General features: G+C 48.3%; 4 protein-coding genes across 5 annotated transcripts; 1 reads left to right on the top strand and 3 right to left on the bottom strand.

Annotated features, from left to right (window-relative positions):
- Positions 1–11,492: 11,492 nt before the first annotated feature.
- Positions 11,493–21,715, bottom strand: MEAF6 (MYST/Esa1 associated factor 6). Of its 2 annotated transcripts, XR_013348392.1 has the most exons (8): positions 21,558–21,715; positions 20,370–20,485; positions 19,677–19,764; positions 18,929–18,974; positions 17,356–17,548; positions 13,455–13,512; positions 12,778–12,811; positions 11,493–12,283 (listed from the first exon to the last, which is right to left on the bottom strand). XR_013348392.1 is itself a non-coding variant. In XM_077837658.1 (7 exons), exons 1-7 carry the CDS (start codon positions 21,651–21,653, stop codon positions 12,275–12,277), a joined length of 582 nt encoding a protein of 193 aa, XP_077693784.1. In that variant the 5' UTR covers positions 21,654–21,712; the 3' UTR covers positions 11,493–12,274. The 2 variants fall into 2 exon arrangements, 1 of the variants encoding a protein (XP_077693784.1); XM_077837658.1 differs by lacking the exon at positions 13,455–13,512 and having other exon boundaries at positions 21,558–21,712.
- Positions 21,716–24,775: 3,060 nt separating this feature from the next.
- On the bottom strand, positions 24,776–34,476 carry SNIP1 (Smad nuclear interacting protein 1). The gene is made up of 4 exons (XM_077838081.1): positions 34,233–34,476; positions 33,741–33,843; positions 29,308–29,897; positions 24,776–28,595 (listed from the first exon to the last, which is right to left on the bottom strand). The coding sequence occupies exons 1-4, from the start codon at positions 34,385–34,387 to the stop codon at positions 28,325–28,327; spliced, it is 1,119 nt and encodes a 372-aa protein (XP_077694207.1). The 5' UTR covers positions 34,388–34,476; the 3' UTR covers positions 24,776–28,324.
- A 209-nt stretch (positions 34,477–34,685) lies between these two features.
- On the top strand, positions 34,686–41,681 carry DNALI1 (dynein axonemal light intermediate chain 1). Its single transcript, XM_077838082.1, has 6 exons — positions 34,686–35,198; positions 36,446–36,585; positions 37,542–37,711; positions 38,723–38,901; positions 39,342–39,506; positions 41,323–41,681. Exons 1-6 carry the CDS (start codon positions 35,118–35,120, stop codon positions 41,356–41,358), a joined length of 771 nt encoding a protein of 256 aa, XP_077694208.1. The 5' UTR covers positions 34,686–35,117; the 3' UTR covers positions 41,359–41,681.
- Positions 41,682–45,223: 3,542 nt separating this feature from the next.
- On the bottom strand, positions 45,224–61,859 carry GNL2 (G protein nucleolar 2). Its single transcript, XM_077838080.1, has 16 exons — positions 61,716–61,859; positions 61,201–61,285; positions 60,126–60,220; positions 59,775–59,914; positions 56,621–56,805; positions 55,822–55,888; positions 53,933–54,091; positions 53,281–53,394; positions 52,340–52,468; positions 51,852–51,956; positions 51,121–51,279; positions 50,827–50,934; positions 48,868–49,295; positions 46,397–46,476; positions 45,561–45,661; positions 45,224–45,407 (listed from the first exon to the last, which is right to left on the bottom strand). Exons 1-16 carry the CDS (start codon positions 61,777–61,779, stop codon positions 45,258–45,260), a joined length of 2,169 nt encoding a protein of 722 aa, XP_077694206.1. The 5' UTR covers positions 61,780–61,859; the 3' UTR covers positions 45,224–45,257.
- Positions 61,860–69,745: the final 7,886 nt, after the last annotated feature.

Genomic DNA, 69,745 nt, shown 5'->3' with positions numbered 1-69,745 from the left:
AACTCCTGGTGCAGCCAGCATGCCAGGGCCACCCCTGCCGTGGGCTAGGCCCCGGTTTATGACTTCTCGCTGAGCCCTGATCACTACCGGGAAAGGGCTGGGTAGCAGGAAGGAGCCTGGGCTGAGGACAAACCACCCAGTTACAAAACAGACCTGCTGGGAGCGCTGCAGGGCCAGGGCTGGGGGCGGGAGCTCTCTCCGCTCGCAGCAGGGCTGGGCCTGGCCAAGGGGCCTGCATGAGCCCACTCCCAGTGCTGGCCGGGGCTGGTCCCCTCCCTTGGCTCTCTGGGCGAGAGGCCAGGCCTGCCCCAGCTCCTGGCAGGGCAGGTAAGCCCGGGCCTGTTTGCTTTGTTTCCTGGCAGTCACTCCAGCCCCGTTTGCTGATACAGTTGTGTACCCAGCTGGCAGGAGCTGGGGCCGGTGCTGACGTGACATCCCTGGAGCGGGACTGCCCTTGGCTCAGCCTGGCATGTCTCTGGTTCCCCTCCCTCCTGTGATTTCAGTTCTCCCTAAGCTGGCTGCTCCCAGCTCCCCATGTTTGTGGCTGGTTTGGGTTCCCGGCAGCTGGCTGGTGGGCAAGACACTTCACGCCTTCCCGTGAATCAGCCTAGCCTGCTGGAGCCAGCTGCCAGCAGGCCACAGCTTGTCCTTTCTTCTCACCAAAACCTGGGGCACCAAAGTCAGGCAGGTGATGCCTGAGGCCAGGGCCTGGCGCAAGGTAGAGCCCCCCTGCAGGGGCGTCAACCCCCCCAGGGCCAGGCAAACACCGACAGACCAAAGGAGTGACTAGGGTCATGCAGTGAGAGTGGACCCGGGGGGGGGCGGCATAGATAGACTGGGCTGGTGCAGCTGCTCATGGGAGCCTCACTGCAAAGACACCAGGGCTTGGTCAAGCCTGGGGAGTTGGGAGTGGGAGGCCTCTGTTTCCAAGTGAATTTGGTGGGGAGGTGGTTTCCTGGCTCCCCGCCCAACAGATGCCGCACATGCAGTTACATGTGGCCCCTGGGGCCAGTATGTAGCCCCACAGCCCAGCCACGAGCCAGTGGTGGGTGGCACCATCGGTAGGCTCTGCCAGCCCGCGGGGGAGTGGGTCTGTCGGCCTTTCAGAGAATGCGGCACACAACCTGAGGACCACGAGTGTGGGGGCCCAAGTCGCCAGTGCCCGACCCTTGGCCACGCTGTGTTAGTGAGGGGCAGGGGTGTGTGTGCAGGGAGCCCTTATGCTGAGACGCGAGGCAGAGGGAGCAGTCCCCTGACCCAGACGAAGCTACTCCAGAAGAGCCCAGAGACGGTCCCCTGAGAGGTAATCTGGCTAGCAGGGAGCCTGATCCTTCCCCTCAGCTCTAGCCTTGCCTAGCGGGAGGGCAGTGGGCTCTGCGCAGTGCAATGGCCCCTGCCCAGGCCCCTGCCTGCCGATGGTGCTTGGTCGGGCGCTCACAAGCCGAACCTGCCCCAGCCTGGTGTTGCCCACTCGGAAGTGACAGCCCCAGGGTCCCAAGACGACCTGCTGCTGGTGGAACAGGTCCTGCCGTGCGTCTGGCTTTCCACACGGCTCAGGCCCTTTGCTCCGGGTCTTGCTGCAGCTCAGTCATGCTGGGCTCTTCCTCCTGGCCCCTCTTGTGCCCCATGGGCCCAGCCCTGGGCAAAGGCCATTTCCTGTCGCCCCGCGAATGTTTCCTGCTCAACGCCATGCCGAGGGTGGGGGCCTATTCCCCGACCATCAGCGTTTTGCGGAAGGGCACGAACGCTCCATGGCCGGCTTTGCTGCAGCAATAAAACCACAGAGACACAGCGCGTGAAGCTGCTGCCAGGGCTGCCGAGAGCACGGCTGCCGTTCGTACAGCTCAGAGCATGGCCCCCGCAGGGCTGGCTCATCCTCTGCAGGGCTGGGCGATTCCAGGCCACTTAGGGCTGCAGAGACTTCTGCCTGCGCCCAGTCCCTGGCTGGGGCGATTGCAAAGGGACCAGGCCCAGTGCCTCAGCACTGCTCTCCAGCGCCCCCCACTGGCTGCTGCTCATACCAGCACCCACTCCGCAACCTTGGCGCACGGGGCTGCACGCCGCTCCTGTTGTTCCCATGGGCGTCCCTCCAAATAACCCCGCCTCCCTCCATCTGTGGCTCCCCTCCCTTTGGCTGAGCCTAAACTACGAGCGTCTTCGCTGTGTGCTGCCAACAGGCATCCCAGTGTGCAAGGGAGGGGCCCCAACCCTGGGACCAGCCCCACGAGTGCCCAATGCCCGTGCCCCGCTGAGGAGAGGAAGGACCCACCAGGGGAAGCAGCAGTGCCCCACCAGGACATTGTCGTGTGCCCCATGACCCGGGTCCTCTAACTCCACTCCCACGGAGACCTCGGCCTGGTCGGGGAAGACCCCCAGGTACCGGACGGTGCCCGCACCAACCCCGCCTGACTGCAGCAGGACCTTGGCTCTGTGCCCGAGGCACAGGTCCCATGGTGAACGTGGCACGGACGCCCGGGTACCAGGGTGCTGCTGGGCCCTGCGAAGCTGGGTGCTGCAAGAGACAGCAAAGGGGACACAGTTGGTGGGGCAGCCCCCTGGAGCGAGTCCCCGCTGGGCCCAGGAGCACAGTCACTGAAGTGGGGGGAAGCCAATTGCCCATCACACCCAGCCCGGCTCTGGCAGGGCCCTTCCCTGGAGGCTGTAGGAGCTGTAGCCCTTGAGGTGGGGGCCACGCCATGGACTAGCCCAGGGGGCTAGTGGCCTGTGAGCCCGGAGCAGCCCCAGCAGGGCTGGGAGCCGGGCTGGGGCGCCAACGTGCTGCGCCTGCCACCTGCTGGCAGCTGCCCGAAGCTCACGGTTCCCCGTCAGCACCTGCCTCAGCTCATTGCAGCCGCATCCTCTCCCCTTCCACAGCCCGGCGTTGGGCCTGAGACCCTGTCCCTCCTCCGCCCCCCCCCCACACACCGGGGCCTGCCACACCCACTGACACTGGGGCCAGGGCCTCTCCTTTCTCCCCCCAACCCCCAGGGCCTGTCTCCTCCTCCCAGCCGGGGCACGAACCTGCAGCCCCACTGGGGCCGAGGGCCTGTCCCCCACTTCCCACACCAGCACCAGGGCCCATGGCCTGGACCCCCCACCCCCTCCAGCACTCGCCATACGTGTTTTGCCCGGGCTCTGTAGGAGGGGCAATACACTGCCCTTGCCCACGGCACTGGTGTGCTCTGGGGCACGGCGTGCCTGGTGACCATGTGAGGGGGTAGTTGCGAGCACCATCCCATGGAACAGGGACTGGGGGCTTGAGAGGCAGCGAGAACTGGGGCGGGGGGGGTTCATTGCTTCTCCCCTTCGGATGTGAACTGGCCACTGCTGTGGGGAGCAGACTACAGGGAACAATCCTGGGGGCTGGGCCCTGCAAAGTCCGGGCTCCACCTCCTGACCATGCTGGGGGAGCTGGGCCCAGCTCAGCGGGTGAGGCCAGGGGAGCGAGGCTGGCAGCAGGAGCCTCGCCGCTTCCCCCTCGGCCCCATCCACAGCAGCTTGCACTCAGAGTGCAGGGCCGGAGCCGGAGCCGGAGCCGGGGATGCACCTGCCCACGTCCACGGGTGCTGAGCTGGGCCTGGGGATGAAGCATGCGAAAGCCGAAGATGCGGGCGCCCGGCCTGGGCAGCTGGCAGCAGGACAGCTCTGAAGCATGCAGCAGGGGCTCGTGTCTGGCCGGACAGGCTGCGGCCGCTCCCCTGCGAGGCAGCAGATGGGAGGGTGACTGGGTACGGGAGACGGCAGCCAGGCTCGGCCCATGGGGCATCCAGCAACAAATGCCACCTGCCCGACCCCTCCCCCCAGCCACGTGCCAGCAGGCCACGCCGATGCAGCACAGGGCGCCACAGCACGCTGGCCACCTCCCCCTCTGCACGGGCTGGGACAGCCGCCGGCCCCGCAGTCCCCCCTGCCCTGGCTGTCGCCCTGGACCAACCTGCACCAGAGAGCCAGGTAGCGCTCATCGCCCAGGTGATGCTGCACCCTGGGTGAGGCTGGGGGCGGGGTCCTTCCCCCGGCCCCCACCCCCGTGGCACACTCATGGGGGCACACCGTTCCCTGCGCCTCCTGCCACCCCAGGCTCCCGGAGATTTCCTCACCTGACGGCGTCTGGAGGCCCCAGCCGCTGTCTCCCGTGCACCACCCATCAGATCCATCCGCACTGGGAGCCTCGGCTTTGCTCTGCATCTCCAGGGTGTCCTTGGCCTCGGGCCCCTGGCTCCGTCCCCACTCCTGGAACTGGGAAGGGGAGAGCAGGTGAGGAAAGGCCCCCGCCCCCTGGCACGGCAGCCGTGTGGCTGTGGCTTTTGCCTGGGGCCTACCTGTTCACGGAGATCCTGCTGCTCCCTCAGCAGCTCCAGGTACCTGCTGCTCCACAGCAATTTCTCTGCACGCAGCTCAGTGCTGACATACTTGACCTCAGCCTCCAGCCCCATAAGCCTTTCCAGGACGGCAGTGCTGGCGTCCTGCAGCCTCTGCAGCTCCCCACGGCCTAGGAGACAGCAAGACAGCCCTGCTTGTGCAATTGCCCACAGCCACGCGTGATGCGCCCCATGGGGACGCGGCCTTATGCTGCCGCACGCTCACGCTTCTCCCGGCTGCATGGCCTGACCCAGCTGATTGCTGCAGCTGTAAGGCTGAGCACGTCCTCTGGACACGTACAGGGAGAGCCTGGGCCCCAGGGCCTGCGTCTGCTGAGAGCAAAGTGACTAGAGAACCAGAAAGCCCCCAGGGCCTGTCTCATTGCAGCCCGGCACCTGCCCTGCAGCCCAGCACACCCAGCCTTCGCTGCCCGGTGGGGAAAGCCCAGGGAGCCCGCAGCACGTCCCGGGCGCTGCAGGACACTGCCGAACCGGGGCAGGGCTGTGTGGCTTCCCAGAGTACTGACCTGCCCCGGGCTGCTGCCGGCCAGGAACAGGTATGCAAGCGCCACCCCCATCGCAATCTTCGCTACAGCTCTCCAGCCACGATCCCAGCGCTGCGCTGACCTGCAAGCCAGTCGGCCCCAGACACAAGTCAGTGGGGCAGCACGCGCAGCCCCAGACACGGAGATGGCCAAGACTGGCTCGGCCCAGCCCAGCTCACTCCCTTCGGCCTGGGGCCCCCAGGCAAACACAGCCCAGGTCGTCGCTGCATCAGGTAGTGGGGGAGGAGGGCCCAGAGGCTGCCTGCTCGCTGCTTGGGCATCAGACCCTTCCAGGAAGGTTCAGACCCACTGAGACACACACGCCTGTAGCCCTTCCCCGAGGCGCAGAGACAGGGGAGTGAAGGGCACCTGGGTCAGAGCAGGGCTGACCCACCAGCGCAAGGCACAGACTCACACTGGGTGCAGGAGTGACTCTGGGTGTGCGATATACTGGATGCAAGTGAAACGTTCTGGGCGTCACGGAGGGTCCTCGGCAGGTGGCAGGTGTCTGTACCCCTCCCCAGTAAGTGCAGGGATCTGGTATAATGGATATGAATGGGTCTGAGAGCTAATTAACGCCCCCACACTCCCAGACCCCTTTCCGGGTGGTGGAAGCCAGCCTGCCCCTGTTTTATAAGCACATTTCCTCTACTCGGGATGCGCTGGCTCCATGCATCTTGGCTCCGAGTGCATGGGAGGGTGGAAACGTTCGGCAAAGCTCCGATGGAGACCCGTGTGCATGGTCACGGTTCGGAACAAGGACCACCATGCGAGCACGGCTGTGGAGGCAAGGGACAGAGCCAGCATTTGCAAGTGCCATTTACCTCACGCACGAAATGGAACACGAGCTCCCAGAAAACCTTGTAGCAGAACAACACGTGCTAGAGAGGAAGAGGAGAGATGGGTGAGAATAGCGTCAGCATGAGACGGGAAGCGCCCGGCCAGGACAGAGGGCAGGCGGCCCTGCACCTCTCTGTCTCTTGGAGCCTTTCCCGGAGCACCTCTGGCTGTGGTGTCTGGGCTGGACTGTGTCCGCCGGAGTTACGCCAGGCTGGGCACACGGCGGTCAGAGCCTGTGGGGACCAATGAAGCTGGGCTGTTATTGGACCGGGGCATAAACTCTATTGGGAAAAGCAGAAGGCATAGAGGCAGGATTTCCCAGCTGCACCGCCACGAAGAGAATGAGGCCCAGCCAAGCCCTGCCGTGGCACCCACAGTGCTGCCCTGTCACTTTTCCCAGCACAAATCCAGCATGAGCTGCACTTAGCGAGGGTGGGACACACAGAGTGATCCAGGCCTCAGAGCTGAGAGCACCCACTCCCTGCCCCAGGAACCCCCAGCTCTCCCTGTGCTTCCTCCCCCAGCTTCTGAGCAGTGCCCCTCGACCCTGCCCTTCCAAAGGGAGCCGTGACCCTCCACAGCCGGGGTCTGTTCACCCTGCCCCTACCTCACTTCTGGGGATGGCGCGGGGGGAAGGGGGTCGTTGCAGAAGGCACACTCCCCGCCCCGGGTAGGAAGACAGGCCCACATTAGATCTGAGTGAAGTACGGTTTTACATTGCGTTGGGACATTAGCATGAACAATAGGCATGGAACCAAAAAGCGTGAGAGCATGAGAAAGACGACGCGTTGTGTCAAACTTGTGGTGACCCTTCGAAATACCAGTTACCTTCCTTAAGGTTTGGGCAAAGTAACAGAAATCAGACATGGTTAATAGGATACCAGATGCAGTAAATAATTTACTATTTAAGAAACTCCTTCATTTGGCCAAGGCTAGTAATGACAACACATGATTGTCAAAGGGGATGAAAAAAGTAACCTGTGAAAGGGTTCATTGCTGATATCTGCCTGACCACACCGGAGCCATCCCATAAGGGTCTCAGCACCCCTGGGGTTAGTCCGTGGGCTGTGAAGACGTAGTCAATTGCTTGTTCTTTAGGCATGTTTAGCATAATTGTGTAAATACTATTCCGCTTTCAGAGTAGCAGCTGTGTTAGTCTGTATTGGCAAAAAGAAAAGGAGTCCTTGTGGCACCTTAGAGACTAACCAATTTATTTGAGCATAAGCTTTCGTGCTTTCGATTCATCCGATGAAGTGAGCTGTAGCTCACGAAAGCTTATGCTCAAATAAATTGGTTAGTCTCTAAGGTGCCACAAGTCCTCCTTTTCTTATTCCGCTTTGGATTTAATAAGGGAATTTATGGTTAAATTAGTGTCAATGTGATACCAGCCATAAATAATAACCATTCCAGCAGCCTGCCTGGCCTGGGGTGCTCCCAGCCACCCTGAGGTGCTCCCAGCCTTACCCGCCCAGGGAGCAAGCGCTCACACCTGGAAGTCAACACTCAATTGTGTCTGTGAAACTTGCATTTCTAGGAAGGGCAGGAAGCTCCCACTATTGTCAGGGTGTGGCCCAGCTGCTCCCTTCACTGCCTCGGATGACACTAACCCACATCAGCCTCCAGAGCACCAGCAGCCCAGACAGGGTCGTCCTTACTAGAGACAGGAGCCACCTGCACCAGGCTCGCGAGCGAAGCAGCCACCGATGGGGCAGTGATGGGGAGCTAGGTTTCCTCATTGAATCCCTAAATAGGAGAAACCAGGAAGAAGAGTCAAGGCCAGGCCCCTGCATTGTTATCACATACACCCTGTGGCCACACACTGCCGCCAGCCGCTCGCCGGATCAGTTCTCATTCCCTTGATTGTTCCCTCTCAACTATGCGCTGCATGCAGCTTCCAAAAAGGCTAATAGTGTCCTGGGGTGTGTTAACTGCAGTGCAGCATGTAAGACAAGGGAGGGCATTGTCCCACTCTGCTCGGCACTTCTGGGGCCTCAGCTGGAGTCCTGTGACCAGTTCTGGGTGCTGCGCTTTAGGAAATACACGGACAAATTGGAGAGAGGCCAGAGGAGAGCAACAAAAATGATCAAAGGTTTAGAAAACCTGATGTGTGAGGAAAGGTTAAAAAAAAGGGGCACGTTTAGTCTTGAGAAAAGACTGAGAACAATCTTCCCATATCTTAAGGGCTGTTACAAAGAGGACGGAGGTCAATTGTTCTCCTTGGCCACAGAAGGTAGGACAAGAAGCGACGGGCTTAATCTGCCGCAAGGGAGCTATCATTAGAAACTTTTCCTAATGTCTAATTCTAAGGACAGTTCAGCTCTGGGACAGGCTTCCAAGGGAGGCTGTGGAATCCCCGTCACTGGAGGCTTTTAAGAACAGGTTGGACAAACCCCTGCCAGGGATGGTCGGGGTTTACTTGGTCCTGCCTCAGAGAGTGCAGGGGACTGGACCTGAGGACCTCTCGAGATCCCTTCCAGCCCCACATTTCTATGATCCTTTAATTACAGTCAAACATGAACTATTCCCTGCAGGGGCTGCAACTCCCTTTAATCCAGACAACGAGGCTCCTGTATAGAATGGTGTGTACAGAAGGGGACAGGTGCCAGCACCATCCCATCCCTTACCTGCCTTCAGGGCGCCAGAGCTGCAGGAGTTGGGAAGCGTGGGGCACGGAGCGAAATGCTCAATGGAAGAGTCTTGCACTTTGCAAGGTGCTGAATGGGCTGGGGAAGGCGGTGACCAGATCTGCTGCTTCCTCTCTGCTGTTTACAAGCTCCTGGCTGTTGCTAGGCCACCTGCTCGGGACTGATAAACTCCTGGCTAATCCTCTTGGTGACCAAGGCAGTGAAGGGAATTAGTGGATTTTCCCTGCTGCCCCTGTTGTGTCTATAAGGAGTTTCTCCTGTACCAGCCCATGCCCTGTGCAATGGGAAAGAGTGGGTCTGCTGCCAGGAAAGGATGTGTCCCCCCTTCTCTTCAATGCCTTTTTCATTAGCATGTATATAACAGTCTGCCTAGATACACGGCCCTGTGGGCATATGCAATCAAAGCACAGGGCTAGGGGCAACACACCAGGGTTCTATTCTTAGACAGCTTTGAAATCTTTACATTTAATAATTTCTGTTCATTAGGAAAAAAAGTGCACACAGGGAAGAGCAGAAGTTCCAGGTTCAGGAGGACACGGTCAGTTTCTGAATGCTCCTTTCCTAACCCTCGAAATTAACTGGTGTTTTGTTAACTGACATTGCATAGCGTCTCATCTGCTTTCCATGCTGAATACCCAGCTGGGAGAATGCTATTGAAGTGAAGGACACAGTGTTGGCTCTTACTCTGACAATCAGATATAGGAATGAGTCCCTCTGCCAGAACAAGCCCTAGGGAACGAGAGCGGGTCTGGTCTTTTCATTTCTCCTGTCTCTAAATGGCTACAGTGCTGCTATAATTCAATATAGCCTGAAAGGGAGCTGCTGGATATTAATATAACCAAATTTGCTTTGACTGTGAGCAGTGCATTTGCCATTTAATTTGCATACTCCAGTCACTGAGGTGACTCCTGAAATGTCAGAGGCTGGGGAAAAAAACATTGCTGGTTGAGGAGTGAGCTTTGCCTTTTTTTTTTTTTTTTCTTTACAGTGACTGATGCGGCTACAGCTCAGATTGTCCAGCCTGCCTAGGGCTGGGGATTTCTGCTCCCCTAACACACTGGGATAAAAAAGTGAGTCAAAACGTCAGCAACGCACAGAAGCCCGGGGAGGAGTGAGCAGCTCCAGCAGAGGTAATTACAGTGTATACATTACATATCAGAAAGGGCACCAGGTCTTCAGCTCTAAAACCAAAACATCTCTGCAGCTAGGCTGGGTTGGGCCCAGGACTGATGGGTGGTCACATCTCTGTTCAGCACAATATCGTTAAAGGGAACAAAAACCACAATGCATGGGACCTGCTTCCAAACGCTGCTCAATCGCAGTTCAGTGTCTGCACAGGTACAAAGCTACCGTCCCATGCCCTACCCTGCTCCTGGCCTCACGGGGCTCCTGGCCCAGCCTGATCTCTCTGTCCCTGTTGCTGAGCTGAGTAGGGCACCAGACAGTTTGCATCGAAACAAAGAGATTCAGGAGCTGGGGCGGGCGGAGAGCACAGGCCTCTTGGGAAAGGGGAGAGTTGGCTGTTTGCTGAAAGTCATCACCTCCCCAGAGATTCAAAGCCCAGGCCCAAAATGCCAACCCCTAGCTCTTTGCTGATGGCTCTGCATTAACCTTGCCCCCCTTTATAATCGTTACAGTACAAATCTCCTTCTGCATAGGTGTCTAGGGAACTGTAAGTGATAGCACGTATCCACCAGCCAGAGCACAGGGCAGTACCCACTGCTGTCACCACCAGCGCAGCTTCCATTCCAGCACATTGTGCCCGGCTGCCAATGCAAGCTGTGTCCACCGCACCCTTCCCGCCGACGCTGGCTGGGAGCGGCAGCAGGTTTTCCGAGGTCGGAAAAGGTTCGCCAACGATACTCTACCAAGTTTATGCCTTTCTGCAGTCCCTGCGTTGGGCCAGGATAAGGGGAATTAGCACAGGAAAAGCTGTTGTGGGTTTTCCATGCTACCAAGGCCGAGTAGCCAAAAACTCAAGGCCAGAGCTGTTCTTATTCCAAAGCAGCTGGGGAACACAGGGCGATTTTCAGGACTTGTCCAGTTTCTTGGATGTTTACCCATCCCTAGTTTTAATCTTCTGACACTGCCAAGTTATAATGCAAGGAAGAACAGATTAGAGAAGAATAAAGCAGAACAGGTGTGCCTCTTCCTCTTAAATCAGTGTCTCTCAGCACTAGCCAGCACTCCACGCTAGCCAAAACAGCAGCCGCCCCTGCCCAGAGAGGCTGCCTACAGGAATTGCCCAGCTATTACAGCAAGTGTGACTCTGTGGGTGAACCCAAGACTGGAACGTACAATAAGAAGGGACTCAGCCGCTGCTGCTGTCGCTTTGGACTTTCCCCGCAGGCAACCTGGCCTTAAATGAGTGTCTTAGTGTAGAACGGCACCTAACAGTCCTTGCATGGTATTGAAGTCAAGCCTCTGCTACTCCACTGGCAAGGGCAGAGCTGCAGCCACCCAAGCAAAAGCTAGGAAGCAAATGGAGTCCCCAAGAAGGCAAGGCTCAGTAACATGGAGTCTAATACGGAGCAATTGAGGGGCGCAGCACACAGACCTCATGGCGATTTGGAGAGGTTTAAGCAAGTGGGCACAACTCCCTTCCAGAGACCGTAGCATGAGAACAAAGGTGCTAAAACCCCACTCAGCCCCAGGTAACACTGGTGAGCGGCACTCGAAGCTCTGCCCACAGGAAAGGGCAGCACCACATTCCTGACCCTGGTTAGGACACCCATCCCTGTGCATGGGCGTGCTGGTTCAGAGAACAGTTAGGGCTGCTCACCCATTACCAGGAGGTATTCTGGCAACATCAGCAAGTGGTCATGTCTGCCCAAGATCTCTCTAGTTGTGAGCTGTGAATAATTAGCACAAAAGGAGGCTAGTTCCTGGCTCCCTTGACAGTCACCACTGTGTGTGTATACAAGGAGGAGGAGTAAAGGAGACAATTCCTAAGAGGCTCATGGAGCTGCATAAACACACAGCTGTACCTGAAAGTAGAGGAATTCAGGAAAACCTCACAGAATAAATGGAGAAGAATGATGGAAATTCTTGAGTGGCTTAGAACAAACAAAACACAGAAACATCTCCAACTGCAAAGCAAGACATGAGAAGAGAGACAAACGTGACTTTTATTGTTTTATATACAAATGACAGATGTTTGTATTAAAAAGAGAATCCACCCAACCTTTAGGAGCAAGATGGCTTCGAGGTCCAACCACTCCTTGTAGCTCAGTGCCCCGAAAAAACCGGAAGGGAAGTGTTAAGATCAAAGATGAAGGAAAGGGGTGAGCCACTTTCTTCTCTACTAAGGTAAGAATTCAAGTGGATCATTCTGAAAAATGAACAGCCTAATCAGATTTAAGAAGGAAAAATCAAAAGCCAATTTGTCAACTGTATAGTTTGGTTTAAAAAAACAAACTAAATATCAGTATTAAAAAAATAACCTAACAGATTTACAACCTGCATGGGACACACAGAGCCACGCCCCCATTCCGGTATAAAATGGAACAACATCTCTCAATGGTTATTACAGACAATGGTGATGGCAGCAGCAAAACCAGCCGATTGCAGGGTGTGTGTTGCCAGCTGTGGGGGAAGAATGTCGCACTCGGGAACCAGAGATTGGTGACACCACAGCTTAGTCCTCCTGCATTTCAGGTGATTTTAAAATGACACAAAGTACATGGTCCAATGTAGCCAAACAAGACTATCCCCCCCCCCGACCCCCCCAAACACACACACACTTTAGTACTTTTGAGTGAACTACTCCTATGTGCAGACACTCGGTGGGAGAGCTGCCCATTGTGCTCATTCAGTCGACTGATGTTTTTCTTAGTGTGGACTCAATGTGGGGGCCTAGATCCGGGAAGCTTCGGCACCGATGAGTCTAGTAGTCCTGCAGAGAGGGGAAAGGGCAGGACATTAATACCCCCAGAGTAGCTTTCACAGCTTTCATCAGCTTTCACACGCAACGGCATGAAGCACACACATCATTCTTTGCACGCAGGCAGAGAGAAGAGAATTTTACTGTAGCTGAACACCCTCATCTGCACTTCAAAATCTTCAACTAAGAGATATGTCGACCAATCACCAATAGTTTTCAATTTACTAGATTAATAATCACAGCTGGAAAAGGTGTGAAACAATTTTTCTTGAGTAAAATATATGGGGCTCTCAACTGTCACCAACATCTGGTAACAAGCAACAGATAAATCCAGCTATGATAAATCCACAAGGAAATTGCTCACTTCACGCTAACTATTCCCCCACCATGAAAATGAGAGAGCATAAACCATGGCAGATGCAGACTCTAGAGTGCTGGGGATTAGCCTGCAACCTCAGACTACAGACTAACAATAAAAATAATGACACAGGAGGACTGATACTTACAGCTCGTGGCTTTTTGTTTAACTTGAGATCAATCCTGTGATGGGAAAGAGAAGAGAAATGTCCATTTCAATACATTACACTTCAATGGGAGTTCCAAGAACCAGCTACAGCATATGGCACAGGCTACAACAAAGGCTATTTGGTTAATTCAATCCACGTTCTCCGAACTGGACGAGCCAAATCACTGTCCCAACATTACTGGGCAAGGACCAACAACATCAATGAGAGCGGACTCTTTACACCTTGCCGAAATGCATATTCCACCCACTCAATCAGAGAAACAGTTATCAAAGGTTCATAATAAAATCACAGGGAAGTTATGCAGCGTGCAAAAATGGGATTAAAATGCATGCTCTATGTTAATTTGTTAAGAGATAGATGTAACTATGCCACAGGTAATTATTCAGACATAGTGGTAATAGTTACTTACTTGGACTATACAGAGAAAGAGGATTTTGAGACAACAGGTATTATAAAATCAAGGGGATTGGCTTTATTACATTTCTCCAGAGGAAAATATCCAAATTTATGCCACTAATCTCTTTAGGAAGCAAAGCCAGAAATCAGTTTTTAACTATTTATTAAGATAAAGTTTATCTGTAGTTTTAAAAACAAAATAAAGAGGCAGAAGAGTAAAGTTGATTTAATTTTGCTGAAGTTATTAAATAAAATGTTACCTCCATCATGTTTTTCTGTTTTTTAAAAAAACTTCCCAGCCTAACCTAATATACATACCTACAATTAAACAGATAAACTATGGGTTAGAAAGGTCTCAGAAAGGCACATCGGTGTCTACACACTAACAAGACAGCACAAGTACTAATTCAAGTCAAACTTACTCAAAGTCATAATCAAACATGCCAGGCGGGCTGAGGGGCAGCATTTGAAAGGAAGAAAGCAATAGCCATTAATATACTAATGAATTCAATAAATAGGTTGATTAGCCACCCTAGCGAGATTATAGAAAAAAATAAAGCCAATGTCCAAATGCCATAAAGTTCTTATTTTATATAGAATATGTTATTTATTTATTTACCAGAATTTGGCACAAAAAAGCACTCCGGACTCGGCAGTGCAGAGCCCCCCTCCCCAGGTGGATTGCTGGGAAATGAGGTGTTAAACAGAGGAAGAGTGGTTTATGTAAGGTATTTTTATACGCAGAGAAAGGAAGCCATCAGCTATTTGGAATAGCACATTAGCTTCCAGACAGAGACTGAACTTTCGATGCACGCGAAGACAACCAAGTGGGCACTCAGAAAGCAGAGGCTCTCTCTAGATTATTAGGGCAGAAGCAGAGAAGTTGGTTCAGGCAGCTAGATGGAGGCTGTCGTAGAACACACACACACACACACTTTTCACTTATAAACCTAAAAAGAAAACACTGTGAATTGTTTGAATCTAGGTACCAAACAGTTACACTCCCATCAGCAGACTCTAGCATCCATACACACACGCTCGCACATCCACCATGGCGCTCTGTTTCCAGAGAGCTCCTCCTGGAATCCAACAATTGTATTGGTTAGAAAGAGGGGAGTTAACATGACACTTCAATGGTATTAAGTCCTAACTCAGTAGCCTTGTTGCAACGGAACGTCTAAGAGGAAGCAGCATTCCTGCGGAAGGTGAGCTATTCCTCGGCTGATGCAAGTCACTGAATTCGGGACGCTTTGGTAGGGGACGGTATCCCTGGCACTTGCACAGCAGAGTGGAACTAAGGGCCCCCATGAGCAACGGCCAACGCCGTTCACCTGGTTCACCGTGTTCAGATGCCGGACGTGAGAGCTGGATATTCCCGCCACACCGGAACAGCACCAGTACTGCTAGCAGAGCTGGTGAGGTATGAAGTAGGAAAGCTTGGACTACTTTGCAAGCAGTGTCAGCCATGCCTGAAGACAGCCCATTCCAGCGGCCACCAAAGCTTCAGTCAGCACTCAGCTTATGCAAACGACTGGGAGAGCCGTGAATCAGGATTTGCAGTCAGAGGGCAGCCCCAGTGACAGACTTTCAAGATTTCTTATATAATACTTTCATCTCAGGACATTCAAGAGAAATGGGCAAACAAGGAGGTGTCTGTTTCCAAAGAGCATTTCCCAGTATATTTCATTTCAAAGCACCTAGAGTTACATCATTAATTTCTTGCGACTAGCTTCATGTTCCTGGATGGTGCCTGGAATTTTTCCTTTGCTGGAAGGATTTTAGGAAGTAGTTAGTAAGAACAGTCAGTTTTAACGTCACAGAGCTGTATCAAATACAGTTAGACTTGTCAGATTCAGTAACTGGCCACACTAAGGCATTTTAGAACAACAGTCAATTAATTGTAAGTGACTTTGTATTATTTAGATTTCTCTCTCTGCTTTACATTCTAGGATCATAGGAACTGCCATACCAGATCAGACCCGGCTTCCATCTTGTTCAATGTCTTGCTTCCAACAGTAGTCAGAATCAGCTGCTTCAGAGGAAGATACAAGAAACCCCGTAACAGAATAACTGGCCCAGAGTGGCAGTTTCTTTCTAACTCCTGGCGCTAGTGGTTGGCTTATGCTCTGAAGCATGAAGGTTTATAAAGTTTTTATCAGATCTAATGTAACTGTGAACTTTCTTATTGCCCACATAAAGGCTTACTGCTATTTGAATCCTACTAAGCCTTGGTCTCAAAGATCTCTCACAGATGGGAGTTCCACAGGTTAAGTATGCTTTGTTTCAAAACTAGTTCCTTCTGTCAGTTTTAAATGTGCTGTCTATTAGTTTTACAGGATGTCCCTTTCCTCTCATATTGAAAGAAACCTATAATGTTAGCTACCCCTTCACATAACACAAGAACCAGTGGTCACCCAATGCAATTAATAAGCAGCAGGTTTGAAACAAACACAAGGAAGTACTTCCTCACACAGTGTACAATCAACCTGTGGAACTCATTGCCAGAGAATGCTGTGAAGCCAAAAGTATAGATAAGTTCATGGAGGATAGGTCCATCCATTGCTATTAGCCAAGATGATCAGGAATGCAACCCCACGCTCTGGGTGTCCCTAAATCTGACTGCCAGAAGTTGGGAATGGACAACAGGGGATGGATCACTTGATAATTGCCCTGTTCTGTTCATTCCTTCTGAAGCATCTGGCACCAGTTCACTGTCAGAAGACAGCACACTGGGCTAGATCATTGGTCTGATCTAGTATGGCCATTCTTATGTTCTTAAACTATTGTTACTTCTGAAATTGTTTCTAGCTACCTACAGGAAAAACCAAAAAGGTCTTTCTAGACTACTTCATGATTCCTAGCTCATGAGGAACTAAAAGGAGATATAACTGAGCAAACATTTTTAAATTGTAATATTATAGCAGGAAGGAAATCCTGGATCTAAGAATTAAAGACACTGACACCACAAAATCCAGTCAACTTCAAAAAGTGAGTTAAATGTATTCAGTGTAGTACTCAGGCAAAACACCTGCCCATAACCCAGCAGTTCCCAGCTGTGAGTTGTGACCCCAAATGGGGGTGCGCCTCCAGCAGATGGGTCAGCAGTGATCCCGAGTGTGCAGAAGACGCCATTTTGCTCTGCAGTGTGTCCTCACATGTATGGTGCATGCGAGGTCAAAAAGCCTGGAGGACACCATTTTTCTCTACAAAATGGCATCCTCCACACAGAGTGACTTTGAATGCACAATACGTACGAGGTCACATTGTGCGGAGGACATCATTTTGTAGAGAAAATGGCATTATCCATGTGATGTGACATTATCTCTAATAGGCCATCTCTAAAGCCACCTATTTCAGAATTGGCCACCCAAGGGCAACCAAGTGAAGGTTGTGAGATCTTTACTACTTCTTACATGGCTGTGAGGTCAGCTTCCTTACAACTGCGTTCAAATGAACATGAAAAGCAAGGCAGCTCCAGAACACCACATGGAACAGAGGCTCAGTCTGGAGCCAAATGACAACAAAAATGGCTCGGGAGCAAAGTTTGGGTGAAAATATCCAGGATTTCCAGGACTTTTATAATCACTGGATTCCCAAAGCGTTTTTGTTTATTTCCTGATCCTCTTCCCCAGACAGATCTGTCAACGTCTCTACCTCACTCAATTCCAGAGAACAAGATGCAGGCACCAAGGGGACTGGATTGTAACCTCTCCCCCTGGGAGGCAGGCCAGTATTATTCTGCTTTACAGATTGAGAAATTGAAATGGCACAGAAAAGGGAGGGGTCCTGTCCCAAGGCCATACAGGTATCTTATCAGAGCCGGGATTAGAAATCAGAAGCTCTTGCCTTCCAGTACCCTGATCAGTCCACTAGCCCAACTATTTCTAAACGTCTCCCACTCTTATCCCTCCCGGAGATTATGGGAGCGGGGCCAGATAGGTTGTCTGATGTCACCCAGTGAATGTAATAAATTTGATTCAGTGATTTGCAGGTTAACATGAAGCGAGAAATCAGATCGTCATTTGCACTTAATGACCCCAACTAACCAGTGGTCTGAACTGCTCATTGCTTGAATCCATTTGGCTACTTTCAGGCCATAATGCCATTTGGGCAACAACCAGCTGTTCAGAGGACGTGGTGAGGGCAGCTGGCCCCACTAACCTGTGTCGATTTTTGTTCTTCCGTTTTTTGTGGCTGCTGTGGTGACTCCCCGAGGAGGTGGAAGATGCGGCTTTCTGCGGTTTCACTCCCTGCACAGTCCCATCCAGCTCTTCAGTATCCTCCTGGCTGGGCTCATTCTCCTGATTGTGAAAGTCTGGAGAAGCATCACTCTCTGTGCCACTACCTGGCTCCTCTAGAACACAACAAACCCACAAGAGCACAGCTGTTACTTCCCATCCGTTCAGCCCCACCACAGACCCTGGTGAATCCCTTCGCACCCAGAATAAGGAAGCGCTGGAGCCAAATCCCGAGTGCAGCAGCAAACCGCATATGGAAGCCACATGGAGGGCAGCTTAACGTCTCCAGTAGATAGCACAGAAAAAGGTCACTAAGCGGGACTAAGCAGCATTTCCTCAGTGTGGCAAGTTACCCCCTTAGAAACAGATGCATGCTAGAATCAAATCCAATTCAATCAACACCTGATTCAGGAATAACCCGGGTAAAAATGGATTTACTGCATACCAATTTCTATAGTATATGCCACACAATGCCCTTAAGCACCCAAGAAAGAGCAAAAATTCTCAGCCCCAAAGGCAGAGAGCCAGCACTGCACCTAGTTGCCCCAACAATCCCTTTTATCGTGGCTTAAAAGTTGGTGCACTCAACCTCTACATCAAAGCCGAACAGTGAGCGATTCTGCTAACTCAGGAGGGAAGATGTAAACTTGTGTGAAACTTGTGACAGATGCCAGTGGTTCTGGGCAGCAGGCACTCAGACCCACTGACAGTTACTTACCATTTAATGTCAGGAAAGAAAAAGAGCCAGAGCTCCAACCCCCAGAGCCTCACCTCCCAAAAATACCAAACCCACTTAAACACACTTCACTTGCAGTCAGCAGTTCAAGCAGACACAAAAGATAATGCCATTGCTAAAAGAGAGGTCTACATTTTAACATATACACTTGTAATGAGTACAACTGTGACCTTATTTAGAGCAACACAATTGCTGGGGTGTGAAAAGCAGCATACCTAACCGACAGGGAATCACAAGGACCAATTAAAACAGTGCTGGAAGGGGAACCCTCTAACAGGACCATAATTACCCTTGGTCGTGCACCTGGTAAGGGGAGAAGCATAGGCGCTGACCCCATGGGTGTTCCAGGGCTGGAGCACCCACAGGAAAAAATTAGCTGGTGCTTAGCACCCACCAGCAGCCAAACTCCCCCCACCACAACTCCTGCAACAGATGGCCCCCGCTGATCAACTCCTCCCTCTCCCTCCCAGCGCCTCCTGCACGCAGAGGAACAGCTCCGTGGCATGCAGGAGGTGCTGGGAGGCAGGAGGAGGACCAGCGATGGGGCGTGCTCAGGGGAGGGGGCGGAAAGAGGCGGAGAAGGGGCAGGGGTGGAGTTGGGACAGGGCCTGGGGCTGCGCAGGGGTTGAGCACCCCCAAGGAGAATTAGAAGCCGGTGCCTATGGTGTGAAGAGAACAGACACGTGACCTAATTCCTCAGGAAGCAACTTGCTTCATTCCAAGTTAGTCAGGTGGTGAGAGGAAAGAAGTAGCAGCTTACGCTTTTCAATGAGCTGGTCCTGAACTCCGGCCAATGCACTGACTGCCTAGAAAATCAGAAGGCACATTAATAAAGACAGATTCCCATTTATTATTTTTTTCAAGCTCTCAAAAGCATGCAAGGCCCCTCACAGCACAAGAGGTGGTTCTTTGGTCTCTGCTCCAAAGACCCTGCAGTCTAAACTCAGCATGTCACGACAGGAGAGGGCATTAAAGCCAAAAAGGAAGAGAAGGGAGAATGCCAATGAGGGCAGAAATAGGATCGTGAGACATAGAAGTTTCTTGATTGGTCTGTCCCCCACTCCCTCCTCTCAGAGACATTTGGGCATTGCGGCAGATGTGAATTTTATGGGCAGATGGGAGATGCTTGTGAGAGGAGAAGACAGATCAACAGAGCCACTGAAAGGGCACAAACTATGCCAAGGGGACCAGTCCTAAGAACAGGGAGAGATCAGCCACCCCATGGTTTCCTCTCAATGAGGCCAAAGAAAGTAGAATAAACAGGCTATTTTCCCCTTGTTAGGTACAAAGTGAACAACTGAAGGAAACTCCATGAAGAACAATTCAGCACAACCTGGAAGAAAGGAGAAGAGTGAGAAATGACGGAGGGGAGAGTGTACAATATAGGATCTGTTCAGCTCAGATTTGTCCTCCCCGATGTTCATGGGCAAAGGCCAGGCAGTTCTGCCCAGGAAGCTCAGGACTTGAGTTGGCGTTGCATGCTGCCAGGCCACAAGCGCCGTACTCACTGCTGCGGAGGTGACCGAAGATTTGCTGAAGAGTCGTTCAGCTTCTTTAAATTTCCGGTTCCTTCGGTCGTTTTTGCTGTTCGAGTTTCTGAAATACACAGCACAGCCTCATTGCAAATACTCAGTCACCATGTCAGACGGTGTTCTGTTCCCTTATCTACCCACGCAAGGCATAACCTGCAGGTTAGGACAAGGCAGGAAGACACTGCAGCCCAAGGACACTGCACAAAAGTCCCTAATGGACCAGTTACTAATCCCTGAGAACGCCCTACACCTATGTCCTTACAGTTATCTGAACAGAAATCGTGCCTGTTACATGCTGTGTCCCCTGAAAACATATGGAGACTTGGGGAGCTCCACGAGTCCCCGGTACCCATAAGGCCCCCTTTAGTGCTGGGAAGAGGGAGACAAGATACAAGTGCACAGAGAAGTTTTACTGGCTGATGTAGTTTCAACTGGTCCACACACAAGCCATCTTAAGAGAAACAATGCCCTGTGTATTAGCTAACCTCAGGGACCATCCCAATCTCTTATTTTTTTAAAAGTTCCACTTATCAAAGCTGTTTAGAAACCAGAACCTCAGGACTGGGATGGAAACATATTACGAAGCAAAAAGCCCAAATGTTACATGCCAGAGTGAAACTACTATCCCCTGAACCAGGGCACCCAGAAAAGTCACCTCTCTCCACTCACTTCTGGTTTGTCAGGTAGCGGTCCCAGCCACGGATGATGTTGCCGTACATCTGGGTGTCCTCTAAGTAGCTGCCCTCAAAAGCATAGATCTGCCTCTCCAAATTCGCTAGGGTCTCCTGGTATAAGAAGCACAGAACAAAAGAAGACGAGGCTAACGCCAGCATATCCCCAGAGCCGGTCAATGATCCCGGGGTACCAGAGCTGGCCACTGCCAAGTGACTCCCAGGAGTCTGCAGAGGCTGTGAGCGCTCTGGACGTGGGTCAGCTCCCCCAGATCTCATGGTTCATGCCTGCTGCAGGGGAGCAGGCAGGGAGGGATGAGCACAGATGGAAAAGGGGGAGGGGGAAGGATGCAGGAGATGCCCGGGGATTCGTGCCTGTTGTCATGGAAGCGGGATACCCCCCAGATACCGCTACTCTCCAACGTGCCCTCTATATCCCCCCCGTTTTCTAATCCCCCTCAGATTCCCCCATCCTCACTGCCCCCCAGAGCCAGTGCACCCCAATCCCCACCCCAATCCTCACTGCCCCCCAGAGCCGGTGCACCCCATTCCCCACCCCAATCCCCACTGCCCCCCAGAGCCGGTGCACCCCCAATCCCCACCCCCCCAGAACCGCTGCACCCCCAACTCCACTTCCCCTCCAGAGCCAGTGCACCCCAATCCCCACTGCCCCCCAGAGCCGGTGCACCCCCAATCCCCACTTCCCCCCCAGAACCGCTGCATCCCATTCCCCACCCCAATCCCCACTGCCCCCCAGAGCCGCTGCACCCCCAATCCCCACCCCCCAGAACCGCTGCACCCCCAACTCCACTTCCCCCCCAGAGCCGGTGCACCCCATTCCCCACTGCCCCCCAGAGCCGCTGCACCCCCAACCCCACTTCCCCCCCAATCCCCACCCCCCCAGAACCGCTGCACCCCCAACTCCACTTCCCCCCCCCGAGCCGGTCCCCCCCCATTCCACACTGCCCCCCAGAGCCGGTCCCCCGGCCCCTCCCCTGGGCTCTCCAGCCCCATTCCCCAGACGCCCCCCTGGCCCCACGGCGGGGCTGCGGGCCCAGCTCGACCCGGGGCGCGGGCGGGAGGCCGGGGGGGGCGCGGCCTAGCCGCCTCCCCAGCCCGCGGCCTCTCGTAGCGCGGGCGGCCGGGACGCGGCGGGAGCGGGGCGGCCGCGCCCCCTGCCCCTCACCGCCAGCTCCTGCTTGCGCTTCACCAGCTCGGCCAGCTCCCGGCGGGTGTCGGGGATCTGGGGGGGGCCCCCAGCCTTGGTGTGCAGCGCCGCCATGATGGGCTGCGGCCTGCGGCGGGGCGGGAGCCGCGCCGGGGGGAGGGGGCCGCAGCCGGGCTGCGCTGCCGGCCTGGGCCGCCGGGGGCAGCGCTGAGACCCGCCCGGCCGGGCCCCGAGCCGCGGAGCCCCAACTTCCCGCTGCCCCGGGAGGGCCCCCCGCGCCGGCCCCCCCCGCGCCGAGCCCCCCCCGGGGCCTCCCGCGTCCAGCCCCCCCCGAGCCCCCCTGGACCTCCCCCCGGGACCCCCATCCACCCCGCACCGACCCCCCCTAGAACCCCTCGGGGACCCCCATCCACCCCGCGCCGAGCCCCCCCCGGGACCTTCCGCACCGAGCCCCCCTGAACCCCTCGGGGACCCCCATCGACCCCGCACCGAGACCCCCTCCCGGGACCCCCATCCACCCCGCACCGAGCCCCCCCCCGGGACCTCCCGCACCGAGACCCCCTCCCGGGACCCCCATCCACCCCGCACCCGAGACCCCCCCGAACCCCTCGGGGACCCCCATCCACCCCGCGCCGAGACCCCCTCCCGGGACCCCCATCCACCCCGCACCGAGCCTCCCGGGACCTCCTGCACCGAGACCCCCCCGGGACCCTCCTGTGCCAAGCCCCCCCCTGAACCTCCTGCACCGAGACCCTCCCGGGACCCCCCCTGCGCCGAGCCCCCCCCCCCAGGACCTCCTGCACCGAGACCCCCTCCCAAACCCTCCCGGGACCCCCATTCACCCCGCACCGAGCCCCCCCCCCGAACCTCCTGCACCGAGACCCCCCTGGGACCCCCCTGTGCCGAGCCTCCCCCCAGGACCTCCTGCACCGAGACCCCCCCGAACCCCCCGGGACCTCCTGCACTGAGACCCCCTCCCGAACCCTCCCGGGACCCCCATCCACCCCGCACCGAGCCCCCCCCCGAACCTCCTGCACCGGGACCCCCCTGTGCCGAGCCTCCCCCCAGGACCTCCTGCACCGAGACCCCCTCCTGGGGCCCCCATCCACCCCGCACCGAGCCCCCCCCCCGGGACCTCCCGCACCGAGACCCCCCGGGACCCCCCTGCGCCAAGCCTTCCGCCGGGACCTCCTGCACCGAGACCCCCCCCAAACCCCCGGGAAGCCCCCATCCACCGCGCACCGAGCCCCCCCCGGGACTGCACCGAGCCCCCCGGGGACTCCCATCCACCCCACACCAAGCCCCCCCCCAGCACCCTGCTGCCCTGGGACCCCTTTAGGACCCCCCCAAATCTCCCAGGCACCCCCATCCCCCACGCACCGAGACACGCACACCCCATATCCCCATCCACCCTGCAGCGAGCCCCCTGGAACCTCCTGCACCAAGCCACCCGCCCAATATCCCCAGCCACCCTGCACCAAGCCCCCCCGAACCCCTCAGGGACCCCCATCCACTGCACGCCGAGCCCCCCCCCGGGAACCTCCCGCACTGAGACCCCCCGGCATAGAGACCCCCACCCCAGAACCCCCATCCATCCTGTACTGAGAGCACCCCGGCACCCCCAGAGCTTTCCTCCAGCCACCCTGCACTGAGTCCCCTATGGCATCCCTATTCACCCTGCATTCAGAGCCCCCAGCACCATCCACCTGAGCCCTACTCACACTTACCTCCATCCAGTGCCCCCCCGTCCCATCCACCTGTAAGCAAAGCCCTCCCCAGCCTCTGGTGCTCTCATCCAGCCTGCACCAGAGCCCATCCCTGGCACCCCCATCCAGAAACTCCCCCACCCAGCCCCTGGGACCCTCATCCAACCTAGACCCAGACAAGCGCTAAAACCTGCCACCCCCTACTCAAGTTCCACCCACCACCCCATCCACCCCTCAACAAGCCCTTCGTATGCATTTTGAAGAAGATCCACTTCTGTTTTCACTGCTTAATACTTTCCTAAAGGAAACAGTTTTCATTAGCCTTGTCACCCCTTGCTGTTCTCTGGAGTTAGGTTAATCTCTTACGGTGACCTCACTGTAATCGTATCAGTTGTTCTCCGAATAAGCTTGTCTTTAATTAGCCCTGGTTACTAACTATGCAAACCTCACACAATTTTGTTTTGCTTCTCTAGCAAAATGATCATTTTTTTCTACCTGGCAGTTAGTTTCTTGTAAAGAAAATGTACATCCCAAGGGACATTGTTGGATAGATCAGAATTTTATTGAGATTTTTGAAGGAGTTTGGAAGTTTGTAATGTCCTTCATTGTCCCCTTGAACATACTGTAGCTTGTCAAGGGCTCTGCTCCTGCTGCACACAGCAATGTGGACCTCCCGCTCTGATTTCTATGCAAATACCACTTACGCTCCAGAAGATTTAGAAATACTAAAGCTGCCTCCCACAAGGGGCTTCATTTGCTCCATTTTTGCTGAAGATTCAAGTTTACTGACACCAACTAATAAGCACGTGATACACAGGAGGGCCAGCAAGGCCCTGTCTGCACTGGAAAGTTGTACTGCTCTAGCTCTACTGGTATAATTAAAGCATTACACCGCTCTTGTGTGGATGCAGTTATGGGGCTATAAACGTGTCCCATCCCCACATAGCTATTCCTGTATAGGAAAGGGAATAAACTATACTGGTGTAACTGCATCCACCGTTTGTACCAGTATATCTGTATAATTTAAAATACAAAAAAAACCACCTCCCCCCCAACATAGTCACATCAGTACAACTGTCAGTGTAGACAGGCCTATGGCACTGACGTATTTCATAGCTCTAGTCATGTAGCATGGATTAGGGTTATTAAAGTTTCTCTCTTGGCCGTAGTCAGATATCCAAAGGGGCCAGTAACCAACAGCATTAGTTTCTCATTTGTTCTCTTTATAACCTCTACAGCTGCCCAGCTGATCCCAGCTCCTCAACCCCTCCCCCCCAGTTGAGGTGGGAAGCAACTCCTCTCTTCCTGCTCCATATCCTTCTGAAGACTCACCTCTCCCAGGACACACTAAGAAATCAGCCAAATTACCGATGGCTAGATTAAAGGGTATATGAACAAAAGGCTATATTATAAGAAATATTGATATGTATTCCCTTCCCCTGCGCTACTGCAGTATTAATAAGTACAGTAATAGCCTTGCACCCAGCACCTTTGTTAAAATAACACATTCACCATGCCATTTAAAGCAGGTCGGATGAAATTCTAGAATTTTAATTTAAAATGGATTTTATACATTTGACTTGATACAAATGTAACATACTTTTGAACATACTGTATGCTAAATACTGTGCCATTTATAACAAAGTGTAGACACAACCATTCAAAAGATACAACTGGTATATTTCCACATACTGTAGTAAAACACTTTTCCATAGGTAAAACTCAGTTCCAAAATGTAAACCTCTGTGATGCTGAGCAAATGGCAGCTAGCTTGAACTGCCGTAAGATATTTTTAAAAGATGCAAGCTTTTAAACAATTTAAGGAAAATTTGATCATATTTGAATCAATACTTCAATCACCAACAGTAAAACATCACATTGCATTGGTAGTTACTGAGCTGGTCCATGCCCAATTGGGGCAAGCTATTTCCCAGGAACAGCAGAACAGAGCGATGGAAAGAAATACTGAGTAAAATTCTTATATTGTCCAAGCAGGACAATTTTTGGGCCCAATCCTACAAACACTTAAGCACATCAGTTGCATAATATTAATAGTCCTAACTTTACACACATGCATTTCTTAGTGTTTTCATGGCTTGATACAAGGAGTCATCAGATTTTACACTAATAAAAAAAGGGCAAGAAATCACTTGCACATAAATTTGGATGTTGCATTTAGAAAGAGGGTTGCTTTGGTTTTCACACCACCATAGAGAGTGTTGGTGTACTACCGTTGTTGGATTCCACCACAAGAAACCGGTTTGGTCTAGCATAAAAAAACCCCCAAACTGATGCAGTACAGCGAAATCAAGATAATAGTTTTGTGCTATTGTACACAGTGTAATCAAGTCTGAAAAGGGTAATTCACAACTCACCACATTGTACACTATTTAGGAATTTCAGTAGACATTTCATACATCCAGACCCATGACTGGACATGGCTTCAGCCTGAAGCAAATCAATGCCACTCCTTAGATGGAGCTGAAAGGGTCACAAATCAGCAACATCAAGAAGTGTATAAATAGTGAACAAATCTGAAAAAGTGTTCTACTCATATTTTTCATCTCACCTTTACATCACAGCTATGAGTATTTGAGCTCTGTCTCTTCTCTTTGTGGAAGGAAGATCCACAAAGTGTCATTTATTAAAAGGGCCAGTGTCATATTTATTAAAAAGAAATCAGTACCGCACTTTATTAGGCTTTATATGTTGTTTTGTCTAACTAGGTTAAACCTGTTGAGCTAGTTGCAGCCAACATTTTAATTTTAAAAATAATCCAAATGTGCTGGTGACACTTTCTGAAAAAAGTAAAGATTTAGGGCAAACTAGCCCACTTTCATAGTATTGGTTGAATCTGTCAAGTCATATAATCTGTTTGGTGATCTAGGCACCCCTTAATGAATATATGTCCACATTCCAGAAGACACAACACAACAGGAAATCGCAGACACTAAACTTGGTTAGATACCATGCAGCCACGCAAGCGTTTCAGGCATTGCCCAGCAATAGCAGATGTGCACACAGCTCTGGTTTGAGCCATATGCACCCCCTCTCACTTTCAGAACAAACTCACTGCATTTTTAAGAGTGTACAGATAGGATCTGCCAGAGAAGAACATAAAATCACCTAGCTGGAGTCTTTGTTGACCTCAGTACCTGATGGGTGTACAAGCAGATTACAAAAGAAACACGCAACAGCACACAGACACCAAAAACTAGGATGGCTTGGGTGCTGCTGGTAGAAGTGAGAGACTGCTCAGCTCTGCGAGAAGTATAATCAGCACTGGTTTGAATTACATGTGATCACTCCGACTTTAAAGCAGACACACAAAATAATCTTCAAGTGTACGCACACAGATCTGCCACTGAGCCATGAAACCACATTAATGCCATTTGTAAAGATGAGAGATTTCATCCTACGACTGGTACTCCTGCTTTTTATGACGAAATAAAGTAGTACTATAGTATTAACAAAAAATAAAAGTAATGAATTACCAAACGTAATACAATTCTAGAATTATCTATGTTTCACCCATCTAGCCTTTCCTTGAATGCATGCCTACCCTCAATATTAGAATTTCCCCCACCCTCTCTTTTTGTATTTGTGCGTTTTTATTAAAAATATATATAGTATCTATTTCAGAAAATATAAAGCAAAACCAAGCTGGACACTAGAAAAACGTTACAACTAAAGGCAGCTAGGGCTAAATTTACAAATTCTTTATTTAAAAACCCCAGAGTACATATAAAGGACAGTCTGCTATCCAAAGCACATTCTTCTTATACCTACTGTTTGAAAACCCGCATGTACACCCCATATTTACACAATAAAATTTAGTTGTGTGTATAATATACAACTTATGTATATACACACAAGAAGTATATACATAACACATGAAGACAGTATGTGCCCATACATCACAAATACGAGGGAAAATTAGTAATCAAAGTGAAATAAGTTACATTTCTTATATCACAAGGTAAAACTCAGGAAGCAGATGTCTGAATATATGCAAATCTAAATAGTTCCATGTTTTCAAAACGTTTCTCTGAAACAAACTTCACAATTATAAAATATTGACTGTTTTCTGTTACATGCAGGTGAAAAACTATTTCAGACATGACAGTACGATATTTTCCATAACGTAAAATTTAAAAAAAAATAGTGCAAATTATGGTTAAAACATTGGATATTTTTCTTTTTGATGGTAACATAATTAAATGCAGAAATTATGTGAAATGATTCATGGGTCAGAGTGGTGTCAAAGTAAAGTGGCTTCAAACATGGACAAAATCAGCATTCAGAGGCAACGTCAGCAAACATTTGCAACATACTGAGTGCATACAGCCTTCGACAGCAAGCCACGCTATCATAGCTTCAGGTCCCATGAAGCATTTTCTTTCTTTTCAAGCTGCACCGCTTATAAATTACAAGGTATTCTGGTGAAATGTCCTTCCCTGAAAAATCATTTCAATGCAAACTGGCTACCGAAATCATATGAATACTAAGAGAAGATTTGCAACGTATCTTCCTTTTCAGTGACACAAACCTGATCAATTCCTCTGCTTAGTGAGTGGTTTGCTGTGCGTACAATTCAGCAAATCACATCAAATAATTGGACACTACAAAACATCAGATCATGTTCACTGTACCTAAGATTCTAGTTAAGAATAAAGGAGCAATTTCAAAGGATTGTCGACAAAAGAGTTTGCAAAACCATGTCCTTTTTAAAAATGCCTATTTTGTTCCATATTCTTTAAGTACAACCTTACATATTTATTTTTACATGTGATGAAGAGCTCCATCCCTGGAACTCTCACTTTCAGGTGCCTTCTATTTTATTTTATTTTTATTAGGGAAAATCCTCTTAAAGCAAAAGCTGTATTTCCTGATGAATTTCAAAACTACAAAGGAGATGAGTAAGTCAGGAGTTTCCCAAAATTAACTACAGTGACAGCTGATCAGCAACAGAGGAAAGACTTTAAGGCAATAAGAGGCATCAGTGCTGTGATGCTCCAACGTTCACATCCAGATTCAAGTTCTACTGGAAGAAGATCTTTGAAGTCTCTTTCTGATCTGTTAACTGTCTGACTCTTCCTCCTCCTCTTCTTCCTCCTCCTCCTCATCTGGTTTCCTGTCCACCTCAGATGTATCTGAAGATTCGTGGAGAAGGACATATTCCCTGCTGCTGAACCCAAACTTCAGCACATCCTTTTCTTTCAATTCATAGTAACGCTGAGGTTCAATCCGTTGGTTATTTAGGAAAGTACCATTGCCAGAGCCAAGGTCAATGATGTAAGGCTTGACTCTGCGGCCAACTGTACCATCGGCACGGGTGTACTCCACAAGCCTGGCGAAAACAGAAAACCTTTAAACCATAATGATAGTATAACCAGCAACTTTATGCTGTTAATAAAAATGGAGATGGATGTTTCAGAATAACTTCAAGATCGCTAATACCTCAATTTCCAAAAATCTCATTAAATACAGAAAGTTAAGTCTCTGAAAAGATATGAGGCACTCAGCCTGCCTAAAAAAAATTCTCTCCATATAGAATGAGCTGAAGTTAAACGAAAGCCCGTGCCATGTTTTAAACATTAAAAAGATCAAGATTAGTAATATACAAATTGTTAAACTAGAATAATTAATTCCATCAACAAACAGCAACTCTGCCTCCAGCGGTGGGCAATCCCTGCTGCTTCAAAGGAAAGCCAGCACCCCATATTGTGTTGGGCCAATCTGGAAATGCTCCTTTTCACCTATTAAGCAAGACTACAAGTGTTACTCCGGTTCCAACGTATGTCTAATTCTATTTTGACTACTGCTGTACTCTTTGCCTTACTTAAAGGCTGCCTATGGTTAGATGTGAGGAATCAAAGGTAATTTTGATTACCGCTAAAAGGATACGCAGCTGTTGTATGTAAAATCTGGCTAATTCTGAAATAGAAAATAAATTTATAAATTTACTAGTTTGCAGAGGATTTTGAGTACCCTACATGCCATTCACTTCTAGCCTCCACTACAATCTGGTTTTCTAGGCGGACACAGTGAGTAACACTTACCGATACTGAAACACAGCATGCTGTTTGGAGCAAGAGGGGTGGTCAATAGGAATATCTGCGATTCTTCGGTGCCTGCCCAGCAGGTAAGCACTCTGTCTGTGAATGTACATGACTGGGAGAACCTCATCATTCTTAAAAGGGTAGAGACGCCATCGTTTCTTTGGAATCCGAGCTTCCGGGGGCTCGCTATATTTAATCACAACACCTCGGAAGGTGTTTGAATCCTCTAGGAGTGCACCAGACAGTTCAAAACTTGGTTTCTCTTTATTGGTTGGATCTTTGTCTTTATTTTCACCATCAGGTTTCCCAAGGTCCAGAGTCTCATCACCACTGCTTGCTTCATTCTTCTGGCGATGCTCACGTCTTCTCTCATTATAAAATTCCCTCTCATCTTGCTGCTCACGGAGATTTTGGGTATCCCTCTCTCTTTCATACCCTCGACCTCCTGGCCTTTCATTGGGATTTTTCCTTCTCTTTGAATGATCTCTGTGTCTGTCTCTGTCACCATTTCTATCTCGTCTGTGTTCTTGCTCTGACTGACCTCTGTGCTGTCGTTCCTCATGTCCTCTCCGGGAATGGTCATCTCGCTCCTGTAACAAAGAAAACCTTACAGTGATCTATTTAGAATTAAGGATGAAAAAACACAGGGAATTTTGTTTGGTCTTTAAAATTTCAATTTAATACGGAACTATAGAACAAAACTCAATCATCAAATATACAGGTTTTTAAAAAGTGGATGAAAATTACTTCCTCATTCACCTGCTAAGACCCATGTTTAGGTCTCTCAGTTAGAGCAGATAACATTAGCTCCAGACCTACAATCCCTGCATTGAATTAGGGGGTTGATGAGATGACTGACTGTTCAGGGAATATGTAACCATGAACTCATGTTTTGTAAGATAAATATAAGCAGAATAGTTTTTCAGTTACTTTATTCTAAAAAGTAGAGGTTCTGAGTTACATACAGTTTACTAGTATTTGGCTTCTTAGCTTAAATTGTATATTATTATAAACATTTATATTATGGTAGTACCCCAAAAGCCTCACTGAGGATTATGCTGGGTCCTGTACAAACAGAAAAGATAATCCTTGGCCTGTAAGGTTTACAATCTAAAAAAAAAATTAAATTAAAATATTTGATATTTTCTATGGTCTAACAGTTTGGTCACTTCCACACATGGGGAAAAAACCACCTAAACCAGTTTCCAAACCACTGCTCTTCTACTGACATTTCACAGAGCAATGTTAAGAATAAATTTTCCTAATATTTTGTCTATTCAGTTTTCTGCATGTTTCAGTACTATTGACACTTGCATAAACCCTAAATCTTTCTTCCCTCAGAATTCTTCTGCTTTGCCTGCTTATTCCTTGCCTGAACTCAACAGCCACAGTTTTCTAGTCATTCCATTATGCAACCCTCTTTGCAAGAGATTCCTCTCATCGTTTATCTCACTTACCAACATCCCATATCTTGGTTCTCAGTTTCCCCACATGTGATTCTGTGAGAACCAAGATATGGGATGTTGGTAAGTGAGATAAACCATGAGAGGAATCTCTTGCAAAGAGGGTTGCATAATGGAATGACTAGAATAGACCACATGTATGAGTCACACTCTGGAGGAGCACTGTACAATATTAAAGTTGGAAAAATAATCCCCAACTATAACAACTCAGTAATTTTTATGTTAACGATTTAGGCCCCACCTACACTACAACTTATGTCAGCAAAACTTATGTTGCTCAGGGGTGCGAAAAAACCCCAAAACACGCCCTTGAGCAACGTAAATTTTGCCAGCGTAAGTGGTAGCTGTAGAGCTTCTCCTGCTGACAAAGCTACCATCGCTCATTAGGGGTGGTTTCATTATGTTGACAGGAGAGCTCTCTTCCGTCGGCAAAAAGCTGCTGGCTACATAGAATCACAGAACGAGAGGTCATCTAGTCCAGTCCCCTGCACTCAAGGCAAGACTAACCTGCTCTTAATCTCCAATGATGAAGATTCCACAACCTCCTTAGGCAATTTATTCCGGTTCTTAACCACCCTGACAGTTAGGAAGTTTTCCTAACATCCAACCTAAACCTCCCTTGCTGCAATTTAATCCCATTGCTTCTTATCCTATCCTCAGAGGTTAAGAAAAACAAATTTTTCTTCATCCTCCTTGTAACATCCTTTTACATACTTGGAAATGTTATCTTGTCCCCCCTCAGTCTTCTCTTTCCCAGACTAAACAAATCCCTTTTTTTCAATCTTCCCTCATAGGTCATGTTTTCTAGACCTTTAATCATTTTTGTTGCTCTTCTCTGGACTCCAATTTGTCCACGTCCTTCCTGAAATGTGGTACCCAGAACTGGACGGAATACTCCAGTTGAGGCCTAATCACAGCAGAGTAGAGTGGAAGAATTACTTCTTGTGTTTTGCTTACAACACTCCTGCTAATACATCGCAGAATGATGTTCACTTTTTTTGCAACAGCGTTACATTGACGACTCATATTTAGCTTGTGGTCCACTATGACCCCCAGATCCCTTTCCAGAGTACTCCTTCCTAGGCAGTCATTTCCCATTTTGTACGTGTGCAACTGATTGTTCCTTCCTAAATGGAATACTTTGCATTTGTCCTTATAGAATTTCATCCTAATTTACTTCAGACCATTTCTCCAGTTTGTCCAGATCATTTTGAATTTTAATCCTATCCTTCAGAGCACTTGCAACCCATCCCAGCTTGGTATCGTCCGCATCCAATAATATTAAAGAAACTGGCACATGAAACTGCAAGGCCAATAGCAAGGATTTGTAATAAATCCCTAAACAAGGGGCACTGGCTATGACTGGAAAATTGCTAATATAGTATCATTTTTAAGAAAGGGAAAAAAAGTGATCCGGGAAACTACAAACCTGTTATTTTGACCTCACTTGTATGAAAGGTCTTGGAACAAATTTTGAAAGAGAAAGTAGTTAAGGGAATAGAGCTAAACAGTAACTGGGATAAAATACAACATGGTTTTACAAAAGACAGATTGTGCTAGACCAACCTGATCTTTTTCTTTGAGAAGATAACGATTTTTTAGACAAAGAAAATCCAGTAGCTCTTATCTACCTGGATTTCAGTATGCATTTGATATAGTTCCACATGGCAAATTATTAGTTACATTGGAGAAGATAGGGATTAATATTAGAACTGAAAGGAGTTCCTCAGGGATCAGTGTTGGGACCTATCTTATTTAAAATTTTTATTAATAACCTTGGCACAAAAAGTGGGAGTGTGCTAATAAAATTGCAAATGACACAAAGTTGGGCAGTACTGCCAATTCCGAGGAGGTCTGAAATATCATACAAGAGGCTCTTGATGACCTTGAAAACTGGAATAATAGAAATGGGTTGAAATTTAACAATGCAAAGTGCAATTAGGGACTACCAAGAATTTATGCTATAAGCTGGGGACATATCAGTTGTATGCGACAGAGGAGAAAGACCTAGGTGCATTGGTTGATCACAGGATGACTAGGAGCACCAGGTGAGGTATTTCCTGCAGAGACAGGGAAGTGTTATTCCCATTATACAAGGCACTGGTGAAACCTCATCTGGAATACTGTGTGCAGTTCTGGTCTCCCATGTTTAACAAAGATGAATTCAAATTGGAACAGGTGCAGAGAAGGGCTACTAGAATAATCAGAGGAATAAAAAGCCTACCTTACGGGAGGAGACGCAAGGAGCTTGGCTTGTTTAGCCTGACAAAACAAAGGCTGAAGGGAGACATGATTGCTCTCTATAAATACATCAAAGGGATAGATATCCAGGAGGGAAAGGAGTTATTTAAGTTAAGCACAGCATTCCACATTTTCAGTAACTCAGCCAGAGATTGTGGGTCTAGTATAGGAGTGGATGGGTGAGGTTCTGTAACCTATAACATGCAAAAGATCAGACGAGATGATCATAATGGTCCCTTTTGGCCTTAAAGTCTACGAATCCTGCTGCTGTCACCAAGGCCCCAAGAAAGCGTACTACTCCACCTGATCAGAATCCTGTACCTGGGTGTGATAACACTGAAATCAACAGCACTCTGTGCAAATGGAACAGCTTGCATGGTAAGGTGTACCATGACACAGTCCTGACGTTCTTACTGAATCATTAATAGCTAATTCCTGTGGATACTCAACCATTTACAGCAAAACCTGAGGTAGTTATAATTTGTTTATTTTTAAGAGTTAAATATAGGTTCCTAAATATACAAATTACAACAACTGATAAAAGAAAATACTGGGGTAATCAAGTGACACATTAGTCACATCGCCCAATTTAGACCCAGTTCCCACATGTTACTCCATGGAGACAGATAACTGTGGTTTCACAGATCCCCACAGACTTCAAGAAGGAGATTAATCATGTGGAGTAATTTTCAGCACTGGGCCCTTAGTAGTTAACATCCAGTAAATTACCTGCTTTACTTTGACTACAATATGATGAGGGCTTCTACTTCTTTTACTTCGAGGAGACTTGCTTCTTTTAGTAGAGGACTTGTTCTTTCTTTTTGCTGGTGACCTTTAAATATTAAAAAGATCATTTGTTGGGTCCACAGTCCCCAAGAAAAAAAGGAAAGGGAAAGTTTGTGCGAAATGCACATGGTAATTTCACCTTGACCTATAGCTACCCCTGCACTGTATTGCGTCGCGGGAGGATGGGGTGACGGTGAAGGGTCGGATGGTCTCCCCACTGTGCGTACTGGGGGTGGGGGAGATGAACGGGCCTGACAGGAGGAAGAGGGGGATGAGGAGGAAAGATTTGAGCGGGGTGGGGGATGGGAAATCGCCGGCGGGGGCCGGGACGGGGGGGGGGCTCCCCCCGGGGTCACGGGGTCCCCTGAGCACAAGGCGGACCGGCAGGGACACAGGGACCGCCCGGGAGGACGAGCGGGGTCTGGCGGCCGGTACCTGCTGCGGCCCGGGCGGGCCGGGCCCTGCTCGGCGGGGGGGGACTGGCTGCCCCGGGCGGAGCGGGGCCGCCGGGGGCTCCGCTTCTCCGCCGCTTCCGGTTGCTCCTGCCGCCGCCGCTTCCGCCGCCGCCGCTCGGTCTCGGCCTCCTCCATGGCTGCGGCCGCAAGCCCCCGGCAGGCCGGGACGCAGCGGCTGCGCGAGGCCCCGCCAGTCACAGGCCAACGGGAAGAGAGACTCCGTCCCCGCCCGCGCCCGCTTCCGCTTCCGGGGCGCAGCGCGCGCGGCCAGCCGGAAGCACTGCCGCCAGGGGGCGGGGCCGCGCAGGCCCGGCGGCTCCGCTTATGGCGCTCCCGCAGCGCGCGGCACCGCCCTGCGCGGCACGCGCCGGCTGGGATGGGCGGGGCGCAGGGGCTGGGAGCGAGCGGGGGGGCGGGGCTTGCGCGAGGGCACGGGGGTGCGAGCGCGCCGCCATATTGGGATCCCGGAAGCTCTGGGCCCGCACAGCCCCAGCCGGGCTCTCTGCGGGGGGACCCGCTCGGGGGACGGCTGGGCCGCGTGGGCCCGAGGAGCGGTTGCCCGCCTACGGAGGCAGCGAGTGAGGTCCCTTGGCCTCGCTCACGTCTGAGGGGCCGCCCGAGACGCTTTACACTCTACGCATGCGCACGGCGCAGGTGCAGTCGTCTACCTCCCCACCCCGACACACCTGCTACGGCGCATGCGCGTCCAGCCGTCTGCTGCTTTTTGCATATGCGTCGTCGTGGCTTAACCGCTCGCGAGCGCGGAGGGGGGACGTCATGACGAAACGACGCTGCGGCGCGCGGTCCGTTGTTGCCATGGTGACGGTACACCGCTCACGGGGAGAGTGCGGGCCCCTGAGCCGCCATGATCCCCCCGGCGGACTCGCTGCTCCGCTACGAGACCCCGGTGCTGGTGAGCCGCAACCCCGAGAAGCGCTCCCCGAAGGTGAAGGACTGCGGGGGACGGGCCCGGGAGGCGGGTGGGGGGCGAACTGGGGGATATTGGCGGGGGGGGAGCCGTGGGGCGGGGGGGGCTGAGCTGTGAGGAAAGGGGCTCGTGGGGGGGGCAGGGTGGAGCTGGGGGTACACGGGGCGGGGGCTCGTGGGGGGGGCGGGGCGGAGCTGGGGTTACGCGGGGAGGGGGCTCGTGGGGGGGGGCAGGGTGGAGCTGGGGGTACGCGGGGAGGGGGCTCGTGGGGGGGGCGGGGTGGAGCTGGGGGTAGGCGGGGAGGGGGCTCGTGGGGGGGGCTGGGGCGGAGCTGGGGGTAGGCGGGGAGGGGGCTTTTGGGGGGGAGCTGGGCGGAGCTGGAGGTACGCGGGGAGGGGGCTCGTGGGGGGGGCCGGGCGGAGCTGGGGGTACGCGGGGAGGGGGCTCGTGGGGGGGGCTGGGGCGGAGCTGGGGGTAGGCGGGGAGGGGGCTCGTGGGGGGGGCTGGGGCGGAGCTGGGGGTAGGCGGGGAGGGGGCTTTTGGGGGGGGAGCTGGGCGGAGCTGGAGGTACGCGGGGAGGGGGCTTTTGGGGGGGGCCGGGCGGAGCTGGGGGTACGCGGGGAGGGGGCTCTTGGGGGGGGCAGGGCGGAGCTGGGGGTAGGCGGGGAGGGGGCTTTTGGGGGGGGAGCTGGGCGGAGCTGGAGGTACGCGGGGAGGGGGCTTTTGGGGGGGGCCGGGCGGAGCTGGGGGTACGCGGGGAGGGGGCTCTTGGGGGGGGCAGGGCGGAGCTGGGAGTACGTGGGGTGGGTGCTTGTGGGGGGGAGGGGAGAGGTATGTAAAGGATGGAGCATGTGAGAAGCCTAAGATGGGGACTCTGGGGGTGACCCTGTTGCGGGGTGGGGGGTGTATGAGATGGGGACATAGGGAGCCTGTGTGTGTTTGTCAGTAGAGTCCTTAAAGGGCAATAAAGAGCCTGCTTCTCCCTACTTTTCCTTCCCCACGTGTGCTGACAGTCTTTGTGGGGAAGGGCTTTCTCTTTTCTCCTGACTTGCATAGATCCTCTGAACATGTGGGAGAGGGGTGTGTGAATGGGGGAATGGGCAGGAAGGAGTGGGGGTAGTGGAGGATGAGGGGGAGGTTGGCTTCCCTTGTGGGATCAGTGGCCTCCTTCTCTGCCCCAGTGTCTCTCTGGGGTCTGCTTCCGCACACGCTATGGCTGGAATGTGTGCCCTGCCTTATAGTCCCGGGATGTTTCTCATTTGCAGGCACGTTCTTTGAAAGTGAGTCCTCAGCAGCCTGTGTCAACAGGACCTGTGCCACCTCCTCCAAAACCCAAGACAACTCCTACATCTGTAGATCCAACAAAACAAGCAGAAGAAATCTTAAACGCAATCCTGCCACCAAGGTAAGAAGCTGCTCTTTCTCCCTTTCACCATGGTTTTAGGATCGCAGGAAGAGTCAGCAATGTATAATTCTGACCTGGAGGGCAAGGGAGAGGCAGGCAGTGAGGGGGTCTGGAAGTTGGGATTCAGTGAATGTCACAAAATGGTGTTGGGGAGAGAGTGGTGGATGGATTTCTAGCTAAATGAAATATTTGTGCCTGTCAATGAATGGCCCATCCAATAGCTGGTTATTTGTGCTGGGTGATGAGTGGTAGTTAAGTAAGTATGTTGTCTAATTTGTAACAATATTGGCTCTTTCTGAATCTGACAAAGATGCTTTCCTCAATGACGTACTGAGGTAGCAAATGGCCCTGATTAATTATACATCAGTTTTTAAAGTAATATAATCCAAATTTTTTTCCTGACATAGTATCAGACACAAATCAGCAGACCCCAAGCGTTTTTAAGTCTTGTGTCTTGCTTGATGGTTGTGTAGTGTGCAGTTAGCCATGTTTGCTGTCATCCAAGTGTTGTGTAGCTAAAAGTTCCTGCCTTGCTAGACTACTTTCAGGGATCATTTCTATAGTTTGTAACTAGAGAAGTGTACATGCTTGTGTAAAACGCCGGCGCTCCCTCTGCTGTTGAAATGCCAGTTCAGCAGGGATAATGAAAGATGTGAAGGCAGCATTTGTTTAAGGATCAGGGCAGTGATCAGAAGCTGTGCTGACATTGTCTCTCAGTTGTAATGACTATGGAGGGTGGAGAGAATGCTTGTATTACACACGTCTGTGAACAAAAAATGGGATTCTTTCAGTCTGTGGTGGAAATCAGTGCTCAAGCATATGCTTGATCAAACCATATCCAGAGGCAGCTCCTAGGTTGTTGCTGATAGCAGTCAATGCTTGTTATTGGCAGTGAAGCTATGATGAAAGCAATGAATATGGCTAACAAACTAAGCTGTGCTGCTTTTGTGATGCAGAGAATGGGTGGAAGACAATCAGCTATGGATTCAGCAGGTGTCCACCACTCCCAGTACCCGAATGGATGTAGTTCATCTGCAGGAAGAGCTGGATCTCAAACTACAGCAAAGACAGGCTCGAGAAACTGGGATTTGTCCTGTCCGCAGGGAACTCTACTCACAATGCTTTGGTTAGTGAATACATCCAGGTCCCAGAAATCATAGCAAAAGGCTTATTTGAATGATACTAAAACACCTGAAGTTTCTGAATAGCTCAGGACATAGGGAATGGAAATAGAGACTTTCATCTAAGGTGTACGGGTTCCAATCTACCCCGGTCAATAGGGAATGAGAATCATTACCATCCCATGCCTGTTTGATGACCTGTTGATCTCGGTTCAGTTCCTGGTGCAGAGATCGACATCAGAATTAACACAAGTAGGGCTCTGTGCGAAGTCTCAGCAAAGAACCCAAGGTTAGAATGGACGTACATTCTAGAAAGAGAGAAAGAGAAATCTAAAGAGAAATTTTCTTCTTTCAGCCTAAATGGGTCCTACAGGGCAGGGTTGAGGCACACTGGCAGGAGACAGTGCATGTGGGAAGCTTGCACTGTTATTAACATACTGTACTTGCCCTCTTGAGGCTGCCCAGTCTGTCACTCTAGCATCTCTCACTACCATGTATAGATGAAGCACTCCTGTTGCAACTGGGCTTCCTCTTAGTGTCAGCTTGTATACAGAACAGTATTTTAAAAAAAAAATCTATATACAAGCTGACACTGAGGAGGTGTTACTGTGGCAACAAAGCATTGAAGAGTAAGCTGGGATTTGTTGCATATTTGCATGGGAGGGAAAGATTCATCCAACCACACTTAGATCATACTCCAGTAACTAAATTAATTCATCTTAAATTATTAAACATCTTGGTGACACTATGCTAGTCCTCCAGCTGCTACAGACCAACTCCGGAGGCTGGAGGAAGACACCAGCCACTGGTTTAGAGAGAATTCTTATTAATATAATTGATTTGTAATTCCTTAGCAATAGGAAGCTTCAGGTCTACACTGCCTTGCCTTGAACACCTCAAATGTCATGGCCATAATTACCTTGCCAGGCACACTGGCCCATGTCAAAATGTTTGTCTTGATACTTATGTAAAACATTTTCCCTCTATCTTTACTGTTATGCCCTTTTTATTTAAAGATGAACTTATCCGTGAGGTTACGATTAACTGTGCAGAGCGGGGACTGTTGCTGCTTCGAGTCAGAGATGAAATCCGAATGACCATCGCTGCCTATCAGACACTGTATGAGAGCAGTGTTGCCTTTGGTATGAGGAAGGCATTACAGGCTGAGCAGGGCAAATCTGACATGGAAAAGAGAGTAAGTGGGGCTGATAACTTCATAATGTACCTGATCTGGCACACAAATGTCTCTTATCTTCCTCATGCTGGCTCAGCAGATCATATTTTCTCACATATCTAGTAGAGCTTTCTGACAATTTTTTGCAAACAAAATCAACCAACAAAACCTTCACCATTTTTCACTCAGCTCCACTACTCACATTTGAGTCGTTTTCTGATTCATCAATAAACTCGTTCAAAGTATGCCATTTAAATTTTTTTTTAACTTTCTAGTTCCACTGGGTGGCAGTACAGATCATCAAAACACACATCTTGCTGATTCCCTGAGGCTGCTTTTTAATGGATAAATTGGCTGTTATCATTTTTATTCTTCAAAGACTGTAAAATGCATAACTTATATCTTCATTGTATTTCACAAACATAGCAATGAATGTCAGGTATATCTATGTTCTTTAAAAGATTGCAGAATTAGAAGATGAAAAGCGAGAGTTGGAAAGACAAGTGAATGAGCAGAAAGCTAAATGTGAAGCTATTGAAAAACGTGAAAGTGAAAGGCGGCAGGTAGAGGAGAAGAAACATGGTGAAGAGGTGCAGTTCTTGAAACGAACTAATCAGCAGTTGAAGGTTAGTAAAAAACCCTGACGGCAATGTCTTAGTAGGAAAACAACTGAAATATTTGCTTTGTAAATAACAGGGAGTCTGGTGGCACCTTTAAGACTAATATTTATTTGGGCATAAGCTTTTGTGGGTAAAAAACCCACTTCTTCAGATGCATGGAGTGAAAATTACAGATGCAGGCATTATTATACTGACACATTATTACACTTCTCTTCATGTGTCAGTATAATATCCTATCCACCTGCTGACCTTCACAGTTTGCTTGTGGGTCAGAGGCAACTTTGGGATTTAGTTGAAGAACTTTTGGATAGGTCTTTTGTTACAAATTTAAATGTGTGGGTTTCCAGTAGAGGGCAAAGTAATTGTTTGGAAGAAACTTGAATCTGAACTTGTCACATGGGCTGATTCTGTGAACCCCTAATTTTTTATAACCACATGTCTTCAGCTGCATTGGAATCTCAATCTTTAGGGGAACTCGTTGGCAATATCACTACATTTTCTGGGAGCTTCCCGTCTCTCTCTCCTGTTGTGCAGTAGAATTACAGATAGTAAATGGCAGTGACACATTATTAACTAAAAGAAAAGGAGTACTTGTGGCACCCTAGAGACTAACCAATTTATTTGAGCATAAGCTTTCGTGAGCTTTACTAACTGGGTTCCTAAGGCAGGAAGCATTTGCTTTGGTCAGATTAAAGCATAACTACTGTATTGTAACTAGTAGTACTTCTCCAGTTGTCTGCTAATGCTGTCTCCTGGAGCCAGAATACGTCAAAATAACTCTTCCAATGGCTGTGCTTCGCTGGTTGATACATGTGGATCACGGCAGTCTAGTTCTCTGAGACAGAAGGAGTAACTCTCACTCTAAAACAAAGCACCCTGGCTTTGGCAATTAAGATGCTTCTCCAGGCCAAAAATATTTAATTTGATGGAAGCAGGGTTTGTGTTAGCTGATCCCAGGATAACATGTCTTTCTTTGCTGTTGAAAAGTTACTTCATGCTTGTGGTAAAAATATCTATTTAAAGCAACCCAGAACCTTCCTGGCCAGAACTAAATCTCTTTACTTAGCACTCAGAGCTACTTTCCTTATCTTTGACTTTATCACATTTACACTCAAGACTTCCTCAGATAATGTTAGTTTCAGACCACCTTAAAGAGTCTTAGGCCACAGAATGGGGTAGCCATTAGACCAAGGATATGCTGCTACCAAATCCATATTCCTTTCCTGAGCCAGAAGTATTTATAAAGAGCTGTACACTTACAATTGCTACCACTTATTTTGTTGATTTAAGTACTGGAAGTTACATACAGTACAAGCTCCCTGTGCATTAGTAGCAAGTTCTTTTATCCAGGACTTGGGCGTCAAGTTGTCTCTGTGACTGAAAAATTTGCAGTTCCCAGATACTTTTGTCTCTGAGTCAGAGCTTGCATTCCAAACCCTGAGAGCCAAGTGTTTAATTTTAGCAAGCATAATACAGCCTGAAATCAGAGAACAAACCACTTTTTCAGCAACTTTTATTTAATTTCATTTTCAGTACTTTATGTTATAAAATGGGTCTTTCACTGAATAGAACCAAGACCAACTTTTAGTTTTCTTCTTATAATGCAACACATCTGTTCCAAGAATGAAACAAACTAATTTATAAAACATGGAGTAAGGAATGAAATAATCAGGAGAAAAATCCTGGCCTGGTTCTGCTGGAGTATTCAAATAACTTCCTAGCATCCTCGCTTTGGAAACAATGGAAAACTGTCACCTTTCAGCAATGGTGGGTAGGGGTGTAGATTGAGTCTAGTGAACTTAATGAGTTGTTTGTCTTTCAGGCCCAACTTGAAGGCATCATTGCACCAAAGAAGTAGATTTCCTTGTGGGGCCCTGCAGGAAGAACTCATGAAATCTTTCTCTCAGCAAGGCCGTTGTGGTTAGTGACCCAGGTCTGTCTCCTTCATAAAGTGATCCTGATTTCTACACTTAAAGTAACTAGAAACATTGCAATTGTATTCCTTCTCCCCTTCCCTAGTCTAATAGATTAAAATGTTTTGCTAATTACTGTGACCTCATTTTCAGTGACTTTTCAGCATCCAGCTCTTTGTATGCTGAACAGGTCTGGGATTTGCCTCTGTGATTCTCTAACCTATCACTGTTAAGGTCATACTATTTTTAATAAACTTTTTTTACATTAGCACTTCTGCCTCTCTAGATCTGTTAGATGCTGTACAGATTTCAGAAGTACCATACACAAAGCATTGGACTAATATCAAATGGAGTGTACCGTTCAAATACTCATTCTGCTAAAATGAGTGTATTTTGTTTCTGGGGTGGAAGCAGGTCCAGACACCTGAGCTTTCTATTAAGCTGTACAACTGCCAGTACGGCTGGATGTGAATGGTAAGGGGCCAGCCTGCTTTCTGCTCTTCTGAGCTGTATGTGTGGGAAAGATGCTGTAACATTGCTAGCCTGCTTTTCCTCATCCCAGTCACTTGTCTGGCCCAGCACCTTCATTGCTACTGTATAATGCATCCCACATCTCATTATTTTCAGTGCATGTCTGTGACATGCTGTACTTCCTGCTGAGCTCTAGCATACATCACATGTACCTCCCTGGAATAAATATTTATAAAACAGGACAGAATGCAACTGGGTACCTTTGGCTCCAGTGTTCAACAGGCAGTTGGTGGGGCACTCTGACCATTTAAAAGTGCTGGTCTTAGTTAAGGAATGGCAGGTTTCGGTGCATTTTCTGCCTTTCCTAGCAAGGGCCATATCTACCCCAATGGAAGGTTAAATTCTTGGAACCTTGTTATGGCACAGAGCCCAGCTTGGTTCCAACCCTGAGTTCTCTTTACTATTCTGTTTATAGTTCATCACTAGTGTTAAACATGCACAATTACCACATTGCCCACCCAACCAAAAGTGTGATCACTTGGTGTCCTCAGTTCCCTTCAGCAAGTAGAACACCTACGTAATCCCCAACCATCCAGCCAAGGGGGTGCTCTTTTCTCACTGCCTGCTGCAACTGCATTTCTTTCCTAGAAACTCTGGTAGTGACACCTTCTGTACATGCAACTCTGTATACGAGAGGAGAAACAGCAAGTCTAATGCTGGCCTTGCTCGGCGGACCCCATGAAACCTGTTTGTGGCCCCCCATGGGGCCTTGGACCTCTGGTTGAGAACCACTCAACTTGAGGCCTAAAGGTCTCTTTGCTGTGTACCACTCAGAACCAGATACTAGACACTTCACTAAAGAAAACTTAAAAGGCATTTCCCATGCAGTTGTATAGGTTTTTGTTCTACTGTTAACTAAAGAGGGAAGTAATTTATTAGGAAAGTAGAGTTCAGAGGAGAAAGCTACTGTTCGCCATACCAAAATCCTCTAAAAATAGTAACTGTTATTCCCAGTGCACCTTGAATTAATTCAACATTAAAAATTAATCTGGACTTAATATCATTGCAAAAAGGGAGCGTGGGGCTCATCCAAGCACAAGTTGTCTTAACAAGAGTGACTGAAATCTTCACTTGTAGCACTTGGATAACTAGCATGTTCTGTACAACTAGATATTGTTGAAAGATGACTCATTTTAAGTCATGAATTGGAGTCAGAAAAGCTCATTTTCAGAATCTGCAGAAAGACTTTCTAAAGAGCTTTGTGACAGTAGCTGCTGAAGCAAGTTTCAGCCTACATTTTGGTACTACCAGCTGTACTCTGTTCAGCTGATGAGGAATGAAAAGGATCATAGGGTAACAGTCATTTAAGTCATAATTTGCAGCTTCTGTTTTCACAGCATAGGGAAAGTTATTGCAAATGAGGGCTGTATCCTTTTTTCTATTATCTTGGACTCTAATATCCAGAAAAGAAGAAATTTTGAGGGACTTAGACTTTAGTCTCCTCCAGAGACTTCCATTTTGTGAATACCTAAAAAAACAGCGTTTCCTGTTACTGCTTCAGTTTTCCCTTGCTCATTTTCAGCCTGAAACTTAATTTATCCCAGGCTCATTCCTTTGCCAAAATCACTCTTGGGGCTCAATGGTCCTGACAAGCTACAAAGTGGTTACTCACTCAAGTAAGGAATTAAGACAAGGGATTCATTTTAAGTAAGAGCAGGACTCAGTGATTCTATAGCTCCAAAGACACAAGAACACTTCCAAGGCATGTGTCATTTGGATGCTCAAGAATTGTGGATGGCCAAATATCCAATGAAGTGGACGAGTGTTTGGTTTAGCAGTGATTAGCACTCCCAGCAAGATAAACTCACACATGCACAGGTGAGAATTCCCAGGTTCACAACATAACTTTATGCCATGTCTCTGATTTCCAATCAGGATTCCCATTACTGCCATTTCCAGGGGCATGATAATTTGTTACTCTGGAAAACAGCACCTGATTCTGACAAAGGCACTAGAACATAAGTGCTGCTCCTGCTTCAAATCCCATGACAAACATGGCCCTTAATAAAATTCATCTAATTAAAAACAGTTAAGAGGCTCAAAGCCCTGTGAATGACCCCTGCCCCAGACACACATTTCCAGTGTCTCTTCATCTGCCATAGCCCTTCCTTCCCTGTCCCCCAGGTCTCTTAGCAAGCAGTTGCGCTGAAGAGTGCCTAATTGTGCGGTTGTTTCGTGATACAGAGAGATGGCTAGCAGAGTAAATGGCAGATAATGAAGCTGGAGGCACTATTTATCTTGAATACATGGCTAAACTCAAATGAGGTAAAAGGCTGAATCTATGGCATGAATTCAAGCAATCGCTTCCACTATTCCAACCCTGTGATGTTTACAGACTGCTGTCTATCCAGCAAGCTGCAGCTCCTAACTCAAGTCACCCCTTCTCCAAAAGGATTTTGTAATTATGGTTCTAGGTTTTAATTTGGTGCTAGATCACAGCATGGACTAACATTAGCCACTTTTATGCAGTGCCATTGTGGGAATACCATGTACTCATTTGAATGCTTTTTATGCACACAGAGACCATGAAGCAAATGTGATGCCATGTTGCCTCTATATAAATCCATGGTACAACCACATGTTGAATCCTGTGTGCAGATGTGGTCGCCCCATCTCAAAAAAGATCTATTGGAATTGGAAAAGGTTCAGAAAAGGGCAACAAAAATAATTAGGGGTATGGAACAGCTTCCATATGAGGAGAGATTAATACGACTGGGTCTTTTCAGCATGGAAAAGAGATGACTAAGGGGGGGATATGATAGAAGTCTATAAAATCATGACTGGTGTGAAGAATGTTAATAAGTAAGTTCGCATAACACGAGCTAGGGGTCACCAAATGAAATTAGTAGGCAACAGATTTAAAACAAACAAAACGAAGTATTTCTTCACACAATGCAGTCAGTCAGTCTGTGGAACTCTTTGCCAGAGGCTGTTGTGAAGGCCAAAACTATAACAGGGTTCAAAAAAGAACTAGATAATTTCATGGAGGACAGGTCCATCAATGACTGTTAGCCAGGATGAGCAGGGATGGTAGCTAGCCTCTGTTTGCCAGATGCTGGGAATGGTAGGAGGGATCACTTGATTCCCTGTTCTGTTCATTCCCTCTGGGGCACCTGACATTGGCCACAGCTGGAAGACAGGATACTGGGCTGGATGGACCTTTGGTCTGACTCAGTAAGGCCGTTCTTATGTTCATCTATCACTGTACCAAGACACATGGCTGGGCTTTGAATTTAGAAATGCAAGTCATACATGAAGAAAAAAATTCTATCTAGAGGCACTGGTTTAATGTTAAATTTAATAAGAGCCCCAGTTATTGCTTATGTTTAAATTTCTTGTGTTTTGAGCTCTGTCCGTCTGAGTCACTTTTCTTCTTGTTCCTGTTCTTATTTTTCACATTGTGAGTTTCGTAGTATCGGACCCCAACTTTCTTGGTATGCTGCTGCCTCTCAGCTCTTCTCCTCTGCAAAGAGATGCAGTCACACTTTGTAAAACTAACACACTGCACTGTGCATCGCCCACCACCTTTTACATGCAAGAAGCTGAGGTATCTGGAAGGAGCCAAAGCTTCCACTCCCTGCCCTCTGCAGCTGGAATTAGAGGTGGTAACACTTACTTCTTTGGATGTAAGCTTCTTACAAGGCTTTTTACCCTGAAGGGCATCCTCCTCCTCCTCATCCTCTCGTGCTTTCCTTTTCTTTCCCTTTTTTGTGCACCCTAAGAGCAGTATTTTAAACAGTAAGACACCTTCCAGCACTGACCTCTGTTCGCATAGGTCAAGGGAGCTGGCTCCATGCCAATCCTGCCTTTCAGCACATGGAACAGTGCCAGAGTTGCACAAGACACATTTGTAATACATGGGGTCTGTTTTGTCAGAGAACTGTTTGACATTTGATATGATAAAAGCTGCTATTAAGGGCAGATTTTCAAAGCATTGTGCAAGATTCTATCTAATGGGACAACTCCACTGCACACCCATAGTGTCAGAGTCAAATCCCCATCTGCTGGTTTCAAACCTCCCAAACTGAGCCCGCTCAGTGGTGACTCCAAGGGAAACAGGATCTTGGATGCCATCAGATCAAGCCTCACCACGTTTCCCTGGGAAGGGAAACTGCTGGGCCAGGACTATTGCTCAGTACAGGGAGTGCTATGTGAGCTGTCCATCACCCCCCTCCATGCCTGAAACACCAGGACTCTTACACCACCCCTTGGCCCTGATTCGCATAGCTAGAGGGGGCAGAACACTTTACAATCTGGACAAACAGGTGAGAGCTCTGAAATAAGAACAACCTACAGCTTTGCAGGGAGCCATCAAGTCATATTAGCTCATCAGCAAGTTTTAAATAGTTTTAGGGAAAGAAGAAACTCGCCCCAGAGACTAGCAGTAAATGCCCCCATTGCTTGGAGTTTCTGTGCTAAGACCTGGGGCATCCCTAGACCTTTTCATGTTACCTCTGGCCTCTGGTTCTTTGGTTTCTTCAGACTTCTGCTCAGATGTTATGAATACCTTTTCACTGAGCCCTCTGGGGATTCTGCAACAGATAAAGCAGAGACATTTTAATGGGATTGTGCTAGCCCTAAACAGCACCATGATACCACCTTTTCTATAGGCCTCTCCTACATATAGACAAACAGTACCCATGGTGCTCAGCAAAAAGCCAGTTCTAAAACCACAATCTTATTAACAATTCAAAGAAGTCTGCAAGATACCTGAAACTTGTACAAGGTCATATGGCTTTGCTGGGAGCCCTCCTCAGCCCTCTTGCTAAGACCTAGAAAGTCCATTCTTGACAGATAGTCTAACTTATCCAAACTCATCTGCATGCATGAAAATCATGAAGACAGTAACATGAGAGAGCAACAAAAATGATTAAAGGTTTAGAAAACATGACCTACGAGGAAATATTGAAAATATCAGGTTTGTTTAGTCCAGAGAAGACTAAGGGGGACATGATAACAGTTTTCAAGTACGTAACATGTGGTTATAAAGAGGAGGGTGATAAATTGTTCTTAACCACTGAGGACAGGACAACAAAAAACAGGCTTAAATAGCAGCAAGGGAAATTTAGGTTAGACTTTAGGAAAACCTTATGTTAGGTAGTTAAGCACTGGAACAAATTACCTAGGGAGGTTGTGGAATCCTTGTTAGGTTTTTAAGAATACGTTAGACAAACGCCTGTCAAAGATGGTCTAGATCAGTGGTTCTCAAAGCCCGTCCGCCACTTGTTCAGGGAAAGGCCCTGGCGGGCCGGGCCAGTTTGTTTACTTGCTGCATCCACAGGATCAGCTGATCGCGGCTTCCACTGGCCGTGGTTTGCCGTTCCAGGCCAATGGGGGCTGCGGGAAGGGCAGCCAGCACATCCCTTGGCCCGTGCCGCTTTCTGCAGCCCCCATTGGCCTGGAGCAGCGAACCGCAGCCAGTGGGAGCTGCGATCGGCCGAACCTGCGGATGCAGCAGGTAAACAAACTGGCCTGGCCTGCCAGGGGCTTTCCCTGAATAAGTGGCGGGCCGGTTTTGAGAACCACTGGTCTACATATGACTTAATCCTGCCTCAGTGCAGGAGACTGGACTAGATGACCCCCTACTGAGGTCCCTTCCAGTCCTACATTTCTATGATTCTATGAAGGGACTCCATTAGCAGCTCTGGGAACTCCCCCATAGAATACCAGCAAAGCCATAAGCTTCAGTCACGTTCAGGAAATAGATGCTCAAATAATCTGGTCTCCATGGCTTGTGCAGTGCAAGGAGAGTGAAAAAGTCATCCCTAGTACCAGGGAGGGCATGGTATGGACCAGAGGTGGTTTCTACTGCCCCAGCAAAAACTAGTTAATCCCAGTTCAAGGCATTTTCTGGTTTAAAAACTGTTTTGTTACTGCAAACCACATTACACTTAGTTTTAGTTACGCACTGAAATGGTGGTTACTTAAGGCAGCAGATTCAGAGATTAATTTAGGGTTTACAAATAAAGAGTAAAACTGCAGTGAGCATAATACGGATACATATAATATAGTACTAAACACTGGAATGTCTGTGCATTTGGCTCAGTATTTTCTCAAGGAAAATGTCACAACTCATTTCAGTTTTCTATATGCATTGCAAAACTTATCAAATTGCTAAATATTTTTCAGTAATTTTCATGAGTATATTTTAATAATTTTATTTTTTACCAGTTTCCTGGTTTTAATTGGGTTGAAACCAGTATTTACCAGAGCTCTGTCCTAAACAAGTTTTTCTGGGAAATTGCCAACCCTGCCGGGTCCCCATCCTTTTTGTCCTGCACAAAGTTGGTGGGAGATCTCCAACTATCCATGCAGACCCAGTTATGCCCAAACTGGGCCAGCAGTATCCGCCAGCCAGATCTCAGGGATGCATGCATGTCCAGATGATGCATCAAGCTACAACCGCTGGCCTCACTACATCAAAGATCAAGCAAGATCTCAGGGTAACTGGTTCTAGATTTTCTATGTGGTATAGTTCAGTGATTCTAAGGGCCTTTGACTAAGGACACCAAAATGAGGCAAACTATGGCTTTTCCACTGGCTCATCTCCGTCCGGAGAGCTAAAGAAGTGAGCATGGAGCAAACTAAATGCTTTGAAAGAACATGTATCAGCCCAGGCTGGCAGAAACAGAATACTAACTCACTCATGACAGCACAAGAAGCTGTTTTTCCATAAATGTCAGAGCATTAGATGTTTTTAAGATGATAAATATGCCTCATTCAAAGTTCAGCTAAGTAGATGTTTGGTTCCAAGAGAAGATCATTCAATTAAGGTGAATATATTGGCCCAGAACAGAAATTCTAACACACAGGGAAGCAGCTGAATGAAATGTGATTCAGTGAACCCAATAATAGGACTGAATTCAGTCCAGTCTCTTCTCCTGTACAATTTTTTACTCTCAAAACTGAAGAGAGTCCAGTACCTTATTGCTGAGAATCTCTTGGCTTTGGCTTTGTCCAGGAATTTTTTGTATTTTGCAATCTTTTCCTCCAAAACCTTAATAACTGCCTTGGGGCCCTCCCTGGCACCTTCTCCATGGGAGTTGGAGTCATCCTCAGCTAAATTTTGCTGCTGTTCTTCTTCCTCCTCCTCCTCTCCTCCAGAAGGATCACTGTCCATCGTGTTAATATCTGACATATCTACAGGAACCAGATCTTCTTCCAAGAACTGATTTGCTACATTAATCTTCCCAAAGTTCTGCCGGACGTGAGACATGAGTTGCTTCATTTCTGCGTTTGCTTTGTTCTCCTCTTCCCCTATCAACTCTGTGTTCGAAGCAACAGCCTCTGAGCTCTGCTCGTCACTGTCAGCTTGGCTTGGCACCGCAGCTACTTCTAAAGAAGATGAGGGCTATAAACAAGAGGAAGAAAGGTGAGACTTGCACCACAGGCATTTCACCTACAGGCAAGATCTTAAACATTCAAATACACTTTGACCACCAACAATCTGTACCAAATCAGCCATGTGCCTTGTTGTACCGCCATAGTCTCAGGTAGGGTAGGAAGAAGCTGGGCCAGTAAATTGACTCAGAAACAATTAGTATCTTCAAATAATTTGCCATCAGTTACCACATCCTACAGAATGGACCCTCTGTCCTTTATGTATCACAGCAATTCACATTCACTTACATTTCTCAAAAAACAAATAATCCTGAAAGAGTGCACATAATTCCAGAAACTCCATCAGGGGTCACAGGGCTATGAACTGGGACTGGACATAATGCAATCCCTTAAAAAAACATTTGTGGTAAAATATCCACAGTTGCTACTGAGTGGCAAAAGCTGGAAAGAATCCAAAAGTCTCTGCAATTCAGGAACTACCGAATAAGTAATTCATGTGCTACACATCAGATAAGAGCTTCAAAGGACCATCTGAAACAAAGTGAACTTTCAAAGTTAAGTGGGTTTCCCAGGAAACCTCTAAGGGGAGGCGTATGCACATGTAACCCCTTTGGTTAGACAAGAAATCAGCCATTTGAAGCTTCGCCCTGAAAAGGAGCCCGTTGTCAGAATCACTTATTCACAGATCCAAGTCCCAAACTGTATAGAGCTGTGACTCACAGACCCATGGGGGTGCTTGTTCTGAGCCTACACCTGTTATGAATGTGTGGCCCCAGAAAAACCCATGTGGAGTTTGAAGGACTGATCACCTGCCAGAGCCCTTACTGGAGTTGGTGTGATCTCTGGTGAGCTTATTAGCATACTTGTAGGTTCTTTTATTGTTTATGTGTTTTCTCTGTAGTTTATGTGTTTTCTCTTTTATCTTAACAATAAGTGTGCTTGCTTAGAAAGAGCTGGGTGGTAACTTAACTGTGGACAATTACGCTGTTTATTGCCTCTGAGGAGAAAAGCAGAGCAGGCCTGCTTAGACACGGGGAATTGACAGTGTAGGCAGGGAACAGTACAACCTGGAAATACTCAGAAGGGAGAGATGCAGGTCTCCAGCTAAGAGAAGTGATGGCCAGGGCCTAAGGGTGGATGCCCTTGGTGGACCATAGAGAGGGAAGAGAGGGGCCATGGTCCTGAATGGTTAGACCTACTACAAAACAAACCCTAATGCTGTGCACAAGTTTCATGATAACAAATTTCCAATCATCTCTTTGGAAAAGAGAATTTATTTGCCACCCAAATTAAACACCAGTTAATACTGTGAAAGTTACTGAAATGTCTGCATGTTAGCCAACACAAACCAGCTAAAATAACCAGTCAGGACACTGCTGCATTCTTGCTGTGTTCTCTCTCTGTTTAATGAATTCAAATGAGCATTACCTGAAACACTAAGGGAAAACCTTCCTCAGCTACGCTAGTGAAGCTGCTAAGAAATGGTGTGCAAATAGGAAATGGGTTACCACATCTGCAGGAATCGAAGTAAGTGTTCTCACCTGAGGGACTGGCTCTGCATTTGGTGGTTTAACGAAGAATGGTATACGGCCCCTCTGCCAGTCGTTGAGGACCATTTTGCTCACAGTCTGCATGTCAGGTTCTCCACCCTGGAATAGACAGTAATGATTTGTGTCTGCACTCACAAGGGCAAATGTACCCGCTTCACCTCACCTCACCGGAGCTTGGCGATTTGAATTCCCCGTGTATAATGTGGGACTTCATTCAAACACTCCTCACTCACCTGAGGTTACACAGAGCTGTGAAAATGCAGACAGTGTTTTAATCTGGCTCACCTTTAACAGTTTTCCAGTCCTGAAGGCTAGCTTCTCAAGGAAATCCTCTGCATTTTTCCAGGTATCAATTTTGTACGTCTTGCTGATGTACTCTGGCTTTGCTCTTTCGAGCACTGCACTGATATGGTCTTCAGGGCTCTTTATTTTTTCAACTTGAACCTAAAAATGAGGGGGAAATAGAGAGCCAGCCCCTCTGAGCTTCACTGTGGGTCAGACAGAATTCAAAGGCTCAGATGCTCTGGGCAAGCACAGCTGCAAACTGATTTCAGCCTCAGCAATTCCTCTCCAACTTCTTCCTCCCACCCACAATGGAAACTCTTCTAGCTTGATATTAAAGGGAAAGGCAGCTCTTCGTTATGCTCTAATACTGCAGAAGTTCTACAGTGTCCCAAGCAATGCAGAGATTCTAATGAAGGGTCAAACTTTACACCCCACCCCACCCCCCAAGACACCCAGGTTCACTTTAAATGTGTAAAACTTCCCTTTACTCTGTACGTTAAGTAAGATATCATGTGTGCGCACTGCTTCGGCTCCCGGAACCCTACTCCATCCTATGGTCGGGACAAAGAGCACGATTACTGCCCGCAGCCTCATCCCCATTCTGAAGTTTACCATACGTACAGATCACAAGTTGTCCCTGGGGTGAGGGAAGTCAGTGTTAAAATCTCTCCAAACCACCTGCATCAGCAGCAGAGAAACGGGCCTTTGCAGCATTCTCAGCAGACACTCACCACTCCCTTCAGCACAACATCAGTTTCCGAGTCCTCCGAGGGATAAACTACACCTGGGCAGTCAATGAGGAAGATTCGTCGCATCAAGGTGACGTACTGCCAGACCTGCAAGAGACCGACAGGCGCCCTTCTTTACCCTTCTCCACAAGCAGCCCTGGAGTCTGCATTTTTAAGGTTACCCTTAAAACAGGCACTGCAATTTACGAACCTGAGGGACCAAGAGACCCAGAGTTAAGGACAGTGACCAGCTATTGCCCAGCGCCAGGAAGCTGAGCATTATGTAGGATTCAAGAGGTTGGATCCCATCACAAGATGGTGTTCGTTCAGACAGGAGGACTGGACCAGGTCGTAACACTAATGTCCATGTATTTTTGCATAAATTCAAGCCCATGGTTTGCCCCAGGGATTAAGTTTATATTCTGTGTCTAGGAACTCTTACCTGCCCAAAGACCAAGGTTCTTTCATGGCCTGCCTGCCTACCTACCTACCTTTGTTTCACCAGCAATGGGGGCCACGTTGCAGACCTTCTTGGATCGTAACGTATTAATCACTGAGCTCTTGCCAACATTTGGATAGCCAATGAAGCCCACACTGATCTGTTTCTTGTCTGTGTGCAACTGTTAAGAAATCACACACATTTATGAATGCCTTGTAGAGAAATGCATGGTTGCTATTAAAATTCCAAAATGTGAATTCTCAGCAATTCCTCTCCTCTTAGAAATGAAGAGCAAATTCAGTCCCAACGCAAACCTGATCACAAGGAACTGGGTCCCTCTAATAAGAGAAATTTATTGCAGCTAGCAGGCCTTCAAAGAGCTGATTTGAAGCGCTGAAGGAAATATTCCATAACTTTTGTTTGAAGAGTCAGAATTTTTCAGCTGCTATGAAGTTACTCATTGATGTCTTAAGTTGAAAAGCACTTAGGTTGAGAAACAAATATAAATAGGAATCTGTCAACAAGATAGACACAGATGTGGGACTCGAGAGGAAATCAGTCCTCTACAAAGGAAACTATTCTGTTGACTTGTTTCTCTCAGGAAGATGAATACTTCAAAGTGGCAGCATCTTCATGGGATGTACCTGTTTGCAGGGCATAAATGAGCTTCACAAGTACATTCTTCCCTTCTACATGCTCATGTGTTCCTAAGTAGTATTAATGGGAGTTTACTGGGTGACCTCGAGACAACACCAATTAACTAGTATGTATCTGGTCAGACTGGGTTTTGAGCCTGGCTGGGTTGTGTTGCACATTTCTCAATAACTCCCAATAAACAGGGAACGCGTTCCAATCACTTCCCAAAGAAGGGCTTTTCACAGATAGAGTCAGCCACTGACATGGATAGCCCAGTGTCTAGGCTGCTGCAGAAAGACATGTTCCACCCTGAAGCCCAGCAACTTAGAGAAAAAAAACCCAAAACCTGTTATATACCTTTCCGAACTGCCGTAACAGCTGTATGAAGGCTCCTTTGCCAAAGGGATTTGTGAGACTGGCGTGGAAAGCAAGTGTTGGATAATCCTGGGAGAGGATTGCAACCCAGCGTTTCTAGAGAGAAAGCACAGTGCTGAGCAAGGAGGGTCATGCTACAGACCCAGAAAAACAAGTGCAGCAACTTAGCCTGATCACAGGACTGCCTAAGGAATTGGCTAAGGAAACTGCTAATTCAAAGATCTTTGAATTGTTTCTCAAACGCTACAGTAAATGATTTGCCTTCCATTTTATACATGCAAGACAATGCTCCAAAAATGTTCCATTGCTAGCTAAATCCAATTTGCTGAACAATATAAAACAGGCTAGCTCTTAAGAGGACTAACACTTAGCATACTCACGAGAAAAAAGCTGAACTGTTACAATCAGCCGGAGGAAGTAAAGAGTTTGTGGCTGGTGACTGTTGATCAGCTAAGCAAAACATGGGAGCATTTGCAGTGTAACTGTTACTCTGACGGCAGGAAGTCCTAGAGGAGCTCCCACTGACCACAGTTACATTGTACCCTGCGGCATGAGGGCTGACACTTGCACCAGGGCATAGGCTTCAAAAACCCCCAAAGAAAAACGAAGGCACTGCAGGAAGGACAGTACTTACGGTGGCCCAAGTAGGGACAAGGTCACATTTGTTCAAGACGAAAATGAGATGTTTCCATGGTTTCTCCTTTTTGAGGTAAGATTCGACATGTGGGGAACGAGTCCCGAAGGGATCTCTAGCATCAAGAACTTGCACAATAACATCAGACGAATCGATCACCTGAAAATCCATGGAGAGAGGAGTTTGGACCCTCATGCTGAAAGCTAATGCAGCACTTTTAAGGGGAAATGGGCAAGCTAAAAAAAACTTATATTTTCCCCCACTCAATGTGCAGCTCGCACTATCCCTTCCGTTCGTCAAACAGACTAACATCCAAGGTGTTTACTTTCCCCACTGAAGCTGTGGTGGACAGTGAAGTTACTCTGTGTCCATAGACTGTCACTGGCTTCCTGTGTGCAAGGACGATGCTGTGGCAGTTTGGTTGCAAACACTCCAGAGAAAGGCTCTAATTAATCACCTTAATAAACAGAATTAAAATGACTCTGCATAAATTAGGAGAGAGTCACTTTGATTTTGTAAAACTCTACACCTAAATGTGGAGCCTAGGCCACCTGATCGTGTTCCTTTACTGGCACTGTTTCCAGCAATCAGTGGAGTTGAAGAGCAATTGTTTCACAGCAGGGGCACTAGTAAAACCTTGAATGGAGTACAAATGCAGTTCCAGCAGGCAAATTCCAGAATCACTGCTACCATTTTATCGGTGATCATGATGCAAAAAATGTTTCTTGAATCAATTTTCACACACAAGAAACAAGGGGAACGTGAAGTCAGCTAACCACCTGCAGCAGGGAGAAGTCATTTTATGGCTTGATTCAGACCAAGTGAATTTGTTTCACATCTATTTCTTGCATTTTTGGTACCCATTTAATTGAAATCCATTCAGGTTGCCTTATCATTCTCAGCACTTTTACAAGGTCTCTAAGTGGAGAGGTGGCTGTACAGGTTATAAGCTGCATTCAGAAACTCAGAGCAACATCACATTAGTCTAGCAGTAAGAGGATGCACATCTGTTCCTGTTACCACTCTAGCTTTGGCTGTTTCCCGTTCCTCGAGCAGTCAGTGTGACTCAGAGGGAGCTGAAGGTCAGAGCCTTCCAGAGGAAACCCTGTCAAAATACCAGAATTTGATGTTTTAGGCTAAACAACCTTGACATAGTCTGAATGGTTTATCTGTAGTGAAGACCCAGGGAAGGTTTGTGCCTTAACCCTGACAGTCACCCACTAGGTTGTATGCTTACATGAGATGTGTGTCCCCTTGAGGTAGGGGTTCAAGATTCAAGGCCAGTCTGAGTGAAGACTGTGGGAATCCCTATCCGTTTACACCTTTCTTCTCCCATGTTCTAGTTGCTGTTGCACAGTGGTACCAGACCTCGGGGTTAAGAGGGGTCAAGTTTCAAATTAGATTCTTGAACAGGCTGACGAGAGAGCAGGCAGGCAAGCAATATACCTGCCACCCTTCCTTATAAGGGAAACCATCACCTATTTTATGGTTCCAGTGAGCTTTAACCATGGAAATGCTGAGAGATATGGATCGACGTTCATATCACGCTCCTCATCAGTGCCCGGGCCGGGGAATTTAATGATCCAACCAGCAGACCAAGTTTGGTGATAAATTCTAGTCACGTGCCAAGTGAGGCATGTTGTACATATGTTAAGAAAAAGAAGGGAATGCCACTATGCCCACACTTGGTTTTACAGTCCAGCCCCATCAACAAAAAGGGTCTTCACAGAGCCATCCCAATCATTGCTCTATGGAGTTACTAGTTTGTGCAGGCTTGTGTGCTGTTGCCTTTGGCTGAGTCATCACCAATTTAAAAATCACCTCCCATGAGCAAGTCGTGGGAATTCAAATGTATGAATCTCTCTCAACTTCTACATGATTACACTTACTTTGTAAAGCTCACCCCAGATTCTTTTGGACTGTCCCTTCTTGTAGATCTCCTCTCGTGCTTCATCCCTAAGATGTGGATATCAAACACATGTCAGCAGCTGAAATACCTGAAGGATACATTCTCTGATGCCATCTGCACTCGCAGGAGATGAGGCCAAAGTGACAAATACTTGGGTTATACACAGTCCTGATCAGCCTAGGAATATGCAGAAAGAATACCTATAAAGAGGTTCAAACAGATATATCTTTTCATATGCCTGTATTTGTGCACCTACTGGGCTCCTTTCAGAGTAACAGCCGTGTTAGTCTGTATTCGCAAAAAGAAAAGGAGTACTTGTGGCACCTTAGAGACTAACCAATTTATTTGAGCATAAGCTTTCGTGAGCTACAGCTCACTTCATCGAAAGCTTATGCTCAAATAAATTGGTTAGTCTCTAAGGTGCCACAAGTACTCCTTTTCTTTTTACTGGGCTCCTGTTAATCTCAAGACACCCTTGGTAGATATTCAGAGATGCCACACATCATGAATTACACTTGAGGGTACATGCATATGGAAGCAACCACCAGGTTAACTATGCAGGCACACAGATGGCAAGAGAAAAAATCCAAGTCAAATACTGACCACGTTGGACACCTTAAATAGTCTAGCTCCCCTCAGCCTCTCATATTCTGTAGGCCCTGCCCAAAAGGTGTACAGTACTAGTAGCACAGGGGACATTTTCCAGGGTAAAACTAAAATATGCGTTGCTCTTAGGGAATTTAAACACTGACCGTAACTAACTCCTCCCTGCTTTTTACCTCACTCCAGTATCTTCCATCACCAGGTCTCGGTCCTTGCCCCTGTCATAGGTCCCTGCGGAGACCTCAGCATTCTCCAGAAGAGACTGCACATCACTTGCAGAAAGATTTGGTCTTTTCCTTTGCGATTTGGGGCCAAAGGTCGTTTCAAAAGTTTCTGTGTCAAGAATGTGGACTTTGGAATTCTGAGGGAAGATAGGTTGGTAAAAAGTAATAAAAACATGCTTTAACTTTGCCGTGGCTCAAAACATACCAAGGCTCAGTTCAGTTCCAAAGAGCCTGTCACAAGAAGAGTTGTATGAATTTTCTGGATGAGTTAAGTTTTTAACTCCCTTTGAGAAATACAAGAATAGCTGTTTAATAAAAAGGAAAGCCAATAAAAATGATGTTACACTTGCCAAAGAACTGTGTTTCATTTCTTTTATTATAAACTTAGTCAAATATAATTAAGACAACAATGATGAAAATTAAAACTGTTATCTTTGATCAGTCCTTTGTTTTTCTAACAAGTGCACAAATCTCGCCAAATTCACAAATTTTGTCAAGAATAATCATGCTCAAATTTGTAGTTTTTATTTTAGACCAGCTACAAATGCCAAAGTTTTCTTAGAAATGAATCTACTTCATGGATAGAAAGAATCACTCATTTTTAATGTGCATTTTAGTTTCAGATAACATTTCCCTTAATTTAGGTAAAAATTTTATTAGATGCACATGGAAAGTCTTCATATGAAAACATCTAGCAAGAGTCCAAAATAATAACCTAGATGTGATAAAAGAAACTTGATCCTAACTAAAACTTGATGTGCCTGAAAGAAGGTTATATGCACAGGAATTTTTGACTCAGGATCTGTCATACAACAGGAGGCAAGCAGGGTGAGACCAGCATCCTCAAGAACTCATTGTCAGGCTGTCACTTGTGCCATCACAAGCACCAGAACCAGAGATGGCATGGGAACAAATTGCCACAGCCAATCCTATCCTGGCACTTTAACACAAACTGCTTTCAGGCAAATTTCCTGCCAAAAGAGATTAAGTCCCAATGGATAATACAGACCTTCTTACTGGTTACACACAGCTAATACACTTGCTTTATTTCATTCATATTCATTTTATAAATCTTCCCAGTCCCTGGGAAATATTCCAGCGCAGTAACCCACTCAAAGTACTGCTAGCTACAGTCTGAGTTCACAGTACATCAACTGCGAACCACAGAGGATATTCAAGGGCAAACAAGCAGCCTGATGAAAACCCAGAGTCAGGCCTTCTCACTCAAGAACAGAGCCACACTCTCACCAGTCATCAGACCAAGACACGCAACATTACAACGACCTTTGCCTGCTCATAAGCAGGATTCCAGAGCTACATTTAAACAGGATCATTTTGGGGGTACTGAAAAGCAGAATAGGGGGTACTGATGTACTCTCTGTAGCTGACTGAACATGAAGCGATAACTATGCCTTAATTTCTATTTTGTACTAAGAGGAAAGTGCTTTGAACTTGTTTGATATGTGTGTCTGGTTAAAAGTCTTCTACTAACAGGAATGCTGCTAGTAACTACTCTGCAAGGCATGGGAAATGTGTCTTACCAAATATCAGGCTATTTCGCTGTTTCATGAATAGTAGAAATGTCACAGCCCAGCCAGCTCTGATAAACAGATTTGTTAAAGGAATAAGATTTTGGAGCCTCAATGCACAGGTGGGAGTGCTCACCCAGGATGTGTTACTTACAGGTCCATGGCAAGTTAAGCAATTAACTCTGTAGAGCCTCAATAAAATCCGGTTTCAGAGTAACAGCCGTGTTAGTCTGTATTCACAAAAAGAAAAGGAGTACTTGTGGCACCTTAGAGACTAACCAATTTATTTGAGCATAAGCTTTCATGAGCATCCGATGAAGTGAGCTGTAGCTCACGAAAGCTTATGCTCAAATAAGTTGGTTAGTCTCTAAGGTGCCACAAGTACTCCTTTTCTTTTTTCAATAAAATCCAAGCCTTTAGAGACCAAGACCAATTAAGATACAGATTATCCTGAAGTAGATGGTTAAGTAGGTCCCATCCAAGGACCTTGTTTACAGGTGAAGAACAAAGGAGTGGTCTAATATATTTAGGGGTGCAGAAAGATGCCCTGGCATCCTTCATCTGGGGAGACAAGCTTATGAAAAGAGGGTCTCAGCCATCCTGGCTGGAAAAAAAGCTATGATAAGGACTTGTGGTAACCAATACCTTATTAGACAAAAGGGCATCTTGTTAGTGAAGTTTAGGCTCTAGAACATGTGTAATTAATTTATGTGTGTAATTATTTTATAATTAACCCTTTGTTTCCAATATTTCTGCTTGCTGTCATTTGAATCTCTGTTCAGTTAAATAAACTTATATTTTGCTTTCTCTATAAAATAACCTAAGTGCTGTGTGTTAAGCAGAGCTGTGATCCAGAGTGTAACTGGTAAGCTAGGGAGTACTGTTTCTTTGGGAGCAGAGGATCTGGGAATTCTGTGAGTGTTCAGTAGATCAGGGGCTGGGAACTCTAGGGGGATGCCCAGAGGACTCAAGAGTGGGAGCGTATCTATCGCTAACCTGCAAAGAGATGGCAAAGCGTGCATAGACTGAGAGGAAAGTGCTTGTGTTGCCTGTGGAGTTAGGGAGCTGACCCCCGGCAAGCACAGACAAGGCTCCCTCACGCTAAGAGCAGGTGGTAGTGAGGTGCCTCACAGGCCTGGGTATCCCTGGGAAGCGTCAGACTCCCAGTTCAAAGTGTAGACATATCAGGAGTCAGCACCAACCTTTTCTGCAGCATCTTGTACTCTCCCAGCCAAGTACTCACAGGTTGATACACTGCTTAGCTTATAAGACCACAGCCAAGGATAGTAAGCGGCTACGAAACCTAAGATAACTCAGTGATTCCTTCAGGCTGACACAGTGGCCTTAACAGGCACCCAAGAGAGCTGCATCCATCCTTCTTCTACCAGAGAAGAGACAGTGACATCAAATGAGGGAATCAAGTCTGCCCCTAGAGGACACCATACAGTTCTTCACCAAACTGAACAGATACAACATGACCATTCATAAATGACTCCAGAAAATAACCCTAAGAACTAAGGCTCCTGCCCAGAACTATCCGAACTGGTCTTTCGTGTGAGGAAATGAGAGATACTCACATGAGGTCTAATTCGATCATGGAGAAGGGACATCGGCACCTTGCTTTGCTTCATGACCACTTTGTACGGATCCTTCATAACAGTCTCCATTTCCTCTTGGAATTTCTGCAGAGACGACTGCTTGATCACACGAGTATTTCCTGGTATAGAAAAACAAACATTGCACCTTCACAGGTCCCCCACATTGGGCACAGGGCACGCAAACTGAGTGATGCGCTAATGCTCTGTCTGGAGCTGAAAATACCAGGGAGAAAAACAGATGGTTTCACTGGATAGAGGCACAGTCAAACCTTAGAACATCTGAGTGACCATTATTTTAACCTCGCTGAGTCACGCGGTAGAAACACTCACCAAACCATTTAATATTTGGTTCCACTCTTGCCACTGTGCCTGGTGCCACTGTGGACTGGTACTGCAGAGGCCTAATCACTTTACCACGATTGTTTCTAAGAGAGAAAAATGAGAGCTTGTGTAAGTACATGAGCAGCAGAGACACATAACAAGGGTCACAGTTCACTCTTCCCAAGACAATACGAATACCTTGTGGTTTGTCTGAATGAAAGGCCCCAAGCAAACAAACACTGTATACACAAGGGCACTTTTACCAGCAACAGCACTGTTTGGAAGGGCAGAATAATTTATATAGCTGAGACAACAGGAGAATTTAGGTCAGCCAGCATATCCTTACCCACACTGGAATTTGGCCAAGATGCCAGGGTTATTCTTGCAAACATGCCACAGGGCCCTGTGTGACCAGGATCTCAGTCTGCCATCCAAGTACTGACCAGACCTAAACCTGCTCAGTTTACTGAAGAAGGGATATGACGTCGGGCTTTAGGCAGTCAGTTTTATGGCACAAGGCATATTTGGATGGAGCCGTTATGTTTGGCCGTACGTGCCAGTGCCAATGGAACGGGCGCACACACAGACATTTGCTCCCTCAGTGAACCTTTCCTCCCCCTGTCACTATAGATGAACATCTGGAAACAACTGCCCATTGGCTCATAATCAGATTAGGAGACATCTGGGTCACCCAGGTGGGAGACAAGAACATGCATCATCAATGAGTCTTTATGGGCATGGCAAGCTATACAAGTGCCGCCAACCCCCATAACATTGTGCGTAGGTTGGTGGGTTGGGAACCGCCTAGAAGACTTGCACCGGCTCCAGTGTTGCAGGAGAGCGGTGGCCCTTCCTGGCACAGGTCTGCACCTAACAGGCGACCCAAGGCTGCCACCGGGAAAATTTTTATTCTGGACCCAAGTGCATGTGCAGGATGGGGCTGCTGGGGTTCCCGTTGCCCTGGCTCACCCACAGCTACAAGCCAGGGGAGGCGGCTCAGGGGACCCCCATGAGCCAAGAGGCAGCCCACTGCGGGGGGGCCACTCCGGCCCGTGCTCAGGCCCTGGACAGCGGCCAGCCTCACCTGCGCTCCTTCTGCCGGTACATGTTCAGCCGCCGGATGGTTGCCCGGTCCCGCACATTGTGCCCCCCGGCGCCCAGCACCCGATCTAGAGACACAAGGCAGAGTCAAGGAGGGGGAGAGAAGAACCGGGGGGGGGGGATGGTTGTGGCTCAGCACGGGGGGTGGGTGGGGGGGGCATGGCGGAGCGTGTCACGGGGGGGGGGCAGGGAAGATGGCAGGGTCGCAGCACAGCACGGGGGGACCCGGGGGAGGGACTTGCGGGGGGGGACAGACAGGGAAGGTCGCGGGGGAAGGGTCGCATCCCGGAGGAGAATGTTGTGGGGGGGGGGGGTCTTGGCACATCCCCCAGAGGGTGGGGAAGATGGTGGGGGAGGGCCCGGGCCCAGGGTCGCAGGAGGAGGTGCAGGGAAATAGCACGGGCGGTGGGGGGGGTGTCGCGGCGCAGCACGGGGGGGGGGTCCCGGGAAGGAGGCGGGGAGGGCCGGGCGGGGGGGTTCCGGGGGGGGGGCCGGTACCGGGGTTGGTGCTGGCGCGGGACGGGTTGATGCTGCTCCGGCCCTTGTAGCGGGGCTTCACCATGCTGAGGCCGGGGGCTCTCGGGCCGCGGAGTCTCGCTTCTCTGGCGGGCGCCCCACGCGCTGCGGCAAACCCGGAAGTAGCTACACGAGCACTTCCGGCGGCGACAGGACGTGTTTCCGCCCGCTCTCGAGACCTGCCCCGCCTCCCGGTTACCTTGGCAACCCCGCCCGCTGCGGCGTCCGTAGCTGAGCCCTGGGTGGCTCTGACATCCTGACGTCACCATGGGGGGCCTATGACACGGGGTCATGACCTCACCACCTGCCCCCTCACTCTTGCCATGACGTCACCACGGGCCAGGGTGATCCAGGGCCATGACATCACCCTAGGCCAGAGTCACACGTGCCGTGACGTCACCATGGGTCCGAGTCACACGGGGCCATGACATCACCCTAGGCCGGAGTCACACGTTCCGTGACGTCGCCACGGGCCAGAGTCACACGGGGCCATGACATCACCCTGGGCCAGAGTCACACGTGCCGTGACATCACCATGGGCCTGAGTCACACAGGGCCATGACATCACCTGGGCCAGAGTCACATGTGCCGTGACGTCACCACGGGCCAGGGTGATCCAGGGCCATGACATCACCTGGGCCAGAGTCACATGTGCCGTGACGTCACCACGGGCCAGGGTGATCCAGGGCCATGACATCACCCTAGGCCGGAGTCACACGTTCCGTGACGTCGCCACGGGCCAGAGTCACACGGGGCCATGACATCACCCTGGGCCAGAGTCACACGTGCCGTGACATCACCATGGGCCTGAGTCACACAGGGCCATGACATCACCTGGGCCAGAGTCACATGTGCCGTGACGTCACCATGGGCCAGGGTGATCCAGGGCCATGACATCACCTGGGCCAGAGTCACATGTGCCGTGACGTCACCACGGGCCAGGGTGATCCAGGGCCATGACATCACCCTGGGCCAGAGTCACGTGTGCTGTGACGTCACCACGGGCCAGGGTGATCCAGGGCCATAACATCACCCTGGGCCAGAGTCACGTGTGCCGTGACGTCACGAGAGTCCCGGGGCAGGTCTACACTACAGGCGCTGCGTGCAGCGGTGCCGCCTTGATGAAGATGCTCCGAGCTGGGCGCCTCGCAGCGCGGGTACAGCGCTGTCTGCACGGTGGGTTACGGTCGGCGTAACTGCATCGCTTGGGAGTATGGACGTTTCACAGCCCTGCGCGACGTCGCTCCCCCAAAGGAAGCGTGTAGGGTAGACCCGGGCCCAGCCGCTTCTCATACGGAAGCTGTTCCATACCCCTCCTCATACCTGTTCCCATCCTAGTAAAGCTTTTGTGAGCTGGGGCAGCCAGAGCTGCACACGGTATTCCAGGTGTGGGCGCACCATGGATTTGTATAGTAGCATTATGGTATTTTCTGTTTTATCATCTATTTTCCTAATAGTTCCTAACAGTCTCCTAGCTTTTTTTTACTGTAACTGCACACTGAGCGGAAGTTTCAGTGAATTACCCTTCTCCGAGGCTCCCCGCCGCTCACTCCATCCCCCCTCCCTCTGTCATTCGGTCTCCCCCACTTCACTCGCTTTCACCAGGCTGGGGTAGGGGGTTGGAGTGCGGAAGGGGGTGTGGGCTCTGAGCTGGGGGGTGGGGACGAGGGGTTCAGAGTATTGGAGGGGGCTCTAGGCTGGGGCAGGTGGTTGGGGTGCAGGCTGTGGGACGGGGTTTGGGTGCAGGATGGGGCTCAGGGCTGGGGTGCGGGAGAGGGTGAGAGGTGCTTATCTCGGGCGGCTCCTGGAAGCGACCAGCATGTCCGGCTCCTAGGCTCAGGGGCAGTCAGGCAGCTCTGCATGCTGCCCCTGCCTGCAGGCACCGCCCATTGGTTCCCGGCCAATGGGAGCTGAGGAGCCGGCACTCGGGTCGGGGGAAGTACACAGAGACCCCCTGGCTGCCCCTGTGCCTAGCCAAACACTCCGGTTGCTTCCAGGCGCCACGCAGAGTCAGAGCAGGTAGGGAGCCTGCCTTAGCCCCACTGCACCCCGACCGGATTTTTAGCCGCCTATTCAAATCTCCCGGATTGGTGATTTCAGTAGCCACCAGGAGATTGATGCCGATTCTGGTAGACTACCGGCCAATCTGGGAGGGTTGGCAACCATATCTCTCACAGAAAGCCATTCAGGGAGTGACCTCCCCACAGCAGGGCTGGAGGCAATACTTTACCTACTGGATAGACTAAGCAGGGCCGTCCTTCCCTGGCCTAAAAAGCGGGTGCCACAGTCATCCAAGAGGAATGGAGAGCTGAATTTTCAAGGACACTGCCAATGGAATTTTCATTGTTTTTAAATTTTTGTTTTACCCACAGAAAAATAATAAGAATCCTTAGTCTGAGTGTGAAATCTATTCACATCCTGAAATGCCTCCATGCAGACTGCATGCTGGTTTATTATGGTAGCATGGGGCACAGAGGCACCAGTTTATTGTTGTAGGGATGCCCATGGATGCACTGGTTTGGTATTGTAGTGTTGGTCATGGTGGCACCACCTTGTTGTTATAGCAGTGATGCTCATGGGTTCACTGGCTTGTTAGTGTGGGGTTGTGGGCAATGATTTTTAGGAATAGAATTGATAAGATTGAAACGTGTTTTAAGCAGTCATGTTAAGAATTGCATGGACATGGCAAACAAATGCAAGAAAACAAGTTGGGGTGAATTGTATATCTAACATCCCTGTATGTGTGTATGTATATACATATTCATGTCACTGCCAGATTTTAATAGACATTGGACAAGATCCTCACCTACTGTAAATTGGCATAACCTCAGAGAAACTACCCTTTCCAGGATCAAGATCTAGCTGAGGTTCTAGCTCCTCACTTCCAAATACTTCTTGTTAGCACTGGAGTGGGAAGTATACTTTATTGGTTTTAGAATTCTTTTTATTTCTGCTAAGACACTCTAAAAATGAGACTGGGTTTTTTATGACTTGCAGCATTTTGCTTTTTGATATTGTATAGTCCCTGTGGTCTGAGGTACTTTTAATATTTGAAGTGCTCCGGAATGATTTGTAAGATGATATTAATAGCCTCTAATTTTCAGTCTGTTTTGGATAAGCCTAGAATTTCTGGTTTTCTCTTAGCAGAATTATATGTGCCTTAAGCATTTACAAAATACACACTGATGTGGGAATTAAAAAAATTAAGTCCAAATTGTAGATAATTTTTAAGCTATCAGACTTAAGGCTTATGCGGAAGAGTTTTCCTAGGACTGGTGTGTTTTCTATTAGAGTTGATATCAATCTGTCAAATGATCCTTTTGATTTTCAAATTCTTAGACTAAATAGTTGAGTAATACTTGCCTTCCTCCCCCACCCCTCCCCTTTTCCCTCCCTTTTCCTTCGGAAAACACTCTTTTTATTGTTAACTAAAAATCTTGGACTGCTTCCAGAAAATTAATGTTCCTTTCTTTGAAAGAACAGAAAAAGTCGGTTTCATAAATGTAGTGTATGTTAAGGAGAATCCTGTTATAAATGCATGCTGGATCCTGCGGGCATCTGGATTGGTTTGTTGGGGGAATTTCTGCCTTTCAAAGGAGTTGGCATACAGGCGACAATGCTGATCCCCCCAGGCTTGAGAATGGGAAGTCCTGTCGTTCAAATCCAGATGTACTGAGTGGGCTGCATGCATTTATTCTTCCACTGGGCAGCAAAGGGTGAAATACAGGGAGTTTATTGACATTAATGTGCGTTCCTCCTTTCATCTTCAAAGTGCAACATCTTTAAACATCTTTAGACATTTTTAAATCAGCAGGTCCAGATAACGTGCATCCAAGAATTTTAAAAATCTGGCTGAGGAGTGCATTGGACCATTAGCATTGATTTTCGATCAATCTTGGAGCATTGGGGAGGTTCCAGAAGGTTGGAAGAAAGCTAATATTGTGCCAATTTTTAAAAAGGGTAAACGGGAGAGCTGATTAATTATAGACCTCTCAACTTGATATTGATCCCAGACAACATAATGGAGTGGTTGATATGGGACTCAATTAATAAAGAATTAAAAGAGGTTAATGTCATTAATGCAAATCAGCATGGGTTTTGGAAAATAGATCCTGTCAAGCCAATGTAATATTTTTTTGATGAGATTACAAGTTTGGTTGATAAAGGTAAAATAGTTGATGTCATAAACTAAGACTTCTGTAAGGTGTTTGACTTGGTACCGCACAACATTTTGATTACAAAATTAGATGTAAAATTAACATGGCACACATTAAATGGATTAAAAACTGGCTAACTGATAGGTCTCAAAATGTAACTATAAATGGAGAATTGTCATCAAGCTGGTCTATTTCCAGTGGGGTCTCCCGCAGGGATCGGTTCTTGGCCCTACATTATTTAATATTTTTATCAATGATCTAGAAGAAATAATAAAATAATCACTAATTAAATTTGCAGATGACACAAAAATTAGGGGAGTGGTAAATAATGAAGAGGACAGGTCACTGATTCAGAGTGGTCTGGATTGCTTGGTAAACTGGGTGCAAGCGAACAGTATGCATTTTAATACAGCTAAATATAAATGCATACATTTAGGATCAAGAATGTCAGTGTGATGGGGCGCCTGCCCCACACTGGGCTCTAAGGGATTAATAGAGCCCTAGGTAGGCTGCATAGGAGGCAGCCAATCAAAGAAGGGCTGAAGGGAGGAGCTAATCAGAGTCAAGCATTCCCATATAAAAAGGGAGCTGCAGAGCAGAGAGGAGTTCTCTGCTTGGAGTCCAGGGAGGAAGATCTGTGTCTCTGGAAGGTTGAGAGAACTGCCAGCACTCTGGACAGAGCAGTGCTGCTAGCAGGAACCAGGGGAGTTAGAGACCGCTCCTGGCTCACTGCTGAGGTTTGCAGGCTGAGGCCCTGAGGCAAGGGCAAAGAGGATGCTGGGGCCACGAGGAAGTGGCCAGAAAATTTTCTGCAGTAGCCACTAAGGGAAGTGGCTGTGAACAGTGGACTGCTGGTCCCCCAGAAGGGGAGAGCACAGTGTGTGGCATGGCCGGAGAGCTGTGTCGCTGAAGAGGATGCTGCGGTCCTTGGAGAGACGCGGGTCCTAGATCAGGAGTGATGGCGGCGAGGCACCACCTGAAGATCTAATTCCCATGACAGCTGGCAGGAGGCGCAAGAGTGGTGAGTGAACCCCATTACAGTCTGCCATACTTACAAGATGGGGAACTCTGTCCTGGGAAGTAGTGATTGAAAAAGTTTTGGGGGTCTTGGTGGATAACCAGCTGAACATGAGCTCCCAATGTGATGCTGTGGCTAAAAGAGCGAGTGTGATCCTAGGATGCATAAACAAGGGAATCTCGGGTAGGAACAGAGAAGTTATTTTACCTCTGTATTTGGGACTGGTGCAACTCCTGCAGGAATACTGTGTTTAATTCTGGTATTCTTAATTCAAGAACATAAGAATGGCCATACTGGGTCAGATCAAAGGTCCGTCTGGCCCAGTATCCTCTCTTCCAACAGTGGCCAATGCCAGGTGCCCCAGAGGGAATGAACAGAACAGGTAATCATAAAGTGATCCATCCTCTGTCACCCATTCCCAGCTTCTGGCCATTGATGGTCCTATCCTCCATGAATTTATTTAGTTCTTTTTTGAACTTTGTTATAGTCTTGACCTTCCCAACATCCTCTGGCAAGGAGTTCCACAGGTTGACTATGCGTTTTGTGAAAAAGAAGGATGTTGATAAATTGGAGAGGTTTCAGAGAAGAGCCATGAGAGTGATAAAGGATAAGAAAACCTGCCTTACAGTGATAGACTCATGGAGCTCAATCTATTTATCTAAACAAATAGAAGGTTAAAGGGGTGACTGGATTACAGTCTGTAAGTGTCTACAAGAGGAACAAATATTTAATAATGGGCACTTTAGTAGAGAAAGGCATAACATGATCCAATGGCTGGAAGTTAAAGGTAGACCCATTCAGACTGGAAATTAGGTGTAAATTTTTGATGATAAGAGGAATTAAACATTGGAATAATTTACCAAGGATTGTGGTGGATTCTCCGTCACTGATAATTTTTAGATTAAGATTGGATATTTTCCTATAAAATATGCTCTGGGAATTCTTTTGGGGGAGTTCTTTGGCCTGTGTTATGCAGGAGGCCAGACTGGATGATCATGATTGTCCCAGCTGGCCTTAGTATCATCTATCTAGTTTTCCATGACATTAACTACTTTTCTGAAACTACCATTTTCTGTTCTTTCAAATAAAGCAATGTTAGTTATTTGTAAGGATTCCAGGATTTTTCAGAAGTCTTAGCAGAGTCAAGCTGAACTGACTATTTGGGCATTCCACCTAAGTTGACTAAATACCACATAGGCAGTATTTGGCCTGCAGTATCTCTGCAGCTGTGGAAGGAATCATCCTCAAATTTGGTCTGGCAGGAAGAATTCCAGCATCTAAGGTTACTGGGCTGATGTATCTAATTATATATGATTCAGCCATTTCCATTTGTTGCCCTGCAGCCCACGAGTTTATTCATTTCAATACTGATACATACTGACTTTGTTTTTTTAACTCACTCTGTTGTTTCTCAAATAAGTAGAGTGGTGTGTTTCCCACCATAGCTCCCAGACCAGGAGGGGCAGGTCAGGGCATCATGCCAGGCTGTCATACCTGTCAAATGCCTTTAGTTTCATTGACAAGGCCGGTCTGACCTTTGTTGATGTTTAGTCATTTTGAATTTTGCTCAACACCTTCTGTTATGGTTTGATTGCTGTAAACACCCCCCAATGAATGTGGCCATGTGATGGCAGCAGGATGACTCATTGCCATAATTACATGTGTAAGGAGTATGGGGAATAAACAGGAAGAACTGGAAGTATTAGTACATAGCCTAAATTATGACTGAATTGGCATCACAGAGATGTGGTGGAATAAATCTTATGACTGGCATATTGGTACAGATGGGAATTGCTTGTTCAGGAAGGACAAAAAAGGAGGGGGTGTTGGCAGTATACATCAAGAATATATATACTTATTCTGAGGTCCAGAAGGAGGCCAGAGGCAGACCAGTTGAAAGTCTCTGGGTAAAGATAAAAGAGGTAAAAAATATGGGTGATGTCATGGTAGGAGGTCTACTATAGACCACCAAATTAGGAAGAGGAGGTGGATGAGGCATTTCTAGAACAAATAACAGAAATATCCAAAATGCAAGACTTGGTAGTAATGGGGGACTTTAACTACCCAGACATCTGTTGAAAAAGTAATATGGCAAATAGCAGAATTTCCAGTAAGTTATTGGAATGTGCTGGGGATAAGTTTTTGTTTCGGAAACCAAGAGAAAACCATTTTGGACTTAATTCTGATCACCAGGGAGAAACTGGTAGCGAAGCTGAGGGTGGAAGGCAATTTGGGTGAAAGTGATCATGAAATGATCAATTTTCATGATTCTAAGGATAGGAAGGAGTGAGAACAGCAGAATAAGGACAATGGACTTCAAAAGAGCAGACTTTAACAAACTCAGAGAACTGGTAAGTAAGATCCCGTGGGAAGAAAATCTAAGGGGAAAAGCAGTTCAGGGGAGCTGGCAGTTTCTGAAGAAGACAATCCTAAAAGCAGAACTGTAAACTATCCAGATGTGAAGGGAAGATAGGAAGAATAGTAAGAGGCCAATATAGCTCCATGAGGAGCTGTTTAATGACCTGAAAGTCAAAAAGGGAAAACATGAGTGAATTGCTAAGGAGAAGTCCAACAGAATCGCACAAGCATGTAGAGATAAAAGCAGAGAGGCTGAGGCACAAAATGACATGCACCTAGCAAGGGACATATGAAACATAAGAAGAGGTTCTTTTACTACGTTAGGAGCAAGAGAAAAATGAAGGTGACTGTAGGTCCTGTACTTAGCAGGGAAGGAGAGCTAATAACTGATGACATCAAGAAGGCTGAAGGGTTTAATGCCAATTTTGCTTCGGCCTTCACGAAAAAGATTAGTGGTGACCAGATACTCAACACAATTA

This window comes from Eretmochelys imbricata, chromosome 19 (assembly GCF_965152235.1).
Source record: "Eretmochelys imbricata isolate rEreImb1 chromosome 19, rEreImb1.hap1, whole genome shotgun sequence".
Classification (NCBI taxonomy): Eukaryota; Metazoa; Chordata; order Testudines; family Cheloniidae; genus Eretmochelys; species Eretmochelys imbricata.
This window is presented reverse-complemented; position numbering and strand designations above follow the sequence as displayed.

Excerpts from the sequence above, each read along its gene's own strand:
- MEAF6 (XM_077837658.1), bottom strand. The coding sequence starts at position 21,653 with ATGGCGGCGCTGCACACCAAGGCTGGGGGCCCCCCCCAGATCCCCGAC. Across the intron at positions 20,486-21,557 it reads AGCGCAAGCAGGAGCTGGCG|GAGACCCTAGCGAATTTGGA; the intron begins GTGAGGGGCAGG and ends TTCTTATACCAG. Across the intron at positions 19,765-20,369 it reads CGCTACCTGACAAACCAGAA|AAACTCGAACAGCAAAAACG; the intron begins GTGAGTGGAGAG and ends TGTGTATTTCAG.
- SNIP1 (XM_077838081.1), bottom strand. The coding sequence starts at position 34,387 with ATGGAGGAGGCCGAGACCGAGCGGCGGCGGCGGAAGCGGCGGCGGCAG. Across the intron at positions 33,844-34,232 it reads GCCCGCCCGGGCCGCAGCAG|GTCACCAGCAAAAAGAAAGA; the intron begins GTACCGGCCGCC and ends TAATATTTAAAG. Across the intron at positions 29,898-33,740 it reads TTGTAGTCAAAGTAAAGCAG|GAGCGAGATGACCATTCCCG; the intron begins GTAATTTACTGG and ends TCTTTGTTACAG.
- GNL2 (XM_077838080.1), bottom strand. The coding sequence starts at position 61,779 with ATGGTGAAGCCCCGCTACAAGGGCCGGAGCAGCATCAACCCGTCCCGC. Across the intron at positions 51,957-52,339 it reads CCATTGCTGGTGAAACAAAG|GTCTGGCAGTACGTCACCTT; the intron begins GTAGGTAGGTAG and ends GGTCTCTTGCAG. Across the intron at positions 50,935-51,120 it reads GGACTGGAAAACTGTTAAAG|GGTGGAGAACCTGACATGCA; the intron begins GTGAGCCAGATT and ends TGTCTATTCCAG.
- DNALI1 (XM_077838082.1), top strand. The coding sequence starts at position 35,118 with ATGATCCCCCCGGCGGACTCGCTGCTCCGCTACGAGACCCCGGTGCTG. Across the intron at positions 35,199-36,445 it reads CCGAGAAGCGCTCCCCGAAG|GCACGTTCTTTGAAAGTGAG; the intron begins GTGAAGGACTGC and ends TCTCATTTGCAG. Across the intron at positions 39,507-41,322 it reads GAACTAATCAGCAGTTGAAG|GCCCAACTTGAAGGCATCAT; the intron begins GTTAGTAAAAAA and ends TTTGTCTTTCAG.